A 54275-nucleotide genomic window follows, 5' to 3' on the forward strand; every position below is an offset into this window, starting at 1 on the left:
AGTGATTCTATCAGGAGCAGATGCTAAAACTTGAGCTTTACTGCCATTAAGAGGGGAGGATAGAGACAATGGAGAGAGAGACAAGGAAAAAGGTGGAGGTTCTGTTTTCAGAGGGCCCAAGTTGCTGTTCAGTTTCTGAGAAGATGGGCACTCTTCTTTGAGCTTGCCAAAATCTACCAATACTTTCTTTTCTTTCCCTACAATGTGACCCTTCATCTCCTTTGTAACCTTGGTTTCTATCTTAGGCTCTGTTTCTATCTGCTTCTCATTCTTGCAGTCTACCTCCCAAATATCTTCTACCTTTCTCCGCAGTTTAATTACTGGTAAGGGAAATCCATCAAATTTCAATTCAGGCTCCTGTTTGTGCTGTGCCCCACTTTCAAAATAGCAACTATTGTTTACAAAAGGATCTTCAATTTTTGCTTGTTGCCCTAAGACAGAATCTTCAATTTTTGCTGTTTGCCCTACAACAGAATCTTCAATTTTTGCTGTTTGCCCTACAACAGAATCTTCAATTTGTGATTTTTGCCCTACAACAGAATCTTCATTTTTTGCTTTTTGCCCTACAACAGAATCTTCATTTTTTGCTTTTTGCCCTACAACAGACAAAGTCTCACCAGCACTTTTATCTCCCTTTTCTGGTAGCTGCTTAACTCCCCCTAATACCTCCCTATCTAGCTTCTCCTTGATTTCTACCTTGTCTTTGTGAGAACCACTAGGTCCACATGCATGTTCTACATTTTCGAGGTCCTCTGAATTTGGGTCTGCAGAGCAATCCACCCCTTGATTTTCCCTCAACTTCTGTCCTCTCCTTTTCAAACGATGCAATCTACCCTTTGACTTAATACTAGCTTGCACATGTGCCTGAGCTGCTTCCATCTCCATGTTCAAAACTGATACAGAATCCATGATGGCTTTAAAAGGGTCACATGTCAGTGAATCAGCTTTTTTTTCTGTATCTAATGACAAATCCTCACATCTTGGGCTTTCCAGCTCCCACAATTTCCCCCTCTTTCTTTTAAAACGAATCTTGAAATTGAGGTCCGGCTTAGTCTCCTCCTCCAAACAGGTTTGCGGGAGGGGTGAAATTTCCACCCCATCTTCCATTGCAAATTTATTTTTACTTGGACCTTTGCCACAATGTTGTTGGATTTTAGCAGGATCCTCATCTTGTTTGTCCTCTGCAAGCTCATCATTCTCTTGTGTCTCAGCATTGTCAATCTGGTCTTCATCTTGCCTCTCTAATTTACACTTTCGAACTCTCCTCAGTCGTTGGCTTCGCTGAACTTCATTAGCTCTGGAATGAAGCCACCGGTTAGTAGTCCTTTTGGGGGTTTGCTTCTGGGCATCAGTTTTCTTAAATCTGCATTTACCATCTTTTGTCAATTTGCTTCTCTCACCTGAACACAGAGAAAAGTCCTGCCTTTGCTCTGTGGAAGAGTTTAATTCAGTGCCTTCTTTAGAAGCTTGGTCAGAAACAGGAGAATTGAAACCCTGTTCAGAGTCTATATCCACAGAATTGCGAAACATACGTTTCTTCAGAGGAATGTTGGACTGTATGTGTGTCTGTGGATTGATGTCTGGATGCAGATTAGTCACGGCTTTTGTTGAAGTTAATGACTCTTGATAAGGACCTGGTGGGTTGGGGCAGGTGCCGAATAACTCATCATGCCTTTGTGATGATTGAAACTGCAAACTATCCTGATTTAACTCAGTCTTAATTCTAGCTATAACTTCTTTGCGTAAGTGTCCCTTAATGCTTTGTTTATCTTCAGCATTTGTTTTTGCTGCTCTATGCGCCCCCCTTCGTCTTCCTACATTCCTCTCCTGCACTGCACAAGAACGTCTGTCTCTATGTATTTCAGACGGTTCTTTTCCCCTCTCAACACAGCTTTGTGTAGTGTTGCCATGTTCCATTTCTTTATGAGCTGAGGTAGAAATCCCTCTTCCTACAGTATCTCCCTCTAATCTCTTATCTCTATCAGTTTTATCTTTCCTTAGAAAATCAGAGAGCAGAACCCTTGCTTGTTTTATGACAATATCCTCCTTCCCCCTACTTGCTGAATTTTTACTCACATTCTTGACCATTTTGCTCTTACATATTCGTTCTAATGGTTTACCAAGTCCCCCATCCATACCTGCACCTTTGATCTTATTATTAACACACTGCATGTTACTTTCTATTCTAGGCGTTTCACTGCCCAGAATTTCACACTCTGACTCTTTCCGTTCTTCCAGGGCCCCTTTACTCTTACATTCCACAACTGGAGTTGTTGTAGCATTACTCATTTCTTTTTGCGCTTCAATTTTGCCTTTAATAATGTCTTTCTGCTGCTCCATTTGTATGCAACTTTTATCTTCCCCTGAGACTGTTTGTATTTCAATTACTTTGTCATTTCCTCTTTTCTCACTGTATGATAAATCATCTACAGCCTCACATGCCTGTCTCTTCCTTACATTAACTTTATCTATAGCCTTGAAATACATTTCCCTCACCCCTCTATTACCTTCAGCTGTGGAGATCTCTGAGCTTCCTCCCTGCTTCTGTTGAGATCTGGACACTCTGGTTTCTGCCTGTGCTGTCAGAGGCTGTCTAGTCCGCTGGCTCTGTCTGATCTTTCCTCTTACCACCACATTTTCTTTCTTGTCTTCATGGGTCTTTTCTGCTTCTACACTTTGTGGCACTGATACCCTTGTTAAGTTCACCGTAAGGTATTGCTTCAGTGATATTAGCGGATTGTCCGCAGCTTTCTTTGATCCATCTGAGACACTTTGATAAAGTTCAACACTTTCCTTTGTGTGTTTATTTGAAAGTGTCCTGTTCATCAACGGGGATGATGGAGCGCTGACGGTCTTGTGCTCGGTTTGCTCAGTCACTGGGTTTTGAGCCGTGCCAGTGATGCAGGACACATTGCTGCTGCACTTGGTGCCATCAGCAACTTTTATGCACTTGTTTTCATGGCCATCTGTGATTGTTTTGTCCATGTTCTCTTGTTTGGGGGAATTTGCATTGCTGCTTTTGTCTAGTTCAACAGGTTGACAAACAGTTGTAGTGTTAGCTGTGTTACTGGACCCTGTTTGATGTGTGAGCACGGTGTGAACCATGCTCCTTGTTCTTGAAGAGGTCCTTGAGTGAACTGCCTGTCCGTCTACCACTTTGAGGGACTTCCCATTAGGGCTTGCGCCACTAACCACCGGTCTACTTTTCTCATGAAAAGACACAGGGGAATTTAGAGTGAAAGGCTTCAAGTTTACCTCACCAATAGCTTTACCACTGCTGTTATTTTCTTCAGTGCAGTGCAGTTCATTTGACTCTTTATCTTTTGGCTTCACTTCTTCCAGCAGTTGGAGCAAGGCCCTCTCTTTGCTTCTTGGGTCCTTACAATGAAGTAGGAAATCCACTGTGTGGCGCCGTACTCTGATTCTAAGGTCCCTCAGTGTAACTTGTGATAGAAGTGGAACTGTCCGGCGCTGTTTGACTGTGGAGGATTTGAATGGGTTCTTTCCTGATCTTCTGTGCTTCTCTTGTCTCCACTTCTTTGTCCGAGTCAATTTTCTGCTCATCAAGGCATTTCTCTTCATCTGCTGGGTAAAGGAATTCCTGGAGGGGATGGCTATGAATGGGAGACAAGAACAAAGAAACACAGATGAACTTAGGCTGCTCTAAACAAAAGCATTTTTTTTGCTAATGTGAATATCTTGATAAGAAGTGCACGAAAATCCAAGATATCCAAGGCATATTAACAGAAAGACCAGTTAAATATGATAAATCATATCCAATTCTATAGGCTGGAAAGTGTATATGGCTGGGTATTGGCTGGGTACATACTTTGTATGTATTGACCATATCACATTAAAATGCTAAGTACTAAAAAGTGTAAAGACATTCAGTGCCACCTCTCAATCGATCATCCAGGAACCTCATTTTACTATTTACTATTTTTTCTTTTCAAAGAAAATTTATATCAGTGTTGTCTCATCTTGTGATTGGCAAAGCAACAATGTGAAGTACATATTTATGTGCAATGCTTTAGCGCAAATGAATAAAACACTGCCTCAGTGCAGCTTCCTTACTGGAAATGATAAATCAATCATTGCCAGCAATGGCTATGATACTGGTGACTTTGTCACCCTTCTAGACTTAGTTTCTCTTGCCTTCAGCACTGTGTTAGGTAAGAAAGAGCAAATGTTATATAAATAAAGCTAAAAGTGTACTTGCTGCATAAGATTAATACACATATCGAGGTTACCGGGTCTAATAACAAGCAAAAGCAGCCATTATAGCTACAGTCCTAATGATCTGCACTGTACTTATATTTGGTCTAAATTAAGGGCTCTAAGACTTGATTCCTTGTTCCCTCTGGTAGATGGATAAGCCAAACATCAAAAGTAGCACAGAAATTAAACAATGAAAGCCGATAGAAAGCGGCTCACAGAACTTGGCGCCAATGGTTGTTATCGCAATTCAAGTATTTAAAAGCTAGGAGCTGTTTGCCCAGTGTGAGAATTAAGCAAATATGGTATCCAACAACTAAGGTTGAAAAACAATTGAAATATTGACTGCTGCAATTTCCAAATTGCAAAAAGGCTGCATTTTGGCCTGAAAGGTGTTTCGGGCCATCTAAACTATATTTTTGAATGGTGTGCAGAACACCTGCCGGTCCTACAATCTTTCATTATACACAAATTTGATAAACCAAGCATTTCTGTGTAATTTAGTTTTTCTAAGTACTAAAAAGTAACATCACATAATAAGTGGAGTCTACATCTGTCGCAAATCACAATATTCAGCAAAGGATTTTCAATATGACACATACTACAGATACTTCAAAGCGATAATGTGCTCCCTTCACCTTATAAACTGAAAACTGCATGGGCTTTTTTACTTTCTCAGAATCTTCTGCAATATTTATACTCATCGTTTTCTTGTCCACCAATCGCCTCCAGTTCAAACCCCAGTCTGCTTTACTTTTCACACTGATCTGAATTCCATCATGTTTTTGAGCAGGACATGTGCAAGTAGAATTTGATCCCAGTGCTACAAATTGTAAATACGCAGATCTTGTCCACAAAACAAGTGGGATCTATAATACTGTTTCCTTTTCTCACCGCTGGCTTCAGACATCTCCTCACACAATGATCTGATAAAAAAAACATGACCTGATAAAAAAAAAACCCTAACTGAAATACACTTCCTAAATTTTCCAAAAAAATTCCCAAAGCAGATTTAAAATTCCCAAAAAAGAGAAACATTCTAAGTGTAGGATCAGCAGAAAAAAACTCTTTTGACAGTTCTGAGGTGATTGAGCTTTTGTGATCAGGGCCTCTAAACGCTGGACCAACCTGCATGAGGCAATACAATGAGCAAGCGCTGAAATTTCATTTTATTATACTGGTATTGAAATGTTAACACTGGCAGTCCTGCAGGGTTTCCACATTTTGTTGAGTGGGCCTTAACGAACCAGCAGAATTAGTTATCCTTTGGGCTTCAACTTGATGGTTCACTAAGCGAACATTGAACTGTTGAGCAGACAGTCAAGCTCTTATTATTGCTATTTCTACTATATAATTGCATTGTTCTGATAATATTCCCCTTCCTAAGTCTTGTGCCATTTCTGTTGTGCTGAGAAGGCTTTTAGGGAGCCAGAAATTCAAGTCTTCTGTTTATATTAGCTGCTGTTAATATTTATTTTGTTCCTTGTATTTTAACAGCATTTTGTAATTTTGTCAGTGCTATACTAGCAATTACTATTACAACTATCATTATCAATAAGAGATTTTCCAAAGATGATTTCAGAGAAAATCCTGCACCGGTTACCTTTGAAGATACCTGAGTGTATTCCTGGAATAGCAGGCCTTGCAGGGCAGTGGCCCTTCTCTCTGTTTTGACGAAGATATCTCTCCCTCAGACGGTACTTTTGGCCCACAGAGTCCTTTGTTTCTTCACATTCAGGCTGCTTCCCTTTGTGTCTGAAGTGACCCTCTCCTCTCCTGCAGAATCGTTAAAATTGGAAAAAAAAAAAATTGTACTTTAACCAGCTAAAAGTGAACCAAATAATATTTTGACTATGTCTAGTAAGCAAAAGCTTCTCGAAACAGATTTGAACAAAAACCTAGATAAAAGAGGATTATGATCTGATGCTGTACACACCTCTCACAGGTGCAGCATTCACACATTTCATTGCCTTCCCCAAAAAAGCTGGCACCATAGTAACACGTGATCTCCTCCCCAGGTGAGATGGGTCGGATCACTTCAACACAAGCACCATTCTTCTCACCAGGGACAAACTGGGCGGGAGAAAAGGGAAAAAAACAGAGCCAAAGACAAAGGTTTGTTGGCCCATGGGAATAACAACTACAACACAGAGCAGTAAGGAAACAGAGTGAGAGGAAATTATTTCAAGACTATAATTCTGTATTGATATCTATCTACAATATGAATTTCAATATTGTAAAAACAGAATACCACAATAATAAAGCTCAATAGATTATGCAACCAACATGAGCATTTTTAAGCTGGTTAAATGTCAATTATGTGGTAAGTGTCCAACCTCTTAAGTACATGAGATCAATAAATACAGCTCATTACCTTGCAGTTGGGTCTGCAGTCTTCCAGCCAGAACGAGAAACAAAGTGACATCATGAGAGAAAGGGAGAGATCAAATTTTTTAAGTTATTAATTTAAATCATACAGATGAATAAGAGGCATAACATTTTGCTGATCATCTGGCTTGCACTTGATTTCACAAACGCTCAAAGCTAAGCTGATTAACTCCGAAACATTATTAAAAGATCTTGTCAGAAGCCGACCTCTGTGCAAGAATGGATGGAAGAATTAACTCGAAAGAAATTTGAATGGATCACTAATTTCACTGGACCTTTTGTGCTCCTGAAAATTCAGTACACACCATGTAATGACAGATGGTCTGTGAAAAGCAAGTTGCTTAGGCTTATCTGTTGTAATGACCTATGATTGACCAAATGCTTATGTAATGAAATTAAGAATTTAAAGCACCAAGTCACCATATTATACACAGGACAGTTATTTGCTGCTATGTTTATCCTGCTGAGACAGATGAGACAGATACATACAGCGGCTATAAAAAGAATCCACCCTGCTTGATTCTTTGCATATTTTCCTGTGCTACGAAATTAGTGCAAAATGCATTTATTTGGGTTTTTTGGTGTAAAATCTAGGCAAAGTGCCCTCCAGGTGTAGTAGAATTACTGAAGTACAGACGAGGCACTCGTCAGTGTGTCTTTTCTGCAAAAAAATGTCTTCATTAACTTCACTAAACTCAGAAGAGGAAGAGACCCTCTGGACTTTATTTTATATACAGTGAGGGAGGGATGAGAGTTTATTTTTCTCTGAAGCCCCAGGAACTGAAATCCAATGTCATCCGTAAGTGACACACTAGTGATACACTATTCCACACTGTACTGCAGCATTATGCAGCAGAATGTACAGTATGCCCTAAAATCACAAGAATGAACAATATGTTATGACATTGTCTCACTGGTAAGAAAAACAAAAAAACAACAAAAAAAGTAAGTGGGGTGAATGCTCTTACAAACAAGACTTTTCTATTATTGGAATTGTATACTAAGTAAATCCTTAAAAAAATACTTCAGTATTTTGAAGTACTTGTTAGCACAAGAAAATATGCAAAAAGTCAACAGGTCGAATACTTAACTGAGGTGCCCGTCTACTGTAAAGATGGAAACTAGCTTTCTCGAGAGATCAAATCTATAAACTTAGAGTTACAGGACAAGATGGTGTATTTAATGTAAGTCTGGAGAGTACCTAACTAATCTATGGAGGAACCCAGAAAACCAACAGCCTGTGTGTATTAGGGGTGCCTCAGTAATATCTGTAGTATGGAGATCGGTGCCAATCCAAACACCCCAAAATTAAGCTGCCCTGCATACACGACACTTAAAACTTTTCCAGTGAGAGGGAAAACACCCTGACATGTCAAAAAGATGAAACGCTGCCATTTGTGAAACTCAAGAGGCAGAAAACCTTTCGTTTAGAAAAGGAACCTTGGCTATGAAGGCTGAATACCATTCTGTTTTATTTGGCCTAACCTACTACACTTTTATCTTGATCTGTTATCCCATTCTGAATAAGCTGGTTTTGAGAGTCCTTCAATAAGTGTTTGACTGGTGTAAAAAATTAGAAGCGCTATCCTCTTACAGTTGCATAGCCTATTTTCTATTTTATTATGAGCATTTATTATGTTTATATTTGAATGACGATCAGTATACGGCCAGTGCAAAATTGTATAAAATGAATAAGTAAAACGCAATAGATTCACAACACCTGCTCCTGTAATTGGTTTGAAATAGCCCAATACTGGGTGCCATGTAGGAATGTAAAGTGAGCAGCACTTGGATCAGTAGTCACATCACTTCTGAAAATTTGGTACTGGTGCAATCTCTAGTGTGTGTGTGTGTGTGTGTGTGTGTGTGTGTGTGTGTGTGTGTGTAAAGGGTGATACACAGAGTCACAGATGCAGACAGACTCACCATGGTTAATGAAAGCAGCAGGCCCAAGCCAGAGCTGAGCGCAGCGTTTGCGTGTTGAGTACATCACGCTGAAGTCGTTGACTCCTGCCTGCAGAACAGCGCTGTCGGCGGGACTCAGCTCCGCTATGCAGCCCTGCAGAACCTCCACCCGCTCACCTATAAACCTGCGGTACAGCAATCCAAGAGTCATATATCTACTGTAAGACACACACAGTCCGGGAATCTCAGCAATGTGTGAAATCGGCGCGGTTGTTGTTCGACCTCACGCCGCCTCGATAAACTCGATGTTAAAAAAGTGTGAGTGATTACCAGTGCCTTGTTGAGGTTATCTTCGCTCCGTTGGTCTCTGAGGAGTATCTGTTGCAGGACTCTATCTTGACACCGCTATCCAACAGGAAGGCACTGAGGTAGCGATACACCTGCGGACACCATGGATCGTTCAGATTATGTGTTCTCAAACTCAACAGACAACTTGAAGAATCGCAGCTACAGTCCTGTAAAACTAACGCAGGTACAGCAAGAGGAAGACATCAAGACTAAAGTGTCCTACAGAATCGGCCGACTACTATCTCTGTATTTTATGTGAACATGTTAAATGTGATTTTATGCACTATGTTGAGCAACATTATTTCAGACTTATACCCACTACTAGGACCGAAGAATATTACAACTAATCGCACAAAGAGGAAAACATAAACCCACATGTTGTCTCAGCAGCTCCTGTCGATGGCTTCCCAAACCATTGAAGTAGTCACCGGCCAGTTCCCCCACCGTCAGCGCTTCAAATGTAGCCTTGAAGTCATGCGTACGCTGGAACCGCAACAGAGTCTCTTTGAGGTTACCCCAACGCCGGACCTCTGGTGGGGGACTAAGAGAAGAGAAAAGGGGGATATACCACATAAGGAGAGATACAACAACCTAAACACAGTCTGTGTTAGTACAAGGTGTCTCTGTGTCAAAGGCTATGGTTATACCTGGCATTTCAATGCTATTTTATACGATCATAAAAGCATCACTGTGTGTCCACCGTTGGCATGACAACACATCCACTGTTGCTGTATTTCACTATATGTGTTACTGATCACTTGAAAAAAGTCTTTCCATTAGGACTGCTGCAATGAACATCAACCCAAAATATTGCTCGTTTTGATCACTGCTGAGCTCTGCACTACACATGGAGTGCACAAATGGCTGAGAGTTGTAAAAAGTGTCCAACAAGTGTAAGACAGATAGTTTTTTGTGCCTGTCAAGTCGTATGGTTTTATATAACATTTTTAATATCTGCTGCAAAACCAGTTGCCCATTGGAACAAATAAAGTTGAAACTTCCAAGAACAGCAAACCAGAGATTTAAATAAAAATACGCTCCATGGCCTGTTTTGAGTACATACCCTACGATTTTTCTTATAAAGAAATGTCTCTCTTCTGTGGTTGTATATAAGACAAAGACACCGTTGGAACAAGTCTTGTGTCTGATGGCATGCTCATACATTTCCCACCCAAACTACAACCAGCCAATGCATGAACATAATGTGTGTTCACATGTAAGCACAGCAGAATTTATGACATAATCAACATTACAAGCACTACTATGCCACTCAAGTTTAGCGTTTAGGATTTTAATAGCATTTGACCTGACACGTCTATAGCGGTGACATACCTGATGTTCATTTTGTGGGTGCTGAAGCCCAACAGAGGGTCCAGCACCAGACTGGTAGCCAGGTCATCAGTCTCACACAGCTCCTTCACACTCATTCTAGTGCATCCGTCCATCGCCTCCCACCATCAGCATGCTGAAAGCACAGGGGTCAATGACCTTTTATATCATTATCATGACAACAACAAACCACAAATAAGAAGGATGATGTTACCAGCTACTACCAGCAATTGCTAACTAATTAGCTAGCAATGACTAGCTCTGAGTATCAGCAGAGTTATGTTTGACATCAGGTCCGCAAGAGAACTGACATTACTTCTCCACTTGCTAGCGTTAGCCCTTGACCCGCGTCAGGCAGCCGAGTCCTTATCTGCAACCTACACTGTGCTTAACTAGACCAGGGATTATGCTAATTAGCTACGCATATGAATATAATTATATTAGCATAGCACATTAGCTTAGCAAGACAGCTTGCTATGAAATATGCTAAGTAATCAGCTGAGAGAGGAAGCTACGATTAGGTAGTAACGTTAGCTACCTAGCTACTTGGCTGCATCAGTTTGTTGATGAAATCCAGGTACGAGGAATGACCTGTGCAACACTACGGTAACATAATGCGGTATACTGGCAATGACATAATTTGCGAAAACCTACCTGGGAGTCTTTCGTAGCTAACGAAATTATCGTCAGATCAGACAGACAGTTAATTGCAAGCTGCTCGCTTGCTCTGGCTCCCGTTTGATTTGATAGGGAACGTTAGCTTAGCTAGCTAACCAGATAGCTTTCCGCCGTCTTGTTAGCTAGCCCGGCCAGCCGAATTAATATGCTGTCTGTTCTTCAACTCTGCAATTTGTTGTTTTGATAACGATTGTAAATCCCAATGTAAATGACATGCACGGTATTCGCCACAGAGTCACAAATGAGCTAAAGATGTGTTTGCTATGTCGCTAGCTAGCTTAGCTTTGAGCCTTTCTCGAGGCTCGTCTGCTACCAAAAGTTGATGAGCGATGTCCACGGTGCAACCAAACATGCACTGACCACGCCCACACGCTGTGCTATTCGCTCAGGTCAAGGTCAATTTCACACATAAAACTCGGTACATTACTTTAAGCACTGTGATTGGCTGGAGAACTTATGGGCGGGAATACACATGGGTTAGGCTTCACATTGTTGATGCAGAGCAGAGGTGAGTATTTTTTCCCCCAGTACAGTAGCCTCTCCTCGGCTGGACACATTTTACAAATTCTTTCACATGAATAGTTAACTAGTCTGCGTTTTTTTAAGGATAGAGGCAATCGGAGCAATAACGTTACTATAAACTGCCTGCTACAGTACGATGGAAAAGCCAATTCTATAGCGTTTTTACTATAAATTAAATAACCAAGGTTGGGAATGTTACTTTGATTTAATCCCTTCATCCATTAAGATTGGTGATTGTCTTCTTAAAATTGTAATTAGCTATTTAATACACTGGATTACTGCAATTCAAAGCCTACGCAAAAATTTCACTTTGGATGGACAATTAATTCCAATTTACAGACCGTAATTAGGGGTTAAGCGAAGAGCTTTTATAATAGGCTAACTAATGAGGAGATGCATGGTTTAAATCCTGTTTTTGTCCTAGTTAAAGGTTCAAAGTTTAAAAGGCCATGTTATCTCCCACACTGCTAGCCATATATCTCTATAGACACCTGGTGCACATCTATCTAGCCTTGTTTAACATATTTACCTACTGGACCATCAAAGTCCACCTTGATTGACCCTGATTCATTTTGAAATTGCTGACATTTTTTTATTTATTTATTTTATTAAAGCATTTTCAGCATCAAATATGACAGTCACATTCACACATTACTGGCATTTTTACATCAAACCAATAAGGGGCGCCACAAATACAAAACATACCTATCAACTGTCATGGAGTTCAGCACACATGCCGCAGGGCCTGCAGTCACTGGGTGTGACTGGGTTGGGATTGGTTCAAGTGCTCATGGCCGATAACCTGAGAGTTTGTTAGTCAAAGTGTTTTTGCCTGACCAGTGTGAAGCCTGCCAACCACTCCAGGACTGTATTTGAAGTCTGTGTGTCGGAATAGCAGTGTGGGGTTAATGGTGACATTTGAAGTGTTTACTCATTCTTAGTCTTGTTAATACAAAGATGAATATATTTACATAACTTGTCGCAGTCTCATCAGATGAACGTCCTTATCGCTGTCAAACTCACTGTGAGTGTCTACCTCACGTACCTAATTTTAGAGCAATCCCATACTGCTCTTCACCCCTGGCAGCATGAAGACGACATCTGGAGTCATCGCTTGCAGGTGAATTTTTTAGTGGTGTCGTTATCATCGTCCACAGCCATCATCAACTATTATTTCAAAATAATGTGTCCGTATAATTACACAATCAGACTGTTGGGCTTGCTCCAGCTTCCAGGGAAACTCGGTGTTCTGTAGTGAGGAACCGGTTCTCAGCCAACAGCTCAGCTTCAGTGTGGAAATGCCTGTGGGAAATCAAGAAGAGGAACCCCCCCCCCCCCACACACACACACACACACACATACACACACCCCTCTCCTCCCCAGGGGCCGTCTTACCATTAGGCAAAGGTAACTGACTGCTTTATTAGGCCCTGGCAGCCAGAGGGCCCGTAAAAGACAAGAATATCAAGTAATATAAGCTTATTTTCTGTCATTTTAAAAGGAAGTTACTGAGTGAAAAACATCCCTTATGGTTCTTTGTTGTAAAGGTTAAAAAGCCTTTAATATATGGGCATTTTGACTATATAGTATATATATCAGGGCACGATGCCCACAAAAGACAAGAATATCAAGTAATATACATTTATTTTTCATCATTTTAAAAGGAAGTTACTCAGTGAAAAACATCCCTCCTCTTGTTACAATAAAAATGATTTAAATCTTGAGTCATGGCCAAAAAAGTAGGCGCAGACAAACACAAAAAGAGAGAAAATAAAAGCGTTGCTGACAACTTTTTTCATCAAAGAATCGGTTGCTGCTGGTGTTTGCTGCCAGCAGTGTTCCCACTGAATCTGAACTCAAGCAGCTCCAGTGAGGCAGACGTTCGCTCCACCGCCGGCACCAACAGCAGCAATGATGGTGAATGTGTTGCCATGCCAACTGATGCTGAACGCTAAGGGCAACGACTGTAAATATTAGAAATAGTTATAATGATGTAGATGAGGAGGATGATGACCAGCATCAACAACCTGACCTCTGTAACCATATCTTATATTTAATCCCATATATGACTGGATAGATAGATATGTATTTATAACTATTTACAATCTGTTTACCCATTCCAACTCGTGTACAGCTTTTACTTTTTTTCCCCTTGTGTTCAATATTCTGTAAATCTGTATATATTTGTTTTGCTTTTTCTATTACTGACTTCCATATTCCTATGCATTCAGTCAGACTTGATTTTGTATGGAAAAGAGACCTACCTCATAAATGTCTATTATTTTTTTTACATACTACTTACATACTACTTTTTATATACTACTTCTAAATCAGACCTATTTCCTAAATTTCAATGCTTTTTAATATACAGCACATAATAATTTCATAATTCTGTTTAAAATGTGACCTACATGAGCAAATTCTTTGTATGAGTAAACTTACTAGGCCAGTAAAACTGGCTCTGGTTCTGATTCTTGTTTATTGCAGAACTGCATGAAAGCAAATAATTAGTAATAGATTTTAAAATGAATTTGGGGGTCGCCTGTATTTCAATTTGTAGCACCGCTGGGCAGCAGAGCGAGGCGGCAATTTAAGAGTCACCAGATGACGAGATTGGCCGTGAAGTTATTCTGCACGTTTTAAAAGGGTTGTTTTGGCTCATTGCCTGTGCAAACTTCTCACTATACACACTGTCGCTTTCATATACTTTGTTTCCGGGCAACTGATAGAAAAGCACAAAAGACAAGCAAAGGGGTAAAGAAAGACTCTGCAAAGACCCAGATCCCCTTAAAAACAGATGGAAGGGCAAAGGAAAGGATGGGAACATGGATGGAGAGAAACTCTGTGTTGCCTTGGGTTTGTACAGTAGCAAAGCCAGGTTGCATTGAACGTGTTCACTTGGCAAAACAGATACCTTTTGACTTGACAAAGCGGCTCTCTGCACTGTCTGGGCCTGTTGGCATGTAATAAATAAATAAGTGAATATATACAGACACGCACACACACACACACACATATATATAAAGAGGCCACCCACGCCACTGACTCAAGCTGAAATGTTTGACAGACAGCAGCAGCAACCTCCGCAAAAAAAGAGAGAAGAAAAAAAGAAGCCTTGAGGCAGAAGAGGCAGGAAACGTGTACAAATGACTACACTCCCAGTGCTATTGTACTCGTCTTTTTCACGGACTCCCGATTCTACTATCGACTGAAATGTTGGATTTGGATGTTGGATGTTGGATGTTGGATTTAGGTTACGTCACACTGTAGCGGTGAATGTCACATTCGCAACATTCACAAAGGAAAACAGACAGAATTATACAAATTCTATGTTTTATTTCTACCTTGTAACAGAGACAATTTGTGATTGATTTGAAAACAAATGACATACAAATAAAAAATAGCGTTAATTTCAATTGTTTCTTGTGTTGTTGTTTTTTTAATTCATCTAATATTTCATGTCTACCCAGCGACCCAGTGCATGGTGCAAAACATCCCTGATTGATTAAAAAATCCTACACTAATAAGCTTGCAATATCTAGCGTAAATTTTGTCAGTAAAAACATGAACAAAAAGTGATTAAAGAAAAGGTTCTTAGAGGTAATAATAACAGGAACTATATAGTAATTAAAAAATAACATTGCAAGCAGAGGTTTATACAGCTATGGAAATGGAGATGAAACTGGCTTTTAGTAGACTTACTTGGACCATTTAATTAAATGACAAAGATCTGCAAATCCCATAATGTTGTTTAGCACTAACTATATAACAGGAGCCATTCGATTGTTTTTCATTGCCAAAGACACAAACTAAACTCTTTCTATATTGGAGATGGACTCCAAAACCTCATAACTCTCAAGCCTTGTCTCTAAGTACAAAAGTTGTACTGTATTTTTATTTATTTATTTCTGGTTAGTTAGACTTTAACACCTTAAACTTCCCTCAGGCTCCATTTTCAAAACTCTTCAGACTCTGTATTTGTCAACATACTCCAAATCAACTTTGTCCTTATTTAAAACAAAACGCAGGCCTATATCATTTACAGAGCAGAAGAAATAACCTTCAAAAAAACAAAGCGCTTCCACCAATAACATTGTTCCCCCATGCATTAAGCCATACAGGTCATGGGCTCAACTCATTTTCAATTCAAGCAATTCATTTGACTTGTCAATACCTTGTAATTAAGGTACATACATATTTCTTTAATATCTTGAATATGGCCATCCACAAAAAATCACTTTCCACCTCCTGAATTGATCTTACTGAACGTGACTTGAACCCAACCCTGCTGCATGAGCACAGGAGAGTCCCATCATGTTTACACCTGCCCCCACCTCTCCACCCCCCCACCCCCCCTCCTCCTGCCTCAACCCCCACCCTCCACACCATCCATCCTCATCTTGACACAGTTGTGAGTTGCAGTACACAAGAACTGGTTAGAAACCCAAGCAGGATACTGGATGAACTCTGTAAAGTCCTTAAATATCACGGTTTGATAGAAAAACACGTATTTAGTTGCTGAGGTACTGAGTTGGAAAAAACTCTTGTTGGGGAAAATGGAAGGTGAGAGATGGGGCAGGACGACAGCAAAGCCGGACGGCTGAATTCCAGCTCCCCCCTTCCCCTCTGCTTAAGTATGTACTCATGTGCTGCAATCAATTCCCTTTGACCAATATTTACTTGCTTTGCAATCTGTTTGGAGAGCTGAGGTTGCATATGTTCATACTTGGACAGAGGGTTGAGGAATCAGGACAGACAGCAGAACAGGGCAATAAAACCAGACATACCATTTATATAAAAAACTGTGTTTGGGTTAATAGAAATGGGCAGTGACGGACCCTGAAATACTGCAGAGACAATTGTGTTTTTCAAGCCAGTTGCAACAGCCTGTGCTGAACTACGGATTGCTTTCTCTTGTGCCGGCCTGCGTGCCGACTGAACTTAATGCACACTACGAGGGACGCAAAATGGCCATAGAGGGGGACTGGGGAGGTTTCCACGAAAAAGGCCTGAAGACACGAGCAAAAAATGTGGCTTTTCATTTTGTATCTGGCTTCGATCAGGGAGACAGACGAGCTGAAATACAGGGCTGAAGTATTCAATCTGGCCTTGGTCTCAAGTCCAGCCTCCACACCATGTTTTGTCTCAGTCTGTGAATCGCATTTCCTCACAGGATCAACGCCAATGACCTGATTTTAATCATAATCCAATGTGTTATATGAAAAATATCACATGTGCTCCGTCTATGGCTCTATACACGTTCAACAGCAAGCTACTCAAAGAAAAGTAGTACATACAGCAATTAATATTCGAGTCACAAGCAACGCAGGTATCTCCACATTTCTGCAAATAATTGTTTTTATGTAGCACACCAAGCTAAGAAGCATAAAAAAAAAAAAAAATTCTAAACTGCCATAAAATACATTGTTAGCTGTTCTCTTGGGAACTGTTTGATGCTGCAACCCAAAACTAAAGTAGATGCAATGGGAATTTGCTGTACACATGATTATCCCAAGCGTATTTGCAATGTTTGACTTATTGCAAAAAAAAACAATTCAATTAAAGAGATTTTGTGCCGAATAGGATTTAGAAGACTGTTCACAACCTCACATCATAATTTAGAATTTTCCTCCACAATATCACGGTTATCTCGAATACAGCACGACTATGATTTTCATGTTCCCTGTCTCAGCTTGCATTCAGTCCTCTTTTTGGTGTTTGCGCTTGGTTCAGATTCAAATCACCCAGTCTGCGTCATGTTGGACTCAGCTGAGGTGGTCTTGACTGCAGCCCTTTAGGACTGGAAAGGTCAGGAGAGGGATGATTCATCATCTCGTCTCCCTTTGACAGACGGGGAGGAGGGCGAATCTGCAACGGGAGTGAAGATCAAGGCAAAATATATGGCAACCCTTAAAGCCGTTTTCCACTCAGTGGGCGTTTGGAGTATGCTGTGTATTAGTTCAACACCAAAAATGCCAGAAAAATGAACTAATTTTGGAACAGACAGGCTACAACTACAGAAGAGGTTGTATTATGCGTGTAGATGGTGCTTTCCACTGAGCTTTAAGATGTCGCCATATACTGGGCTACCATGCCAGTCAGTCAATCAGCAAAAGACGCCCAGTGACAGCCGCTCACTTCAGTCTCCCTGCTAGAAACCTCATCTTCTACTCATACTCCATCATCACCTAATGCAGTCAGTCAAAAGACCCATTTATAAACAGAAAATCTCAGATTTGGCATTGAAGAGCTTCCTAATCAAAGATCTATTTTTGTGAAGCAAACAGGAGACATCTGGTTCTAAATCCAACTTTGGGCTGCCCTGTCCTAGATTCACTTAGTTTCCACTGTAAAAGATTGTCTTTGGCTAGAGCGTAGCGAAGCCAGATGTGAAATGCCACTTTGTTTTGACTACTGTAAATCAGGACAAAAACAAGATCCTCCACAAGCTTCTATGTTTTTATACTGCGTTGAAGTATCCGTCTCTTCAAATCCAACTATGCAAAGCCACATTTTTGTACTGGTGTACTGTAAATATACCCGAAGACAAGAGCGGCCGATGAGCATGGCGAAGGTTGTTGAAGTACACATAAACATGACAAAGCAATGGGCAAACACACAGTGAACAGCATGGTGGCATAATTCAAATAAATGGTTCTCTTTATTCATCATCGACTTCCAGATAAGACTAAAAACGAAAGATTCAAACCATGGTTTTATGCATCTACAAAAAAAAAAAAAAAAAGCAAAACTATTTCACATCCATGATTGTGTTTTCAAATCATTGGTTTTCAAAAGGGAAGAGGAGAAAAAAAGAAGTTACTAACTCATCGTGAATCCGTTTTATTCGAGGATTCATCTGCACATATCCACCTGTGCTCTCAGTGTGTGGTATGTGCCGTTACCGTTTGACCGTGCAACTTGACCCCGCCCTCCCCGGCCCATCCACCCCCCCCCCCCCCCCCCCCCCCCCCTCCACATACACACACACAAACCTCTCAAACAGGATGTACAAAAGCTTGTGTTTAGCATTAAACAGTGCAGGGCCTTAACATAAACAGCAAAGGCTCCTCTCTCTCCCCCCGCTCCCCTTCCCCTCCCCTCCTCCCCAGCACCCAGGTCTGCATTTACATCACTGAGGGGGCAGAACCCATTTCTACAAAATGACAGGATAACAGAGCAGAGGGTACAGGAGGAAGAGAAAAAAAAAAACATACACACAGAATACAGCAAATCCCTCTGTCTCATTCTCACTTTCCACACACACACACACACACACACGCACAAACAGCCAAACAAACAGTTAAAAATAGTTTTAGAGAGAAAAAAACAGGACTGAACCCTGGATACTGTTTGCTTTGTTGCCGTTTGGTGACGAGGGAGAAACAAGTTTGGGAGGTAGAGGAAGAGAGTGTCGGGACGACAAGGGGTGGTCGGTTCTGGGAGGGGGACCCAGCGGGTGTTATTTCTTGGCCTTGGCGCCCTTGGCTGAATTTCGCGGCGGGGTGACCGGTCTCCCGGATCCCATTCCGCCCCCTCCGCCGTAAGAATACAACTTCTTATCTGCTGGCTTCAGAATCTGGGAGAGAGACAAAGACGCTCTCATTTAGACAGATATAGATGCAGACACACAGGCTGAACTTTGCAATGCATGACAGTAGAGGAGCACCGATTTTTCAGAATCAATATTAAATACATTATGAAGTAGGTCTTCTTCTTAGTCAGAATAGGTTAACGGATAAACAACAGTATAGCAGGTTAAACAGAACTGTATTTAGCCTTCATAGCCAAGACTGCGCTTCTAAACAAAAGCTGCTCTGCCCACAAACTGGGCAGCACTTTCAAGTCATGAAACATTTTTACAAAAGTTTTATACTGCGCCAAAGCACATTTCATTAGTATTCACATTGGCAAGTTTGCCAATCTGAATTTGAGGATTTAGGAGCTAGATCAGCACTCCCAATACTATTGGATCCTATTGGTAGGGATGTCACGAGCTGATATCAAAGATCAGAATCTGACGCGTTCAACGCATATTTTGATTGATCCGAATCAGCTACATGACGCCCAATCAAATCCTGATCCATTTATCTATTTCATTTCTCTCCCTCCACTCCATTTAATACTAGTAAAAGATGTAGTGTAAACAGACATTATCCACCACCACTAACAGCAGTGGGGCACATGGCAGGATGAAAAGAGGTGCTTTTCGTATGTTAAGCCACATTCAGACAGAGAAACCGGCGTTATTGCAAATGCGGCATTGCTAGTTCTAAACCCATTCACCTGCCTTTAGCAACCCATCAATCTGCCAGCTTGTACCCTTTCACGCACAAATCACTATTGTTGTTGTTGCTAAGCAACACAAGATATGCAAAAGCATTTATTTACAATGCTCAGCTGTTAAAGATGGCACCGAATATAGAAGAAGTTTCATTTACTGTTTTCAATATCTTCCTGGAATGCGGAGCAGTGTTCTAAAATATTTGACCGCAGCCAGGAGAGGAGATTAATTCTAAAAGGATCCTTCAGCGGCACGGGGGTCTACAGGCATGGGCTACTGAGTAAACATAGGCTATGTGATGGCATGTGGTAGTTAGTGTAATGGAAAGGTATTTATCTTCATACTTTCATTTTTGAACATAACAATGACAAAGATGATTAAAGATAAAAAGAAACGCAGCCATGCTTTAGGCCATTTATTCTTAATGCAGTTATGTAACTGAGTATTAAGCTTATCTCTCCTAACTTGGTTTGGTTGATTTTAGATCCATCAGAGTGATGCTACAGTAGCGCACAGCTTTTTAATTGTTTAAAAATAAAACGCAACAAAAACACTGAATCGGGACAATATTACATGACGCAGATCAGGACATCCCTAACCATTGGTGCACCTTTACATGACAGGCGGGGTAATGACGGCAAATGCTTAAAATCCAAGCAGAAAAAAAATAATAACACTTACAACCAAAAACATATACACACACTGGATCCCCCTTACTCACCTGGAAGGAGCACATGAGCGTCTCGTCCACACTCATCATGGCACCGGCGTTGTCAAACTCTCCGCAGTAGTTGGGAGCCGAGAATAGAGTAACAAGCTGCCTCTTTGCAAAGAACTCATAACCGTCTTCTACCACCTTAGGAGAGACGAGAGGGTTGTCAAAACTACATGCAACAAAGCAGAAGCAGCAAAACAGACCACGACCAATTCCCTTTCGAGGTACACTGCTGACATTTGTTTTTACTGACCAAGCAGGAGTACTTGACTGTGAGTACCACCAAATACCACAATACTCTTTATGGACATTGAGCATTGCACAGAATATTAAATGTTTGTGGTAATCTAATTAAATGGCACTTGTCTATTTTTTATTTGTCATGGAATTAATCAAAATTATTTCCCTTTTTTGGTGTCCGAATGTGTGTATGTTGAACTGAAATTAAATACCAGTACTGACACATCACCATTTCTCTCAGAGAAAGTCAAAGGGAGATAAATACAGGGTTTTTCCTGCATAGAGGAATTTTAGCCAGCGCCAAAGGAAAATCACCAGCGCCAAAATGATAAGAATTGAGAATAAAAATAGCAATTCAAATCCTCTCTGAATGTGTTTAATAGCAATTTATCAAACAACTGTTGAACAAGCAGAACATAAACTTAAATACGATGTCTTTGACTTCCAGCAGTCAACTCCCCTCTCATCCACAGCTGCTATATTTTACACATGCAGCTGGTGCTGGATAAAACGCAGCCAGCTAAGCTGCATTGTTTTGACTGGGCCTGAACGCTCCGCTGTGAAGCTAGCGCTAATGGGAGAGAGGATTTCCTGTGATTTCTTGTAAAATAAAAGCCGTTTTATTTCTGGTGAAAATCTTAAAAACGCTGAATTACAACCGCAGCGTACTTTTTGCGTCATGTCCTGCCTCCTGCACCCCTCGCCTAAACCAAACGGAGTATTTCCAGTAGGTGAGAACGCGTCTGACACGGACAATCTCCTGTTGTGTGCAACGTGTGTGAAAGGGCAACTCCGGAAAATGTCCGGACCTGATTCTCCGGACATTGAACTCCGTGAATATGTGAAAACAGCTAGCGGAGCTTTGACAGCCTTCGAGACGGATCACCTGAGGTGAGTTTCCAATGAAATTCAGCTTATTTTCTATGTATTAATATGAGTAGCCTATGTGTATACATCTTTTATTCCGGATTGCCGGTTACTGTAGAGTTATGATACTGAAATCACCCCCACCTCAGACGCTCGTCGTCTCATCAGGCGCGCATGAATGAAATTCATGCTTGCCTTGTTTTCAATTCATAAATATCATAGTAAGGTTAGGCTATAAATATTATATGGCATATATACTGTATATTGTATTAATATATATAATGCTGGTAAATAAAGATAACATGATGTGTAATCTGCCATATATAGTATATGCCCCACCCCAAAATATTAAAGGATTGTTAATATGATTTATTGATAGCACAGTCATTGCATTCTCCATTCAATTTTCAACAGGTGAAAGCACCATTGAGGAACCGGCTCAAGGATGACCACCTTGACGTGTGCTGCAGGGTGGCCATTGACGGACCAAACGCTGATGACATTGACTACCATGGCCTTGTCAGATCCTTTTATCTAGTCATTAAAAAGAGGAGGGTGAAATGCTCTGAAGCAGCATGTGACCTCTGCAATTGACTGCCTCCCATCTCCCAACCACACACCCCTCTCCCTCAACCGCACACCCCTCTCCCTCAAACTCCCCTCCCCCTTCCAATGTTGTAATAAAACTTTTTTTTTTAACCAATTTTGTTAATTGGGGGTTCATTTACTCAAGCATAATAGACATTTTTGTTTATCAAATGGTCAGAAATAACAGGAAAATGCATAGATTTCTGTCAAATAAGGTAAGGACAGTAAGCATGACTGTCGTGCGTAGTCACCCCCCAAAGGCCCATTCTGAGCCAGGAAAAACCCTGAAATAGCCTTCCACCACCTTCAGTACAACCATCAAAGCCCCTCTGTCTTTTCACTCCTACACAGTACTGTGGAATTCTTTACCTGATGTGCCCTGCATATAAGGTCCATGTCGTGCTTGTGCAAAAATTTGGCCACCACGTCCGCCCCGAATGTGAAAGAGACGCCACGGTCGTTTTCTCCCCAGCCCAGGACGTCTTTGTCTGGATCGGCCCACAGCAGGTCGCACAACAAGCCCTGGTCAGGCACGTCTGTGGGTCGCATTACTCTGCGTACCTGCTCCATAGACTGGAGATCAGGAGAGAGGCCTGGATGGAGGACAAGCACACATCATACACCCATCTTACTGCAATTCGTATGACCTAATTTAGGCATTGTAACATTTTATAGCAACAAAAGTGCTAAAAAAGAAAGAAGTGTACGCAGTCAATGCTTACCTCCATGGCAGCAGAAGATTTTCTCATCTACAATGGCAGCCACAGGTAAACAGTTGAAGCAGTCTGTGAAGGTCTTCCACAGCTTAATGTTATACCGTCGCTTACCTGCCAACGGGAGGGGAGAAAATGAGCACTGGGTGCAACACAGTATGGATTTGTTTTGTTTGTGTGTCAAGGGTCGCCTTCTGCACTTACACTCGTCATAAAAGCCATAGATGCGGTTTATAGAGGCGCATTCATGGTTGCCACGTAGCAGGAAGAAGTTCTCTGGATATTTGACCTTGTAGGCTAGCAGCAGGCAGATGGTCTCCAGCGACTGCTTCCCTCTGTCTACGTAATCGCCCAAGAACAGGTAGTTGCTTTCTGGGGGGAAGCCTCCATACTCAAACAATCGCAGCAGGTCATAGTACTGACCATGGACATCACCTGCAGGGGGCACCAGACAGGTACAATTTAAATACCACACCTCGACTGCGACTGGGTGTAGCTGCTATTACATAAAAGGTCCTCACTCATCACCTGATACAACTGGCAATTAACAAACAGACTGGCTGGTAAACAACGCTGCAAAAACTGTATGTATTGGCCAGAGTGTTTCAGAGTGAGTCTACTGTGTAGTCTCTTGGCTTCTATTTAACTTCACACACATCGTCCTGTGGCATCTCTGTAACGCACTGACACCGTGTTAATTAGGACTCACCACAGATCTTGAGTGGAGCCTCTAGCTCAAGCAGGATTGGCTGGCTGAGGAAGATTTCACGGGACTTGAGGCAAAGGCCGCGGATCTCGTTCTCTGTCAGCTGGACATTCTTCCCTGGCCGAGAGCCCTTGACTGGAGAGAGGAGATACAGGGCAGGGATTAGAAAAGACAAAAATCAGACTGAACACACAGAGGTTGTATGATGGCTGGACACCACAGAGACACAGCTGTGCTCAGACTTGAAAGCATAGAGACAGTGGATGAAACAGACATAAAGGACAGCAATCAGTGCTCCCCAAATTTCGAGCATTTCTCAACCAGACTGGGAAGTTAACACCACCCACCAGCCAAATGCTGGAAAAATCCGGCTGTGGCTGGCAAGTTTAGTCCTCTCTAGCAGGTAACCAAGCATCATTTGGAGGTCCTGCCGTTCTAAAAACCTAGTTGGCTGTTTAAATATTGAAAGTTGGCTGGTGAATTTTGGAGCCCCGTCAGCTGCTGATGAAACATACATTTCCTGTTCAACAAACCACAACACAACAAGATGAACATGTGCAAGAAGCGAGAAGGCAGGCCAGATCTGAGAAAAACTGATGAGAGGAAACTAGACTGGTGTAGGGTGGTTTGCAGCAAACGCAAGTCTGTCTGCTTATGTTGCTGATCAAACCCAGGCTAGGAGAAAAGATGTGAACCCCACCTCCCCCTTCTAGCAGCTGATGTAACCATAGCAAAGACACTGCAAAGGAGCAAGACTCACTCAAGAAAAAAAACATGCCATGGGCTGTTAATACCACCAATTCACATAAAGCAAATAAGACCACGTAAGAAGGCCTACATACCATAAACCCACACAAGAAACAGTAAAGTTATCATGTGAAGATCATGCTGTTCCTGTCATCTGGCTAGCTGCTGATGCAATCTGAAGAATTCAGCAGGTTTGTCAACTCCCTGGTTCTCATGCCGTTTCACACTGAACAAGTGGAGCCAAACGCAAATGCTTTCAAGGATTTGGACAAGTATCCCAATTTATTTGTCTGACAGATTACTTGAATGAAAGCAAAATCGATACCCATGTGTCATAATGGTACTGACTTAAGAAAGTTAGGTGCAGCACACAGATGACAGTATATCCCAGAGAAATACCCCCGCAAAAAACTAAAATAACCCTTTTGATTAAAGAAACAAACAAACAAAGAAAAAAAATCAATGAATTTGTAACTTCCCTACTGATTTCTAATCAATCAGTCTCCTGAAAACAATTCTCATTCCAATGTGCATTTTGGAGCATATTTAGTTCAATATAGCTCAACTAAGGAATCCAGAGGATAAAGCCCAACTACAGTAATGTTATCAGACATCTGTTAGCAAAAGGCACTCACTTTTCACAAGAGCAGCTCTGTTTGAAGGATGATCCACTCAAATTAAAAAAAAAAAAAAAAATTCTGCAAATGTTTTAGCGACCGCTTTAACACTCAAATGACTAAACACTGGACAGACAGAGAATAATGTGAAGCAAAAATAACTTGGCTACAGCATTTACCCCAGTGTTTCATCAAGTCTGTTTTGTTAGCTGAAGTGACCAGTGGGATTTCAGTGCAATTATCATTGTGCCACTGATGGGAGAGGAGGGTTAAACTGCAGAGCAACACTGAGAATAAAAAGACTCTTGGCAGGCAAGCATATTCATTCAGCTTAAATGAGTAGAATGAGTAGTCTTATTTGAATTAGTCTCACATTAGTCTTACAACCTTGGGGCGTGGAAGTGATGGCATGCAGCTACAGTATATTTCGGTGACGGCATGTACTCTGTGGCCTTATGCAAGACTGCTCTTGATGGAGTTTGGAATCTGGTTTGTTTGTATCACTGACAGAATCAATCACGCCCCCGGTTCCTAAATGTCCCGCCACATGACCAAAGCAGCTCCCAACAGAAACTGTACAAGCCTACTAATGAGGGGGTCTCATTCCCACCCAACAAATTCTACACAGACTGCTTTACGGTTTTATGTACAATGGAGACAGAACTGCCTCCGACGTTCCCGGTGAGATTTATTTCCTAGCTGGGTGCGAGCGGAGCTTCCTCGAATAAACACGTGGGTGGGATTGATTGAACAGTTGTCAGATGTTCAACAGTTAATATACAGCCGAATGCTATCAGCTTTAAATGCCAAACCAGCAAAGCCAAGCAGGCCCAAAATGGATGATTACAACAGGAGAACTAAGGGTGCAGACTACAGCCCTACTAAAGTTGGATTTGTTTTACTGCGGGAGGTCCTGTCATTGTATTTATTACCATTGGCCCCCATAATTTCCAGTATGAATCTTGCCATTTCCGTAACTTTTACAAATTCAGAGAGCGAAAACAAATTCAAAGCAAATTACCTTCTGTTTTTCAGCAAACTCAGTGGTCATCGGATAATATCAGTACAGTTGGAACTGACATCTCCATAATGCAATAATGGGTTACAGTTTTGGCAGCTGGCAGATTGTCATAACAAGATACTAGCTCACATAGCTTAGTAGAGGCTGTAGTGCAGGAGATTTTTGATGTCAGTGCAAATGCATCAACCACAAAACCACATCATGGAGACCCATACAAAGGAGGAATAAAAAACAAACAAAATCCCTTTGGAGATCAAAATTTCACAAGATGATACGATTTGTAAGTGTAAAGTCTAGTGTCACAGACAACGGAAGATTTGATCCTGCCAAGTAAATTATTGTTGGTAATAGTAAAAATAATGATTGTTTGACTAATCAGCATGCAGATGTAAGCAGAGGTGATGTTTAATGGTGTTTTTAATCCAAGACACAAGCAGTAATTTGAGGGAAATCATGGAGATCCTTCATACCATATGAATGGTCGTTTTGAATAACACGGGACATCCCCCAATAAAATGAATCCAGTTTGATTGGTGCTTATGATGCACTTGGTGGAGAGAATTCAAAGCAGAAATCAGCGATTGGGTGTGAAGCAGAACCACCATCTTGAAGCGGCAGCTAAAAACATGGTCCTAAACAGTGAAAAGTGGGTATAAAAACTGTAGTGCAGCTTGTCACTTTAAACCTGGATTACGGCCGGCTAAGCCCTGACAGAGCTTACTCCAAAGTTAGCCACATAGCCAGTGGGCAACAGTGAGCTTAGCATGGAGGGGGGGGATGTTGGAGAGAGGGGGGGTGCAGACAAAGGGCTTTCCACTACGTTGATCATGGGGCAGAAAAGAAAAAGTTGGGCCAGCACAACAGAAAAGCTGTTGGGGTGTCGGTAGTGCCGGAATCAACAGTTGGTTTGGTCCAGGTCTCCCCCTCAATGCTGGGCATTCTGGGTAGGCTTATGTGATGTCACGCTCCTTGGACATGCTATTAGCAACACACACTCCCAAAGTTCATCTAAGTCTGACTCTAGGTAGCTAATCCAATTGATACAGATCTTTATCCAAACACAATTAATTGGTTTGGTCTGAAAACACAGCCAGCAAGCAGGTGGGTTACCATGCTGTCCATATAAGAGTTTACCCGTGGATAATTTATCTGTCTTTTGGTGCAGCACCATGCAGTGCAGCAGTTAGATTTAATGAGTGAGTCTACTTTAGGCTTGGACAGATCAGATTAACAAAATAGTAACATTAAGTGACGATTGGTTATTCTCAGCGGTGAAGCCACAATTGGAGACAAAAAGGTCAGCTGGGTTACATAAGAGGATATAAATACTGCCACTATCAGGCTTGTTTGTTTTCTCCTGCGCTTGGCAGACAACCTTATCACGGCCCAAGTAAAACAATCCATGTACAAAACAGTCCTGCAGCCATCAGGGTCCACAGTCAAAGTCAAACTCCCAGCAGGCACGGGCTGCACATACATATTTGTGAATAATCCCAATCACCTCCACCAGCTCAACTCAGGCAAACAGAAAAGTGCCTATATTTAAGAAGGTAAACAAACAGAAGGCTTAGACCCAAGATAAAGCTCTAAAACTGTACCTAACCATCCACGTTTACTGGCCTATGGCTATTCAGATATTTACGACCAATTGCTATGAATCAAAACTTAAAGAGAATCATAGCACCCACAAGACCCCAGAACCAATCTGTTGCTCCTGTAAAACAAAGGCGGACATACAGAGTCATTCCTATGCCAACCAGTCCATAGGGAAAAACACATAGGTGTAAGTGTGGAGCAGGTGTAATGCCGGTGCCCTGTGCGCCTGCCTTACAAGAAGAGATATAATAAACTGAATCTATACTGCTATAGGGCACAACCTCACTCCTTGTGCTCTTTATATGAACTGTACAGTGGAGTCAAGAAGGGATTTATGCTTCTGGTTGATATCCTCAGGGCTCCTGTTACACAATCATTATCATGTGGATATGAAGATAGAACAGCCCCGCTTTCCCTCATACACACAACCCCAACCATAACAAATCTGCCTCCGTATTGTGTACAGCAGGCATTCAGACATTTAAAACCTACTGCTTAGGAATGCTCCATGTGGGCTTTCTAGAGCCAACGCAGATTAACAATCTTTCGTTATCAGCCTAAAGTACGTTTCATAAGTTTCTTCCTGGTAAAAGCACGGTTGCGCATTTGTTGAAATAATTTCTGGGCGAGATGTTTTGCAGTTGAAACATAAAAATGACTTAGTTGATGTATGCACTTATGGAGAGTCGTGGATGTGATTTTTCGCTGGTAGAAGATGGAATACAATGCAACACACTGCTTGGTGGCTAAAAAATTATTGTATAAGCAATTTGTGTTTTGCTTCACAAAACTAGTAGATTGCCGGAGTAGGTCAATCGCCAATCTCAGAGTGAACATGTGCCAATCAAAGCATCCTTACTTAAATGTAAACCTCATTAAGTGTTCCCTCTGGGGACGGCTGTGGTGGCAAATTGTAATCAGATCCTACACTGTGCAACTACACAACAGTAAGCACTATGTTGGACAGTCTACCACCCATGTAACTGAGAGGCTCCTGGTGAAAGGGCAACAAACAGGGTCAAAACCACTAAATGAATGAAGAGGACAAGCCGGTGATATAGTAAGCCGGGGTCAAAGAATGCAAATATCCATAACTCACACTAGCCCATCACTGCCATGTTGTACATATGTGCACTCAAATCCTCCAGCATTGTCACAGTATCGGCTAACATATGTAATACCTGCTAAAATTGCTTAGAAACATACTGACCATTTCTGTTATTTTGAGGTGGATTAATCAGTCCAATGTCACTAAACATCGGGCCAGCCTCACCGCGTGGATGGAAACATCTAATGCATTTCAATCCCCTCGCCTATTGCAGTCATTACAATTGAGGTTTTTACTAACCAGCAGGCTAGGAACTTACGACAATGTATTTTACAGAAAGTGAGTGTGTGTGTGGGGAGTCCTCCTCCTTATGCTACTTTGCTTAACTGTGTACCCATTTCCCCTTCATTCACAGGCAACACACAGTACAAATTAATTTCTCATCAAAATAGATACAATTATAATGTAAGCGATATCCCTAATCAAATACCATACAATTACACGAACTGAGAAGAGCGAGGTTGATCTGGCTAGATCATTTCGTCCATACCCAACAACTCGCTCCAAGTGTACGAGCACAGCAAGCTTAACTACATCCACGGAACTTAGCTTGCATTAACGTTAGCCGACTTACCCGATGTAAGAAAAACACATTTAACTACCACAAAGATATACCATAAACTAAATTAGCTGCATAGCTGTACAGTGGATTAGGTCTGAGATGCGGGCCCTACTCACCTTCCAAGAGACGCTGAATTATGGAGTCGATGTTTAATTTGTCCGGCTCCGCCATTTTCTTTATTTTTTGACGTTCTCAGGCAGTCAAGACCTTGATTTTCCGTGCTGCACCTTCGATTGCAGGAATAGAAATGAACAGAAACGAGTACAATCAGTTATTCACAGTATACACTGTAATTTACAGTGTTTAGCTAGCGAGTACATCTCACTAATTGAGCAATGTTAGCGGACTAGGGCAATCAATGAGCTTACGCGTTAGCCAAGCTAGCTAGGTTGCTAGCTACTCGCCAAGCACATTCAAACTGGCAGCACAGCTGAACCATCACAGCTAGTTAGCTAACGTTAGCTAGCTAATATAACTTATAAAAAAGATTAAATATTACCGAACCTTGGCTTCGGTTTGACAATAGTCGTTCCGGGGTGTATTTTGTCTAAATATGTATCCGCTGAGCTCAATTTTACCCCTTTTCCCTTCGTTTGTTCGGATCCTTTCACTCTTCCCCCACCAGGAACTTTAAGAGGGCCGTTTTTTACGGTCTGGATAGGAGGCTGATTCACAGCGAGCTCTTCAGATTTTCGCAGTCCTGATTGGTCCGTCGTGGGATTTAGAACCTAAATGATCGCATCTGATTGGACATATGCTGGGTCGGTCTTACACTTGGGCTCCGCCCCCAGCCGTTCACAATGACATCAATGGAGATTTAAACGAGATCTCAAAGAGCGCCACCAAGTGTCAGAAGTTGACATTGCAGTGTAAAACCTAACATTACCTACTATTGTATTTGACCTACCTACTGAATAGTCGTGTGCGTGTGTGTGTGTGTGTGCGCGCGCGCGTGTGTGAGAGGGTGTGTGTGCATACTTGAGTCATTCCATGAATAGAGGACAATTTGCAACTTCTCAAAAATGTACTTAAAATTTTCTGTTTTTTCAACATTTTATTTTATTCAGGACATAGTCAACCTTGTGACAGCCCTCCCACTCTATGTGCTTCCTGATTGTGTTTCTGTTACAGGGGATTCACAGGCTGAGTTGGGAGTGTCCCTGATACTGATGTGGGACACTTGGGATGGGTGGATCCCAGGTTATTTAAGATGGCTGCTCTCTCTCCCTCATTCTCTCTCTCCTCTCCACCCTTCTGGATGGTTTGAGCTTATGCTCCTTTTTTTGGTTCTTTTCTTTCACCATACAACACCCCCACACCACACTTACACCCACCCATGCAATGCATTCACTACTGATGTTACAGACTTACACCCTTACTCTCATTTTGTATAATTTACTTATTTAGGTTACAATAAATATTTTGTTGTATTACTTTGAAACGTGTGGTCTCCCCTTTTGTCAAGTCCATTGAGACTGGGCTGTGACAACATCCAGAAACGAATGTTCTCCAATCTCAGGCACTTACGTTTTTCAAACTCCATACATGTTAGCCTACATTATGAATGTTGTGACAGGGCTGACTGTAACAGGTTGAGATTTGCAGCTCATCAATTATTCCCCTTGTGTTGAGAGCCACTAGACCACATGGTGCCTGTGTTTTTCATTCATTTCTTAGGCTTTTTCTTGGCACTTGTGCTGTTTTTTTTTTTTTAGGTTATCTAATATTGCTAGACTCAAATCCAAATGATAGATACTGGAAACCTACTAGTATGTATAGCAAAGATAAAGACAGTACTTATTCAGAAGTTACTAATGACAGAAACTTTACACAGGCTATTTGTATCAGTAATTAGACACCTAATTGCTACATAAATAATTGCCAGTAATTGATTTCTGCTAGTCACTTTTCCATTTTTAGTGAATAACACCACTGATTTCATTGAAACTTATAGGGCTTTGTAATTAATATCAGTTTATCATACATACTTTAATTACTACTCCCATATAACTAACATTAATCAATATTTCAATAAGCACTAGTGTTTTGCTTCTTAATATCATTTACATTTTCTAACTTTTGTTTTGACAGGTAAAAATAGACAGATTTATATTTATTGATCAATTGAAAGTGTCACCAGTCAAACTCAAAATGTTAGATGTAGTCAATTGGCTAAACTAAAAAAAATATTTGTAGTACCTGTTTTTAAGGGATAAATAGGTAAGATATAGATGATACCCATGTCAAATCTCAACTACACTTGTGTGCAAGTGTGTGTGTGTGTGTGTGTGTGTGTGTGTGTGTTAATCCCAGTGCCCAAGGCAACACATTTCATTGTGGGACAATAGCCTACCTATGGCTTGTAGAAAAAAAATGTCCCACCCCACTCTGTGTGCCTCTCCACCACTGAGCCGTCTTCCTTCAGGCCCGTACAAGCCCGGCCAAAAATGGCATCTACGTTTGTATATTACATAGATGCAATCCAACAGTGAGTGTGCGTGTGTGTGTGTGTGTGTGTGTGTGTGTGTGTTAAGAGAGACAAAGAATTTATTTCACAACATTCATTTTCATTTCCTCATTGTCTTTCCTTACCATGATCTCTACTTACTGTTATGCAAAAGTCATTTTTGGTCGTACAAGCCCGAACAAAAATGGCATCTACGTTTGTATATTACATAGGTGCAATCCAACAGTGTGTGTGCGTGTGTGTGTGTGTGTGTGTGTGTGTGTTAAGAGAGACAAAGAATTTATTTCACAACATTCATTTTCATTTCCTCATTTTCTTTCCTTCCCATGATCTCGACTTACTGTTACGCAAAATCTTTAACTGTCTCTGTCCAGGTTTCCCAAATTAGTCTCTTGGGATTCCTCATTCGTGGTTTCGACAGAAGCGAAGCAGGTGTGTGTGTGTGTGTGTTGGGGGGGGGGTTGCTGGGACATGCAGGTATGGGAGACTGGGCGATACTTAATTACCCAGAGTGGGAGTGTGGGAAGAAAAAATGGATGACGTCCAAATGACTCAAGTGTTGTTGCGTTTTTTTTTTTTCTTTTCTCATGACGAGTACAACCAAAATGATTCACTCATCATCATCATCATCATCATGGTTGTCATCACAAAGTTCTCTATTGATCTGGTATTCAATCTATTTCGATCAAACACTGTTGACACCATGGTGTTACAGATGTGTTTTACAGACAGATGCCGTGAGTTTCATCCCGTGAGTTATTCCTTGCAGAGCCACACCACTAGAGCGAAGTCAGAGGTGGAAAAAGAGAGGGAAAGATAAGTAAAGGACAAGTCCAGTCTGGTCCTGTGGTTCTCCCCTCCTGAAGCCCCACCCTGCACCTCACATTCCTCTACAAAAACCCCCTCTCACCCCACAGCCTCCTCACAACACCAGCACATCAACAACCTGCATCTGCACAATTCATTTTTTGTAAAAGGCAGGAAACACCCAGTCTAATTTTTCAACCTTCAAACCAAGAGGACGCAAAAAGAAAAGGTATGCATGTTTTTTTTTTCATCTGCTTTTCAACCCAAAAAACTATTTCAAATGACCAATATATCCAAGACAGGTTGGAAAGGAGATATGATTCTGCAAAAGCTTGAAATTACAGAAGATAAGAGGATTGGTTGAGGATTAGTTGAGTAACTCTTTTTATGTGCACTGGTAAACATCATAAAAAACAAAACAGTGGAAATGAACATAGCTGGGAGATATGAAAAGATAAAAGGGTACGAATTGTTTAGCAGCATGTATGTGATTTAATTCATGAAGCTTTGTTTCTGTCTTTTTTGAGTTCCTTGCCTTAGGGCAGGTTCTGAATGAGACTCATTAAAAAGGCCCTTGTTGAATTGTGATTCATGCTTATTTATAAAAAAAAAAAAAAAAAAAAGACTAGTCGTTTTAATCATATTATGGCTGGAATTATTTGGGAATAAAACATCTGGTTTTAAAACCTGCGTGACCCAGATTGCATTAGTTTTGAATCTTTAACCTGCATTGAAAGTATCTGATCTGGGTCACATATGCTTGAAAGTAAGATATTTTTGTCTTGGTGTAAATCCAGACCAAGTAACCCCCCCAAAAACACACACTCACACTCACACACACACACACACACACACACATACACACACACACTCACACACACACGCACACGCATTCAAACAAACCCTGACTAGGTTCTCCCTTGTTATTTTATGAGAGTAGGAGATTGGGACTGATGGTGATCTATGGACAGTGAAATAAAATGAGACAAGTTTTCTTTTAAATTTACCAAAAAAATGGTGTGTGGGGGTTCGGATTTCAGATTTCAGATGGTTAGGAGAAGATAATGTTGATCGTCTGTATGAAGCAACATTTTACAGATTCCAATGAGCTTCAAATGGATAAGTAAGGCAGCAAATCCAAGTGAGGAGATGTTGAGGTTTCCACCTAGGAGTGGCTGAACCTCAGAACAGCAGCAGGAGGAGGAGGAGGAGGAGGAGGAGAGGTGGCAGGGCCTGTCAGGACTTGAGTCCGGTTTAAAAATGTAGCTCTGAGCAACACTATCTTGTAAAGGCCCGTCAAAGGGAACGAGAGTTTGTCTGAGTGTGTGTTTAGCTGTGTGGTGAAAAAAATACAGTGCAACAGTGCTAGTACCTCAGCTACGCCTACACGGATCTCTCATCTTGGGTTGTTATAAGATACAAAAAGACTCCTCCTCCTCTCTAACCAGAAGTGGGAAACATTATATATTTTACTCAAGCAGCAGTACTGTGAATTAAAAAAAGTAGAATTAAGAAAACCTAAATGCTCAAGCACTCGGTTACTTTCAAATAAACAAAATCAAATGGCAAGCTTCTTCCGCAGGACATCTACTCAAGCTCAGGAACAAGCAATAGTTTGTTCTCTTATGCCTCTTCTCTCTCTCTCCATCTCCTGTGCAGAATGGGCTCTGCTGGGGTTCAGATCGTGTGTGTGGCCCTCGGGGTCTTCGGCCTGGTCGGAGCTATCGTATGCTGCGCTGTCCCAAGATGGAAAGTCTCCTCATTCGTGGGATCCAACATCGTAACTGCACAGGTAACCAAAAACTTCAAGTTGTTGCAAGTAATGAATCACGTGCCTTATGGCAGGGATGAAGGGAGGATGGAGGGTAAACTCAATTTACCCAACTTTTGAGGCCGACATAAATCTCTCTGACTTGCATTCATAGTATGATAATATGTGGTATCAAGCTGATGTAAGTTATATGAGAATAGGGTCTTTTAATAGAAAAACAGCATAACCTAATGCTTTCCTGAAAGTGAAATTGATTTTTGTTTAGATTGTTGGTTTTAGATTGTTGGAGATGATAGATTACCCACCTTATCATTTATCACTACATCACTCCATTATTATAAGCCTTCATAGTTTCCAAGCTCACAAGGATATTCACGCTGAATTTGATATAAGATGAAGATCTAATGCAAGTAGATTAGCATATTGCTGATTGAATGCCATTGAATAAGCATTTTAACAGATTTGGAGTAATAATGTGAATGAATGCATGTGAATGAAACTCTCTTTCCTTCTCTCTCTCTCTCCCTCTCTCTCTCTCTCTCTCTCTCTCTCTCTCTGAGTAGAGCAGTCAAGAGGGCCTGTGGACGAACTGTGTGGTACAGAGTACCGGCCAGCAGCAGTGCAAGAACTACGACTCTCTGCTGGTGCTGTCCTCTGACCTGCAGGCCGCCCGGGCCATGATCATCATCAGCTGCATGCTCAGCTCCCTCAGCCTGCTCATCCTCTTCGCCGGCGCCGACTTCACCACCTGCGTGGAGAGCGAAGACGCCAAGGCCAAGATCAGCCTGGTGGCCGGGGTGGGCCTGCTGGTGGCCGGCCTCCTGATGATCATCCCCGTCAGCTGGTCCGCCCACAACATCATCCAGAACTTCAACAACCCCCTGGTGGCGGCGTCCCAGAAGAGGGAGCTGGGAGCCTGCATCTTCGTGGGCTGGGCGGCCGGCGCCCTGCTCATCCTGGCCGGAGGCCTGCTGTGCTGCTTCAGCAGGTGCAGCTCTGGCAGCTCGGGGGGAGCCGCCAAGTACTACAGCAACGGCGCCTCCGCCCCCAGCAAAAACTATGTGTAGTGTTTAGGTGAAGGGGACTGGTGTGTCAGAGGAACAGGTGGGGGGGTGAGGGGAGGGAGCGTAGTTCAGGGTCAGGGGTCAAGGTTCGAGGTCTTTGTAAATACTGAATAATGAGCAGAACTGGCAACGTTTTTGTAATTCATATCCGTAGGTACGCTGGTGTCTTGTCTATTAAAGCTATTTTACTATTAGGTGTTGGGTTGTATATAAACTACTGCTATAAAGTGCCTGAAAGCAAATGGAAGGTGGGAGATGAGTGTGTGGAGTTTTACAGTGTGCAGCTCAGAATTCCTCTACTGTATACAGACGATAAATTACAGAACATACTCAAACGACATCTTTAGGAGCACTGGTGCCTTAAACATACAGAGATTGGATAAACCACTCGGTCTGTATTGTATGTCATCCACCTCTCTCCCTCTCTTCCATCTTTGCCCTTTCTCTCTATTGTCAATGGTCAAATAAAGCCATAAAAACAATCTTTAACCAAAGGGACCTCAGTCTGACTCAGGGAGCACTTGTGTGGAATATGTTTAGTCTGATGAATCGTCCTCCAAGGTCCACATCACATTTCATAACATGCCATTTGTCATTGTTAATCAGTTAAGTTTACATTTTGTATGTTGATAAATGATTAAAATTTAGTATAATTCAAATGAGTGTTGTGTATTTTATGTGTTTCCTTTGGATGCCTAAATAAAAACTGTCAAAAGAGTATACAGCATTTTGAAAACAATTAAGACTTTATTTCAAACTAAAAGCATATATTAAAACATGTTTTTTGCAATTGATCAGACATACCAAATAAACAAATTCAAGCTTCAAGCAAAAAACATATTTGGCACCTGAAGTTTCATAAAACCTCTTGTCCTAATCTCTCCCTTTGTCTCATTCACAATCTACAACTCAAAGCTGCACAACTCCCCTCTCCCTCTGTTCCTCTACAACTCTGTTTCTTTCTTGACTTCTTCATCTCATTCATGTGTCTCCAGTCTAATGCTTGGTCTCCAGCTCGCTCACACGCTTGGTCAGCTCCTCTAGCGCTTCTTTCAGCTGCTTCACCTCCTTCCTCAAGGACTGAACCTCCTGAGAGAGAGGGGGAGAGAGAGAGAGAGAGAGAGAGAGAGAGAGAGAGAGAGAGAGAGAGAGAGAAGCAGAGTGAGTCAAAGAAACATAACAACATGTATAGTGCTGTAGTAGCAGTAGCAGTATAGTAGTAGCAGCAGAAGTAGTAGTAGTAGCAGTAGTAATAGTAGCACTATAGTAGTAGCAGCAGCAATAGTAGTAGTAGTAGTAGTAGTAGTAGTAGTATAGTAGTAGCAGTAGTAGCTGTAGCAGAAATAGTAGTAGTAGCAGCAGTAGTAGTAGTAGTAGCAGTAGCAGTAGTAGAAGTCGTAGTACTAGTAGTAGTAGCAGTAGTAGTACAAGTGACAGTAGTAGTAGCAGTAGTAGAAGTAGTAGTAGTAGTGCTACTAGTAGTAGTAGTAGTAGTACTACTACTACTACTACTACTACTACTACTACTACTACTACTACTAGTAGTAGTAGTAGTAGTAGTACAAGTAGCAGTAGTAGTAGCAGTAGTAGAAGTAGTAGTAGTAGCAGTAGTAGTAGTAGTAGTAGCAGCAGTAGTAGCAGTAGTAGTAGCAGTATTAGAAGTAGTAGTAGTAGTAGTAGCAGTAGTAGTAGCAGTAGTAGAAGTAGTAGTAGTAGTAGTAGCAGTAGCAGTAGCAGTAGTAGAAGTTGTTGTTGTTGTTGTGAAGAATGTTCTCACCCCGTTGTTGTCTGGTTGGTTCCCACTGGAAGCACTCGCGGTCTTCAGGAGACTTTTGTGGACTTTGAACTCCTTGGCTTTGGTGGTTGCTACAAACCCGTCTTTCAAAGAGATCAGGATCGGCTGGCCGTCTTTGTTGTTAAACCAGTCGTCCGCTTCGACCGATGGCTCCGGACCGATCGTGTCTGGGTACAGATCCTCCTGGAACAGATCGGACTGCACAGACACATCAGATGAGACAGTGAGTGAGACAATGACAATGAGATGCATGAATGAACTTGTTTTTATTTTAAGCTCAGATGACATTATTTACCTTGCGGGGCACTGTCATGACAACGGGTTCACACTTCCTCTCGTGGAGTTTGTAGAACCTGGAAGTAAAAAGATGTTTTGTTCAAACTTTAGGTAATCAAAGACAACAGTAAACTGTGCATGTCTAAAATGAATGTGGTAGTAATTCTGTTCTGCCTGTGGTGTAACACCTACTGGCCTGCAAATGGTGCTAATTGATTACTTTGGCAGGATATACTGCCAGTGAGACAGCACCCATAATGCTGTTCTGAAGATTTATATACATGTCTTTCTCTAGAGGAATCACTTTTATGGTGTGTGTAAATGGATAACAATGGATTGTACAATGTTTTCCCATAATAAGCCATTCGCCATTTTATTTGCATGATTGTACAACAAAAATAAAGAGAACTCCTCACTGTTCCATGCAGGCACTTGATGTTTGCAAGGAATTATGGGTTGTGTTAGGTAGAGAAACTCCTTGGGTTTTTCTACTTACAGTATGTTCCTGTTCTAGAATAAGAGCAGAAGTAGGGAGATTTTGCCTTCGAACTGGCAGTCATCAAAGAAAACACGCACAATTATTACATTACTCGCCAAGATGCACACAGCTGACAAGCATGTTCAATGCACTATGCTAGTTAGGGGTCCAAGCACGTAGTGCTGGGAACCCTATTGTTTTTGTTCGGATTATTATTCAAGTTTTCAAACTGTGGTAGCTCCCACATTTTTTACCCTACATACCGTATTTCCTCTAATATTGGCCCGGGCCTTTATTTACCTCAACTGCAGAGGCTACCAGGCCTTTATTGGAAGCAGGCTTATATTAGAGACAGGCCTTTATTTCTAATTCCCTCTGTTTGATGAGTATATTTGCTCATATTTTAGTACGAAGCCTCCTTGTTTTCTGATCTGCTTCTGTTGGGGTTCGTTAGGTAGCCGTTTTTTTGTTACTGCAATGCATTATGATAATTACGGTAATTGATGACGGCACGCTCCAGAGACTTCCGCCAGGAGTTTACCGGTGTCCACCGTTGTTTTTAGCTGCGACCAGCAGCTCTATAGCTCGCTCGGTCGGTCGGTCGGTCAGTCGGTCCACAAAAATTTCCCCACCCTTTGGCGGCCTATAGACGCACAGTACGTGGTCGTAGCTATGGCGAATTCACACTTGTTTCCTTTGTTTTTTTCCCCGGCCTGTATTTGGGGCCGGCCTTTATTTGTTCGTGTCGACCACGGCCCCGGCCATTATCGGAGACCCCCTTTTAATTGACTACCGGCCACTATTAGAGGAAATACGGTACACATTTTACACATCAAGCTGTTCTGCTACTTCTTGTGCCACTCACAATGTCAATATCTAAGTCATAGCATTTATAGTTTTTGAGTTACAAACGTGTGTTTAACACTAGGTTAAAACTGCTTTTTACAGCCCTCATCTCTCATTCAGCAGGTCTGTTGTGAAGTTTTTTTTTTAAACTGCCACTATTCCCACCATTTTCACAGCACATACATATATTTTACATCAGACTGTTCATATATTTCTCCTCTCTCTCACAATGTCAATATCTAAGTGATAGCATTTGTAGTTTTTGAGTTAGGGACGTTTGTTCAATACTAGACCTTTACAGTCATTTTGCCTTGTTTCTGCCGATTTGTCATTCTACAAATACAATATTTGATCTGTAATAGTTCCCCCAATTTTCAGACTACATGGACATAATGTACATCAAAATGTTGACATACTTCTTCTCTCTCCCAATATATAAATATCTAAGTGATGGGATATGTATTTTGTGAGCTATGATGGTTTGTTCAACACTAGGGAATAGTATTTGAGTTGATTTTCAACAGATTGTTTCCTTTTAACTGTAGTCATTTCCACAATTTTAACAGCAGACATACATGTTACATATCAAATTGTTCTGCTACTCCTCTCTCTGACAATGTAAATATCTAAGTGATAGCGTGTGTAGTTTTTGAGTTATGGACATTTGTTTCAGAGTTTTCCACATCCCACTGCCTTTTTCTCCTTCAGTAGAAAGTGTGTGATTAAAGGATTAAAAACACCTGGTGACAGGTGGGAGACAGGGAGAGAGGCAGAGAGAAACAGAGAGCACAATGCTTCCCAGTGGACTCAGTAGCCTAGTGGTCAGTGTAAAGGTTTGCAATACAGAAGATTGTGGGTTGAAATCTAGTGGTTAACATTATCTTCTGACACCATCAAGCTTGAAGCTTTTTAATACTGATAGTCCAAATACTACTACTACTGCTAATTGTTGCTACTGCTGCTTTTACTACAACCCATAATACTACAACCTTTAAAAAGGCAGGCAGACAGACAGACAGACAGACACACACACACACACACACACACACACACACACACACACACACACACACACAGGTGTAACTACCATTAAATGACTGATTCTACTTCCATTACAACTACTGCTACTACTGGTACTACTACTGCTACTCCTGCTGCTACTACTACAACTATTGCTACTTTTACTGTTTCTAATACTAGTAGTCCCAATACTACTACTGATAGAAAGCTTCTCTCCTTTCTCTACAGACACTGCCGGCAGAGCTCCCCCTGGTGGCCTATTCACGACACTGTTGATTCTGCCTGTACTGTAGTACCATGTTTATGGCGCTAGGGGGAGCCCCAAAGGCACTTTCAGCACAGCGCCACCTGGTGGCCTATTCACGACTGTTGATTCTCCCTGTACAGCGGGAGCCCTACTGACATAGTGCCGTTAACGTTGAAGGCTTGTATTCAGTCATTTCTTACAGTCACTGCCACCTAATTATTCTAAAGTTTTTCTAAATTGATCCAGTCATTTGCTGTAGTCAAATATGACCATCTACAGTGTATTTCACTGTGTAACATACACACTCTACTACTACTACTAGTACTACTAGGCCTACTACTACTGCTGCTACTGCTACTACCACTAGTGCTACTTCTGTTTCTAATACTGATAGTCCAAATACTACTACTACTACTAATTGTATTACTTCTACTCCTGCTATTACAACTGCTGCTTTTACTACAACCCATAATACTACAACCTTTAAAAAGGCATGCACGCACACAGGTGTAATTACCATTACATGTGCAATGACTGATTCTACTTCCATTACAACTCCTGCTGCTGCAACTACTACTACTATCTATGTGATAAAAAATATATTTTTATGGCCGAATGTTTAGTTACAACTAGATTTAGCTAGCAGATGTGTCTTATTTGTAAAAGATTTTGAATTTCTTCACACAGAGATCAGTATAGATGCATTAAGACTATTATTCTGTGGATGCAGACATGAGCTGTAATGCTGATGAGGTTGGTGTCTTTGCTTGCTGGTCCAGACAACAGCTGACAATGATCCCATCATTCTCACTTTTTGAATATTCATCATGGACTGATGTATAGTCCTAATCCCTTTGATGTTTTTCCATTTTAACTTAAAATGTTAACATTTTAATTGTGATTCCTCAAGTAAAATAAACGTTGTTGCTCTTCATGTCAGTGCTTCGATACAGCCAGCAGATGGCGACAAAGACCATGAATTCCCCACATAGGCTTGTTGTCTTTGTGATGCGTTTGGCCACGTTGGAAAGCTGGGAATCTCTAGTTTTGTTCGATATCGTTGTTGTAGAGTGATGAGAAAAGTATCCCGGTGCCTTTGAATGCAACTGGCTCTTATATTAACTACGTCTATATTTTTACCACATTATTATTAAAACTCTTTGTAATCAGACATAGTTTGGACAACATGCAGTTGGGTTACAGATTCTGAAAGCTCAAGCTCTGAAAGCTTCCCCCTGTTTTCAAAACAGTATAACACTCATTTCATCTATAAGAATAATTCAACTTTTCACTGCGACTTTTCCCCACTACACCATGGGATCCCAGTACAGGGAGCTTTGGGTAGATGCAGTTCAAGTAAAAGAAATAATCACTTTTATGTACAGTAGGCTATGCCTCAGTGGGAGCACTGTTGTTGCTGAATCCTGGACAATGTTAACTTAAGTATTGAACGACTTTTGTGTTACAGCCTGACTGCATTTTGTGCATGGCATTAACTGGATAAACAGTGTCTTAGGTTTTCAAATGTTTTTATTTTCTGTAGTCAATATGATCACCCACAGTGTATTTTCACTGTGTAAGATACACACACAACTCTATCTCTCTATTTGGCTCTCTGTAACCTAGTGCCAGTGATAGTGCTACTAATACTACTACTACTTCTAATACTGCTACTACTGCTACTACTACTACTAATACTAGTAGTAGTGGTATTGTCTAGTAGTAGCGTTCCTACTACTGTTCAGTTACACATTTTAACTACTTCAAACAGTGAAATTTCTAGTACTGTAGTACTACTACTACTACTACTGCAGCTACTACAGTGTCAGCAGTCTCTCTACTACACTCTAGCTGGTTTAGACTTGCACTGGCTTTCAGTCCTTTGCTGTTTCTACTGTTACTACTACAACTATAGCTATGAGCTACTACTGCAAATAGCAGATCAAAATACTCTTTTTGGTGTTCCTTCGACAGCCATCCTGTGGATTCAGTAGCCTAATGGTTAATGCATAGGTCTGCAATGCAAAAGCTCGCAGGTTCAAATCCCGTGGGTAACGCTATCGCCTCACACCGCTAAGCTTGTGATAACTAAGCATAATGTCTTAAGTTTCTAATCTTTGGACAAATGACCATATGAAAAGATAACTTGACAGAAGTCACGGGCCAACACAAAAGCCGGTGTTAGACTGCATGTCCGAACTTCACAACATGATATTTTTTGTGTGTGTCTTTCTACCTTCTGTAATGTTTTGTCTATCTGTCTGTCGTATCAAATTGTGCTTGGACCCCTCAATCGCCACTTGCGGTTATATTTTTCACTTGTTTTTATAAATATGTAGGTGCTTTACCTGGCGATTTCACATTTGTTGACTTCCAGCCCCCTCTTGGGCATGTAGCCCATCCCCTTCTGGCTGTCCTTGCTGCTGTACATGGAGAGGTAGTGGACGTAAGGAGCTTCATCTGTCACCTCAAAGTAACGGATACTGCTATCCCCCTGTGACAAGAAAGTGACAAATAAGTCAACTGCATGTGTTTGCGTGTGTGTGTGTGCGTGTGTGTGCGTGTGCGTGTGGAGAGAGAGAGAAAGAAACCTCTAACCTTGCCACAGAGGTAGACGATGCCGGTGTCTGGGTCAAAAAACGGCAGCAGGACGCCGCTACTGGTATCCAGCTCCTGCAGGGTCAGCGGCTCTCCAAAGTTGTTCTGTTGAAAAACACAGGGATTCACATACTGTAGGCCAGGCTGACTTCTATATGTTTACATGTTGTCAGATGAAAAAAAGGAAATATACTGTAGAAAAAGAACTGCAGAACCAGACTGCAGGTAAGCGGAGGATTTAGTGAATTTAGCTTCATGTGGAAGAACACAGAGCAACACTATGCTTAGTGCTGTAAGCTGGCAGTCTGAAACATGCTGCTGTAAATAAATGACTCCCTTTAATAACTTGCATTTTGAATATATTATAAAATATATTATAAATAATAATAATAATAATGATAGTGATAATTTCATTGGTTTATGGGCCCAAGGGTCGAGAAACTCACAAAGCACAATAGGGAAAAAAAACCTCCAGCATTGTAGTTAAAAGGTTTTCAGTCTGACAGCAGCGACTGTAAGAGACAAACCAAGAACTCGTAAAAACAACTTGAGTATCTAGGACTTTTGCCACTCACTGGGTCCCATAGCGCCACCTGCCTCTCACTCATGCGACTGAAGCCGGTGCTGAGGATCTTCCCATCGGATACGAACACCGCTCTGACGGGCCTGGAGCCCTCATGGGGCTTCTCCTTCTCCTGCAGAGGTGTGTGTGTGTGTGTGTGTGTGTGTGTGTGTGTGTGTGTGTGTGTGTGTGTGTGTGTGTGTGTGTGTGTGTGTGTGTAGGGGGCAGAGTAGAAGGACAGAGAGGTGGGGCGTTAGTGATAGAAAAATCAAACTCAGAGCTAAGCGCTCAATATTTGTATTACCTCTGTCTGCACTTCATCATATTAAGTTAAGTCGTCTTGAAATTGACTCTATTTCACATCGATCTATTCTTCATTTAAGTGTTCTTACAACAGCTGCTTTCTCAGAGGACATAGCATTGCTTATTCAAGTTAATAAGTAATAATATTCTAAGGTTATCATATATATTAAATTTTACATATTAAATATTTAAAATAATAAAAATAATAATATAAAAAATAAACAAAAATGAAGAGATGGTCATGTTTCTATTTGGCTCTTTGCTCATTGATAATAAAATCAAGGTTATGTGTCTTTTGGGCAAATTTTGTATTCACACGTCAAGAATTGCTCATTCCAAATACTAAATTCTTGCTTGTTTTGCACTGAAATTAAAGGTCCTCAAATTGCTACTGAAATTAACTATTACAATTCCAAATATAAAAAAAAATGTTCGATTAACAATAAAGATCAGCTTTACAGGCGACACTGTGATTCGTTATTTTAACCAAACTTTGCTTCTTTGTTTTATCTTATCTTCTCTTTTGTTGTAGACACTAAAACTGTGATATCATTATGATATGTGAGTTCAAAGTCACATTTTTGCACTATTTTTTTTTTAATAAAGATTATTATGCATTATGGAGAAAACCAATCAGCTAAGCCTTGTCCTCTAAACAGCAGTGAGGGTGCAGAGGAGGGTGAGCTGGGGACCCACAATAATGACGGTGCCCTTGCGTGGGTCCAGCACCCGCAGGGTCTTGTCCTTGCAGGAGGTGAGGATCTGGGAGCCGTCCCTGTTCCAGCAGGCGCTGTAGATGAGATCGGTGTGAACGGTGTCGAGCCGCACCACCGCCTCGCCGCGCGCCACGTTCCACAGGATCACCACGTTATCACAGCCTGCAGGGGCGCAGCAGTGAGGCAAAGACAGGTCAACCACGGGACGTCCAGTCGGTGATCATCATCAGACAAACGCCCTCCAGTTTAAGCAACAATCAAGTTAAACATTTTCATACATATTTATATAAATGTCTGGTTTGTTAAGCTGTATTGCCGACTGATACAGTGATTCATTGTGATGATGTATAATGTAGGCTATTTTTCAAATTTATGTACTTTTTATTAGCCTATACAAGACATTTTAGACCGTAACCCTAACCCAATTAGGGACTAGGGTTGGAAATTAGTAGTAGCTACAAACTCTTTTATATTTCAATTGTGAAGTGTAATTATGTTAACTGCACTGTCCCTATCAAATAAACTACAAAATAAATAAATAAATAAATAAATAAACCTACACCCAGTTCATGAAAGCTTTAACATTTGCTGTTCTAAACACTGGTTTAGAACGGTGAGTACGCCGTTCTCAGCTCTATAATTGTAAGTTTGCTGATACAATTTGGTTTCTGAACTGCTGACCGGGCTGTTTCAAGCCAGCAAGGTCAGCTGTAATATTAGCCTGTTAATGCTGAGACCAAAAGATAGTTGAGGAAGTGCTGGGTAATGTCGTCAGCCTTGTTCCTCTAACTGGGTTTGGATGTCAGAGTCTAACACTAAAACTAGCACAAGAGGACAGTTCCACCTAATCCTGTAACTGCAGCTCAGATCGGGTCGGTGTTTTAAGGGGGCTCATTCAGGGCGGAGTGTAATACCTGCACTCATCAGCACGTTATGGGCGGTGGGGTGCCAGCTCAGGATGCCGACACGTTTAGAGTGGCCGTCCAGCTTCACAACAGGGTCTGTCAGGGGCGAAGTCAGGCCGCCGTCCGGGATCTCCCAAATCTACCACACATCGAATTTACACATCACATTACAGAACTAAGAACCTATTATATACACTCTTTAGTGAGGACCAAAATGATCATATTGAAAGATTCGGTCATATTGAAAACAGTAGTTGCTGTTGGAGTATTAAAATGCCGTACCATCACACTACAGTCCTCAGAACCGCTGGCGATGATGTTGTCGTTGTGAGGACAAAACTCGATGTCCAGAACGGGACCCGTGTGGCCGCACACAGTGGGGTAGGACATGTCAATACGTCCTGTCTGCAGACAGAGAGAGACAGACAGAAGAAGAGCTGTCAGAAATCAAAACTCATCCAGACAACACACAGAAACAACATGGCAGCTTAAAAGGTCAAGAGGGGGTAAATGTGATAGCTGGCTGGCTAAAACAAAGGATTTCAAAGGTGAAGCACAACTGTGATTTTTCCAATCGAGCAGAGTAGGAGACAGGAAAGTTTAGTGCAGGTGGGAGGAGGAAACTTGATCGTCAGCTGATACAAATTGCACAGCTATGCCTCCAATTACCCCTAATGCCTGTTAACTGGGTTAGAGAGGAGAGGAATCCACTGTACAATCAGGAAGATGAACTCCCATGATCCTCCTGGTCCTCCGTGGCTCAGTCTGGGCCGCCCTCCCTCTCCCACCCCGCCTCACACTGGCCCACTTCTGCCTGGACCAGGGCATCCAGAGTTCATTATTTCACACTTATGTGGATTCAGTTTAGTTTTGACAATCGTTCTTATGATGTTGCATCTGTTTGATCAGGTTGAGCTGATGCTGAGAAACAACTAAACAACCACAAGAGCATTTTTTCCAGCATATCATCACAAGAGGCTCCACCGAGATTCTTGAGCTGACTGAGGAACATTGGCAAAAATTGACCGAGTCATTAAAAATACAGCGAGACAAGCTTGACAGCAGCACCACTCATCCCAGGGCAGTTCATCCCACAGCACATTTTCCTGCAGTTTTAGGCTCTATGGTCCCTCAGCCCTTTTTATTCCCTCAAGAGTTCCACATTACATGAGAGAGAAAGCCATGAATAATGCTGTATATTAAATTCACGGGCCTGAGGAAACATGCAGGTGATCTCAGGGGAAGCTTCTTTGAATGTGAATTCTCGTAAGAAATTCAGATGTTATAACTTAAGACGAGTCAAGCAGACCACAGGGTTTGCAATTTTTCTGGTTTTACAGGCAGATAGAATGTAATAAAGGAGTTAAGCCACCTAACTTACTCCACACAAGTGACTGCAAAACAACTGTGTTGAGGCCACATCCTGTCCTGACTGATTTGCCACTGAAGCTCTCCTAATATGGTGAAAATCTCTCAACAGCAGGGTGAGTGACGTGCGGAGAGAGTCAAAGGCGGCATGAAACTTCCTTATTCAGCTACATGTGTGATGCCGCTTGGCAATATTCAAATTCTGAAGCGTAAACGTGGTGTTAAAAAAACGCGTCACGTCAACTCACATCTGAAATGTCATAACCAACATATCCAAAAATGGTATTGTCAGAGGTAGACGGAAGTAGCTCAAACATCAGAGCGCAAATAGGTGGTTTTGAGTGTTTCGTTTTGTTCACACCCACCTTGCTCAGAGGCAACACGATGAAGGCCCCTCCACCGCTGGCGTCCACAATCATGGCCACGAACTTGGGGTTAACTGAGCAGAAGTTGCTGTCCCATGTCATCTGGGAGATGCGGATGTCATCGTAGCACTGGTCGGCTTTCACCCCCTGGCCGAAGACGTGTCGGAACTTACTGGACCGCACGACCCTCCGAGACATTGTGAACTGGTTGTCGGGGGGGGAGAGAAGCAGGGGTTAATATCAGAAGTAACTCAAAAAAGAAAGGCTGTTGATAGGTCGTTGCAGCTGTGACACACCTGTAGAAGAACCCAACTAAACCTTTAAGTCTCTTATAGTGAGGGAGCAAGTGAACAAGTGATTGAGTTGAAAAGAAGAGATGTGATGCTCTCTGAGGTGTGGGTACAAATGCACACAAACTGCCATCATTTGAATGAATAGTATATGAGTGTACATGCAGTCAATGTACATACAAATGGTTGATGATGATGATGATGATGAAACTGTTTTGTCTATAGGAGTTTCACTGACACCCTTCTGCTTATGCTGAGAGACTGATTTATCATGTGGAAATAAACTGACAGACGCAAAGCTGCAGGAAAGAGACAATACAGGAAAGCTAAGAAAAGAGGAAGCAAAGGCTTTCACAACTACTTCCTCTAGTCTGTCTGAGCGCGTCGCTCTCCACCCTGCTCTCTGTCTTAACATTTGGGATTCTGTATGTTAAATACTCATGCATGCATCCAGCTAAAATATGAAGAAAACAGTACAGAGTGTAATTTATCAGCGATACAGGGTCACAGAGTTGCACTGCATCATGCTGTGACACTGTGTTCAGAACAAAGGTGTGTGAAGCAACAGTTACACCACATCCTCTAGCACAAGCAACAAAACCACAGAGCCATTTCTCTCTCTTTTCTGTCATTCACACACACACACACCAGTATTGTTCCCACGTACTGGTGTATCGTGTCTCTTTGCATATGGATACACATGCATGCAAATAATTCACTCAGCAGTCCTAAAATATATATGATGCAGCATTTAGTAAAGCTGGAATCAAACCAGTGACTAAAGAAAAATGCCTGTCTTAGCCTTAAGCCTCAAATCAATTGGCATTTCATTCAATATTGACTATTAAATGCAAACCTCCCAAAATGAACCAACCTTGCACTGATTTTGCACAATTTCACCAATCAAAAAGGCTGAATATGGTTTGTTTACCTCCATTTGCAGATTTTTACTTCCTCAAACGCACAGCCGCGCCTAAGCTCAGACTCAGAAACGTAGAACTCTTTTTTTGCATGTGCATCACAAGACCGCCTGGGCCGTCCCGCACCTAATTTAATAATCCTTCATAGAGTGAGCCTTAATTTTATCAGGAGCCTAAATGCATGTCAATAATCTCTCTCTCTCCCTCTCTCTGTCTGTCTCTCTTGTGATGGAAAACATGACCGCTACAAAAAAGCACACACTATGTTTCACAAACATGAAACAGAGGGATAAACTCAACCCTATCCACAAATTGATGCAAAATTTGAATCCTTGACATCCTTCTACTATGAAATGATACCTTCAGTGACTATATCTCAAATGGACTGTAGGTGCAGATGCATGACAGGCTGGAGAGTGATGCAGAAGGCCTACCTGGGAAGTGTGTGGGGATGGTTCGGCTCAAGGAGTTTCAGCAGTGCACCAAACACCCTGCCAGCAGAATGAGGACTCAAGAGACGGTGCTAGGTTGAAGTACATCTCTGTACGACATGGAGGAAGTGAGACTTTCGGATGGAGGTGGAAGTGGGAGGTGTCTCCTTTGACTTTCATGTATTGGGGTTGAAAAACTGCAGATGGCAACCTGATGGGGAACTGCTGCAAGTTTTGTGAAATCTCTCTTTCTGAAGGATAAAAATATCAGGGGGAAATGCAGACGGCGGTCATCGGCGCCGTCATATGTGGCACAGTCAGGCCCCTTGGTTCAAAGTGGCAACACATGAGGAGAGATATCACAGTCAAAATCCCTTCACTTCTAGGAGGAACCGCGATCAGAAGCTTTACTGGGTCATGGTGTGTCGTGGCCACAAAGATGAATTGATGAAAACACACTTCTAAAAGACGATGGGAGGGCTGTTTCCCAGAAACTTGAGAAGTAAAGGCTTTATATGGCGAATGTATGATGCTGTGCTGCTTTCACTGCACCGTGATGACACAGTCAAGCTGCTGAGGGCCAAAAGCTTCAGGATCAGCTCTACTTCTGTTTGTACATTGATTTGACCAGAATAGTTAACTTACAGCAAACAAAAAGATATAGTGGGGAACTACTGAGGAAATACAATACAATTATTCAACACCATTTATTTGACTGCTCCTGACCTGAGCACATACTCTCTTACACACACACAGGTTTGTATTACTGTGCTTGTGAGGACCTTCCATTGACTGCATTCATTCCTTAACCCCATAATCTTCCTTAACCCCATGATCTAACTAACTTTAACCCTTACCTACATTAAACCTAATCCTAACTCTGACCTCAACCCTAAACCCCAAACTCCAACCCTAATTTAACCCCATGTTGAAGTGAGGTTGGGCAAAATGTCCTCACTTTGGAAGATTTTCCTCATTTTTCTCCCTCTGTGAGGACATTTGGACCTCATAAGGAAGTACAAGAACACACACACATACACAGACAAACATACAAACATACACACACACACACACACACACACACACACCACCACCTCTCACTAAAATGTAAAAAAAAAAACACAGGACAAAAGAGAAGGCCTATAGGCAGGTTTAAAAATATAGACTTCAGTTTATTGCACAATCGTTGCTGGAGACTGAGGAGTGCGAGAGCCTGTCTGTTACACAGGACACTAATGTTGGACAGACGTGTGGACTGACAGACACAGGAAGAAACTGCATGTCTGCGTGTCGTGCACACTATTTGCGAGGACACAGACCGGACAATGAGGCACACGAGGGATGCGGTCGGCACCCTGTTAGCGCATGAGGAGAAAAATATGGATTAAATTCAATAGCTACAAACAGATTTCATGCTTGCTGTATGAGACAGTTCATACACGCCCGCGTACACACATGGTCCGCACACATAAATAAATACCTGGCTTGTGCAACCCTGGACGACAGAAGGGGTTTTGTCACTCCTTGACTGCATACCACTGATGACAGTATCGATCAGTGTCAATTAGTTCCATATACCTGCAGTATGGCTACAGTACGCCTGCAACAGTGCACAAGAACATCCACTAGATGGAGGCACACTCACTCGCTTATAATTTAAAATGCCATGACAGAGTGGACGGGAACAGACAGACCCTCCAGAAAGCTCCCTCCATCCTAAAGGAAAGGGCTCGTCTCGCCATCTGTACACACGTTTAGACAAGTGTCATTATTAGTATCAATTTTCCACAGAGTAACAGTAATCATAATAATAATCATCATATAACAATAGTTCTGACGGTTAATCCATTATAAATAAGTCATCAACAGGCTATCCGGCACCTGCGTCAATTTAAAAAAAGAAGAAAAAAAAATCTGTTTTGTTAGTAACGTTTGCCATACATCATGTCATTGTTATAATCGTTGAACATACAGACAAAGGACAAAGACCAATTTGCTGGCCTAGTTCCACTTCTGAAAAATGGTTTTCAGGGGGAAATCCTCCCTCTCCCTCTCCGCTTTACCTCTCCCTTTCAAGTCCGGGCTGTTATCCCGTTCCCAGTTGTACACCCTGTTGACCCCCTCCCCCCTCCCCAGTTTAAACCCAGCAGTCCTTTCTAAGCAGGCCAGGCGGAGAGGGCAGAGCCTGACAGCCATGTTTCAGACAGCAGAGACTAGGCCTTGGATGTTACAGCTACTGTTATGGCACCCTGAGAAGTGGGAGACCCAGGATGTTGGAGTGAAGCCCTCCGTTAAGAGTGGATCAGAGAGCCGAGGGCATCAGAGACACCTGTTTAACAAACAAAAATCCACTTCAGTGTATTTTTTCCTCTGATAATGCATAGATAGACCAGTGGTAGTCAAGAGGTATTAACATGCCCGCAATATTCCCCACGATGGTCACAAATGTCTTTCCCACAGATAAAAAAAAACCAAAAAAAGGTTACATTTAAATGATCAAAAGCATTCTTGATAAGGGTCTCAAAATAACAAGGTCTAACAGCTCTACAATAGCACTGAAACCAATTTCAGCTGTTGTTTTTTTTTCTGTGTTGTTCACATACATATGGAAATAGCTAAGCAAACTCATGTCTTTGATATTAATCAAAAGCACAGTACCGAGCCTCGGCCTGCTTCCCTCTCATGTTTTCGCCGTGGCTCTGAGAGAGAGAGCAGCGACTGATGTGTGGCATATTATTCATAATATTAATCCCATGTCTTCTTATTTTTCTTTCCTTTTACATACCGTGTATGTATCAAAAAATTTATCAGAGTATATTGTTTGCACTGTATGTATATATAACCTACATACATGTATTTACATTATTTATATGGACTTGAAATAAGTTTCATTATCGTAATTCACTTTGATCCAAAGCCCTTTTGAAAACAATAAACAGTGCAGTTTATTTGATAGAGATGTATTGCCTCTGTTCCGGGCCATCGTGTTCATATAATGGTGTCTACCCCCCCCCCACCCCACCCCCCCCCCCACCCCCAATAGCGTGTAAAAACTTCCTGGAGTGAGTGACATGACGTGTGGATGGTTACAATGCACAAGCGCTTCACTAACACTAGGCTGAAATCCGCCTGTGAGACATCAGTTTCTGATTCACAGCTACTATCATGCACTATTCGGTTTCATTCAATGGCCAGCAATACATTAGTTTCGGCTTCTACATCGGGCCATGGTTATACAAGGTAATAATTGCCTCAGTGGCAGGGGACGAGCAGACATGTCTGGCTCTTTTGGCAGGCAGGGGGAGCTGACTGTGGGAAATCCTCCCTCACCTGTGAGTCAGTGTTCACACAGGAAGCGGAGGATGTGCTACACCTTACTCGATGTCGCTAATTTGGCAAGATGAAGTAGGGAGGGGGAGCTGTGGGTGGGTGGTTGTGACTGTTGGTGTGGGAAACAACAAGTGCAATGTCGCTAAGAAACAAAAAAAAAAAAAAGAAAGAGTGCTCTTTTAGGTCCATCATCAAATAATCTACCTCCAGAAAATAAATCATGGTCTCAACCACCAGACTTGAGCAAAATCAAGTAACAAAGTAACCCAGAAAGTAAACATTACTATTACTCAGAGTAGTAACTGAAATACCAGTGCAGAATATAGTGGCAACACAATCATGAGCGTTAGAGTTGAGAAACCGCTAACACACACAGTTGCTCTGGGGAGGGCTAGGGGTTCATTCCTGCCTGGTTAGACCAGCTTAACAAAATACTCCTCCACTTTAAATCAGCCATGTAGTGTGCAAGCTCCCTCTATTCAGGTTAGAAAAGTGCAAGTCGAGCTGGACTTTCAGAACAGGCGTCCAGCTGCAGAGCAGAAAGCAGTGCATTCAAATGAGAAAGTTAAATGTGGCCACGGCCGTTCCTGGGGTAACAAACCCTCCATCCTGGAGGTTGGCCCTCACTGACGAACTGCCATCCGATAGGGTTAGTGTAAGAGTAAACATCCAAATACAGTAGAACCTTGTTCATTTCAAGCCTCCGGGAAAGCAGGTCATCGATAAAAAATGACTTCTTCACAACGAAAATACTTTTTCACCAACATAAATGCTCAAAAATGTGTTTGTGGGGAGAAAATGAGATGCTAATGCTTAGAATTAAAAGATTTTCTCTGACATTCAACTTGATTCGTCAGCCAGGAATTCTGCACAGCAACAAAGTAAGCTGTTTAGGACGCCGTGAAACACAATCCCACAAAAACAATTGCAGCCTCTTGTTGCATTTCATTTTGTTTCTTCCATAGGGGTCGGCAATCGATAAAAAAAGTTGACACTTAAATATCAATATTGCAATAAGAGGCTGCAATTGTTTTTGAGGGATTGTGTTTGAAACAGCTTTCTAGTATTGAAAACGATGTACAGAAAATTGGGAATGTGCATGCACATACAATTTAAAATGTTATGATATATCCTACTGAATGGAATATATTTTTTCATTGCTGTATTTTCTGCACATTGTGCCAATAAGCGGGACGTTTCTTGTCTGGGGTTTGTCTAAACAAGGTTCTAGTGTAAAAATATTTCAATTGTTGGAAATTGTTGAAAAATGTAAAAGTTGGCAACTGTTAAATGGCATCCATTATTTCTTTCAGTCCATCCTGCTGCCATGTGCACAGCAAGATGTAATGGACACATGCCAGCTATTCAGTGTAAAACATAAAATGCAACCTTAGGAGCATGTAATCACTTGTTAAGTGCCTGTCAACGTCTGTACATTAGAAGCGTTTTTCTTAACAAGTTATATGATAAAATTTTTACCTTTAAAAGTCATAAAATCCCATCTTCCATAAACGGAACATCATAAATAGTTGTCAAAAACAATTCCTCTTCCTCACAATGTGAGGTGTCATAAATACACAATAATAAATAATTAGGATGTGGAAGCGTCTCGTTATCCAACTGAGCAACCTAAACTGTAAACGTGTGCACTTTTTTTTTTTCTGATCAAAAATGCCTGAATTTCATTGGCACTGTGTTCAGGTGCAAAATAAGCCGATCGATAACACTGCACTTATCTAGTCTACGGCGTGGTCCGAGCCACCTAAAGGACGTAAACTCAATACACGACACGCTAGCGAACCGAGGAATGAACCCCCTCACCCATTTTCAACTCTTTTTCATCTAGCTACAGTGAGGGACGAATCAGACAGACACACAGAGAAAGACAGACAGGCAGTGGCAGGAGACAACTGAAACGACGAAGAACGGACAGAGAAACCAATCCTCTGTCATAAATAAAACTAACTCAAGTAGTTCCGTTGGACTGGTCGTGACAAGTCTAGGAGTGCTTTGTGCATCACTACTGACATGTAGTATAAAAATATAGGTGTGAGGGTGGTGTGTGTGTGTGTGTGTGTGTGTGCCTGTGTGTGTGTAATGTGCATGAAGTGAGATGTGGATATGCTGCATAGGTAGCAACAGTGACATCTGAGAGAACTTGAACATGTGATATAATTTAGCCACCGTCTCTCTCCATCAACCGCCTCAACTACTGCTCAAGTAAAACGTCTGTATATGATTAAGTAAAGGCTTTACACTCTAGCAGTTGCCCTTGACTAAAAACCTTTACTAGAGCCTTTACTTAAGGCTTTACAGTATTTGATACTTAGTTGTTAAGTTTACTATGTTTAAAATCTTCCCTTTTACTGCGTGTTTCTGCGTGTGTGTGTGTGTGTGTATGTGTATGTGTGTGTGTGAAGTGTGTGTGTATGCGCCCGTGCGTCCATGTTTGTGGCAAGTGAGTAAAAATTTTATGGTTGTGCGTGTTACTTGACATACATTTTGCCCGCATACGCACAAAATATCAAGATGAACAAAGATATGAACATTCTGGGTTTGAGCGCACA

At 41.7% G+C, this 54275-nt stretch overlaps 4 protein-coding genes across 7 annotated transcripts; 1 reads left to right on the forward strand and 3 right to left on the reverse strand.

The window, feature by feature from the left end:
• Positions 1-8811: 8811 nt before the first annotated feature.
• On the reverse strand, positions 8812-11164 carry kmt5c (lysine methyltransferase 5C). Its single transcript, XM_071545813.1, has 4 exons — positions 10840-11164; positions 10189-10321; positions 9232-9397; positions 8812-8948 (listed from the first exon to the last, which is right to left on the reverse strand). Exons 2-4 carry the CDS (start codon positions 10299-10301, stop codon positions 8835-8837), a joined length of 393 nt encoding a protein of 130 aa, XP_071401914.1. The 5' UTR covers positions 10302-10321; positions 10840-11164; the 3' UTR covers positions 8812-8834.
• A 7304-nt stretch (positions 11165-18468) lies between these two features.
• Positions 18469-29797, reverse strand: ppp1caa (protein phosphatase 1, catalytic subunit, alpha isozyme a). Of its 3 annotated transcripts, none has more exons than XM_071545732.1 (8): positions 29728-29797; positions 29266-29376; positions 23502-23633; positions 22997-23227; positions 22802-22906; positions 22449-22672; positions 20391-20525; positions 18469-18964 (listed from the first exon to the last, which is right to left on the reverse strand). In XM_071545732.1, the coding sequence occupies exons 2-8, from the start codon at positions 29318-29320 to the stop codon at positions 18848-18850; spliced, it is 999 nt and encodes a 332-aa protein (XP_071401833.1). In that variant the 5' UTR covers positions 29321-29376; positions 29728-29797; the 3' UTR covers positions 18469-18847. The 3 variants fall into 3 exon arrangements, with proteins under 3 accessions (XP_071401833.1, XP_071401825.1, XP_071401816.1); XM_071545724.1 differs by having other exon boundaries at positions 29649-29784; XM_071545715.1 differs by having other exon boundaries at positions 18470-18964; positions 29654-29789.
• Positions 29798-32518: 2721 nt separating this feature from the next.
• On the forward strand, positions 32519-35917 carry cldni (claudin i). Its single transcript, XM_071545777.1, has 3 exons — positions 32519-32652; positions 34083-34215; positions 34758-35917. The coding sequence occupies exons 2-3, from the start codon at positions 34084-34086 to the stop codon at positions 35259-35261; spliced, it is 636 nt and encodes a 211-aa protein (XP_071401878.1). The 5' UTR covers positions 32519-32652; position 34083; the 3' UTR covers positions 35262-35917.
• Positions 35918-35980: 63 nt separating this feature from the next.
• On the reverse strand, positions 35981-48524 carry coro1a (coronin, actin binding protein, 1A). 2 transcript variants are annotated; one of them, XM_071545758.1, is made up of 11 exons: positions 48382-48524; positions 46738-46941; positions 45287-45409; positions 45014-45143; positions 44080-44261; positions 43094-43213; positions 42519-42623; positions 42269-42414; positions 37349-37406; positions 37036-37251; positions 35981-36347 (listed from the first exon to the last, which is right to left on the reverse strand). In XM_071545758.1, exons 2-11 carry the CDS (start codon positions 46933-46935, stop codon positions 36255-36257), a joined length of 1371 nt encoding a protein of 456 aa, XP_071401859.1. In that variant the 5' UTR covers positions 46936-46941; positions 48382-48524; the 3' UTR covers positions 35981-36254. The 2 variants fall into 2 exon arrangements, with proteins under 2 accessions (XP_071401859.1, XP_071401867.1); XM_071545766.1 differs by lacking the exon at positions 43094-43213.
• Positions 48525-54275: the final 5751 nt, after the last annotated feature.

This window comes from Centroberyx affinis, unplaced genomic scaffold (assembly GCF_046629955.1).
Source record: "Centroberyx affinis isolate AG114_WGS23_722 - 3 ecotype Tasmania unplaced genomic scaffold, CSIRO-AGI_Caff_v1 ptg000256l_1, whole genome shotgun sequence".
NCBI lineage: Eukaryota > Metazoa > Chordata > Actinopteri > Beryciformes > Berycidae > Centroberyx > Centroberyx affinis.

Bases quoted from the DNA above. Each gene is read 5' to 3' on its own strand.
- coro1a (XM_071545758.1), bottom strand. From the start codon at position 46,935: ATGTCTCGGAGGGTCGTGCGGTCCAGTAAGTTCCGACACGTCTTCGGC. The intron at 45,144-45,286 runs GTACGGCATTTT...GATGTGTGGTAG, and splicing joins CTGAGGACTGTAGTGTGATG to ATTTGGGAGATCCCGGACGG. The intron at 37,407-42,268 runs GTAAAGCACCTA...TTTTACTTCCAG, and splicing joins AACAAATGTGAAATCGCCAG to GTTCTACAAACTCCACGAGA.
- cldni (XM_071545777.1), top strand. From the start codon at position 34,084: ATGGGCTCTGCTGGGGTTCAGATCGTGTGTGTGGCCCTCGGGGTCTTC. The intron at 34,216-34,757 runs GTAACCAAAAAC...CTCTCTGAGTAG, and splicing joins CCAACATCGTAACTGCACAG to AGCAGTCAAGAGGGCCTGTG.
- kmt5c (XM_071545813.1), bottom strand. From the start codon at position 10,301: ATGGACGGATGCACTAGAATGAGTGTGAAGGAGCTGTGTGAGACTGAT. The intron at 9,398-10,188 runs GTATGTCACCGC...CTCTTCTCTTAG, and splicing joins ACCCACAAAATGAACATCAG to TCCCCCACCAGAGGTCCGGC. The intron at 8,949-9,231 runs GTGGGTTTATGT...TGGTGTCCGCAG, and splicing joins AGGAGCTGCTGAGACAACAT to GTGTATCGCTACCTCAGTGC.
- ppp1caa (XM_071545732.1), bottom strand. From the start codon at position 29,320: ATGGCGGAGCCGGACAAATTAAACATCGACTCCATAATTCAGCGTCTC. The intron at 23,634-29,265 runs GTGAGTAGGGCC...TCCTCTCTCCAG, and splicing joins AATTCAGCGTCTCTTGGAAG to TCAAGGGCTCTCGGCCAGGG. The intron at 22,673-22,801 runs GTAAGCATTGAC...TCCTCCATCCAG, and splicing joins AATCTTCTGCTGCCATGGAG to GCCTCTCTCCTGATCTCCAG.